Raw genomic sequence first — 72,089 nt, 5'->3', positions numbered from 1 at the left:
GATTTCTAGGTTTAGGGTGAGTCAGATGCGGTGGTGGGGATGTGGGTACAGCAAGTCTAGCAGCAGAGTCAAGGGGTTCAATGAATAGTGACGAAATCGATTCAAACAACGCGAGGCATGACAATGTTTCAGCAACCTTATTTTTATTTTATTTTTTAAATATCAAACTAAACCTAAACAACAACAGAAGCAACAAACATATGAAACTAATAACAACCCAAAGCAGATTATCCAAAATGATTGAACCTATTCTGATTCCAAGTTGAAAATTAGAGACCAACAATATAAAATAAAGAAGAATATTTTATTAATTGAAAACAGACATTGTCGAGACAACTACATAACTCGAATTGACTACATCTTGACTAACTTATTTTCTACTGGTTAACAAAGCTTTCATTTTATAATATTCTAACCCTAATCCTTAATAAGTAAGGAAAAGAAAACCTAATTCTAACGGACTAGGCCCAAATTCAAATAATAAAACAAATAACTAATTTTCCAACAATTTTATGGGTATATGTGTAATTTCATATCAACTTTTGGTTTTGATTATCATTAATTTAAAATAGTGGTATAATTCTATAAAAGTGTTATAAACTTTGTATTTAAGTATGATTGTGTAAATCCTAGATTATATTTGATTCTGGTGATTGTGTAAATCCTAGATTATATTTGATTCTAATTATTCTTTCCTATTAGGACTTGTATTCCTTGGAGGAGAAGGAATCTTCCCTCCCTTATTACTATAAATAAAGGCATTGCGTAGGGAGAATAACACATCCTCTACACAACCTTACAAACATATATCTTTCTCTGTGCCGCTGGCCCCTTCTCTCCCTGTCAAATAAAATAACAAAATTCCCAAATATTATCATATATATTTTTGGTATTTACCATGTTTAGTTTGAAATGGCATCAAAGTAATGTCGCGCTACAATACAGTAAACAGTGCCTCGCTACAGTGATCTGCTACCATGTTCGTGAAAAGTCATCTGCTACAGTGTTCTGGTAAATTGTTTTCATTCTGCTGCGTATCTTTTGTGCCTTTATTGTTCATGATTTAGTTCAATGGCTCAATATAATCATAGTGTTGTTATGCATCTTGGTGGAATAAATATATGGATAATTGACACTGGGGCCACTAATCACGTGACTAGCGACCTTAGAGTGTTTGATGGGTTATGTGAGTATGTTCGTGATCCATATATTACTAGTGCAAATGGAGCACCTTCCCTTGTGAAGGGTGAAGGCATTATCTCTTTTACTTTTACCTTAGCACTAGTTCATGCTTTACTTGTTCCTGATGTTAAGTGCAATCTTTTGTCGATAGGAAAACTACTTGATACCTTATATTGTTCTGCTCACTTATACCCTACGTATTGTTATATTCAAGACATTCAACCTCAGAAGATAATTAGTCATGGTAAAAGAATAGAGGGTTTGCACATCTTGACTACAAATGATACTGTTGTTTCCAATTCAAATAATCATCAAGTTTTAAGTGCTAAAGTTGATGACAGACATCAAATTTGGTTGTGGCATCGATGATTAGGACATCCATCATTTAGTTATATGAAGCATCTATTTCCTTCTTTGTTTCACACTTGTAATGATTCAGGGTTCAAGTGTGAAACATGTGTCATGCCCAAGAGTCATCGTGCTTCCTTTCCCATAAGTGAGTCTAAAGCTACCTTGCCATTTGATTTAATACATTCTGATGTGTGGGGTCCGGCGAAGGTTACTTATAATGGATTCCATTGGTTTGTTACTTTTATTGATGATTGTACTCAATTAACTTGGGTGTTCTTAATGAAGAATAAGAGTGATGTTCCTTTGCTTCTTCAAGAATTCTATGCAATGGTGTATACTCAATTTTAGACCAAAGTTAAGGTCTTCAAGTCTGATAAGGGAAGAGAATATGTGAATCATACTTTGGCATGCTTTTTTTGTGATCAGGGTATTATTCACCAGACGACTACTTCTTTTACACCCCAACAAAATGGTGTGTCCGAATGGAAGAATCGTCAAATAATGGAGGTTGCTCGCTCCTTAATGTTGGATAAATGTGTTCTTAATCATTTGTGGGGTCATGCTGTTTTGCTTGTTGTGTATTTGATAAATCGTGTTCCAAGTAGGGTTCTTAACTTTCAAATATTGCTTGATGTGCTACAAAAACATGTTTCTCTTGTTTCTATATCAAAACTTCCTCCGAAGGTGTTTGGGTGTATTGTGTATGTGCATTCTACTCTTATCAGCTGAGTAAACTTGATGCATGTGCTCTTCGATGTGTATTTATTGGGTATGCTAACAATCAGAAAGGTTATAAGTGTTATCATCATCCGACAAAGAAAACTTATATTACCATGGATATCACCTTCCATGAGGATGTTTCGTATTTTGTGAAGCCCTATTCCGACTCTCCACTTCAGGGGGGAGATGAGGAACGAAGTGTAAATTCGAAGAAATGTTATGAATGATGTGTTACAAGCAGAGTTGGGGACAGAACTTATTATGTTGCGATATACTGATCAGTCGGCTATGGATAGTGATTGGTCAATTGTCATTCCTGAAACTATTTTTACTAACTACAGATCAGATGTGCCCAACGAGTTGCCTGATGTTAGTATGTCTGACGAATTACCTTCTGATGACCGGTTGACTGCTGTTGATATGTTTAACGAGTTGCCTAATGATGGTTCGCCTAGTGATGATTCTTCTAACAGTTTGGTACAAGATGGTGACATACATGAGGTAAATTCTGATGATTCTTCTACTTATCAGTTGCCTCCATGACCTAATCATGGAAATCCTAAAGTACAATATGAGCTTGATATGCATGCCAAAGCCAAATATCCTATCAACAATTATGTGTCTACTCATTGTTTGTCCAAACCATATGCATCTTACATATGTCATCTATCTAGTGTATCAATTCCAACAAAATTGCATGATGTTTGTCTAACCCTAAGTGGGTTGATGTCATGAGAGTTGAGATGGAAGCTTTGGAAAAAAAATTCCACTTGGGATTTGGTTCTTTTACCAAACAGGAAAAAAGTTGTTGGATGTAGATGGATGTTCACTATTAAGCACAAAGCAAATGGTTCTATTGACCGGTATAAGGCCAGATTAGTTACTAAGCGTTATACTCAAACCTATGGGGTATACTCAAGCAAATGGTTCTATTGACCGGTATAAGGCCAGATTTGGAAACTTTTGCTCCTGTTGCCAAACTTAATAATGTGGGTGTTATTCTGTCCTTAGTAGCAAATCAAGATTGGCCTCTGTTGCAGTTTGATGTTAAGAATGTTTTCCTTCATAGTGATCTCAAGGAAGAAGTTTATATGGATCTCCCACCTGGTATTGGAACATCTCCTGGAAAAGGTGTTGTGTGCAGGTTGTGAAAGGCTTTGTATGGTTTGAAACAATCTCTTAGAGCATGGTTTGGGAGGTTTACAAGGTCAATGAAGAAGTTTGCGTATGTCCAAAGTCATTCAGATCATACTTTGTTTCTAAAATGACAAAATGGTAAGCTAACTGCATTGATTATTTATGTTAATGACATGATAGTGACTGGTGATGATAAAAAAGAGATACTACGCCTTCAAAAGTACCTAGCTATTGAATTTAAGATGAAAGAATTGGGTGAATTGAAGTATTTTCTTGGAATCGAGGTTGCACGATCCGAGCATGGTATTTTTTTTGTCTCAACAGAAGTATGTTCTAGATTTGTTAGGTGAAACAAGTATGTTAGATTGCAAACCTGTTGGCACTCCAATTTAGCAGAATCATCGTCTGGGCTTATTTCCAGATCAAGTTCATACTCATAAGAGGCTTGTAGGGAGATTAATTTATTTGTCTCACATTTGCCCTGACATTGCTTATGCAGCTAGTGTGGTAAGTCAATTTATGCACTCACCTAGTGAAGTTCTATGGATGCAGTAATCCATATTTTGAGGTACTTGAAGATGGTTCTTGGCAGAGGCTTGGTTTTCTCCAAGAATGGTCATTTGAATGTCAAAGGGTATACAGATGCAGATTGGGCATGTTCTATCACTGATCGGCGATCTACATCTGGATACTTTACGTTTGTAGGTGGTAATCTAGTTACTTTGAGAATCAAGAAACAAAAAGTGGTGGCTAGGTCAAGTGTTGAAGCTGAGTTTTGTGGTATTGAAAAAATTGTTGAGGGATCTTGGATTTAAACCGAATGGTGGTATGAAATTCCAATGTGATAACAAAGCTACTATTGAGATTGCTCATAATCTAGTGCAACATGATCGAACAAAACATGTGGAGATTGATCGACATTTCATCAAGGAAAAATTGGATGTTGGAATTATTTTGTTTCCATTTGTGGGATCTGAAGATCAACTCGCTGATGTACTTACTAAGATTGTGTCTAATAGTGTGTTTTCCAACTTGCTTGAAAAGTTGGGCATGTGTGACATCTTTGCTCCAACTTGAGCAGGAGTGTTGCGAGTTATATATTAGTTAAAGTGTAAATAATAGTCTGTTGTCCCACATTGACGAAGCACATATATAATACCAATTATAATTCCTATCTATACTCCACTTTGGAGATTAATGAATATATAAGAAATTCCCAAATATTGTCATATATATACGATGAACGGATACGACTCACGAATCCCTAAGATCCTCACAAAAAAGATCCTGTTAGGACTCATGCAATGATCTTGTTAGGACTCATGCAATCCCCTTCATTGAGTGCCAGAGTGACAAAAACAAAAAAGAAGAGTCATAATGCCACAAAGAAGAGGAGATGAGAGGGGAGAGAAATAGAAGAAAATCCTCCATTATTTCTTGCAGAGGTGGATTGTCTACCCTCCCATTTTCGTACTCTTCTCATGCCCTCTTGTGATATGTGATCATGGTTAAGCTACGTCAACATTTTATATTAATTTTTTATAGGAATATAAAATGTTGACGTGGTTTAATCGTGACCACACAAACAGAAGAACATAGAAAGAGTATGAAAATGAAAGGACAGACAATCCATCTCCATTTCTTGCCCAACATATCACATCACTAGTTTATTGGCGAAAAACAATATTATCACGATAGTGTTTTAGCACTTCACAAATTACTTAGTCAGATCAATCATTCAGACCATACAAAAAAAAAAAAAAAAAAAAAAAAAAAAAAGGTCAGACCAATCACTTGGTCGGATCAAAAAAGAAGCATATGACTAGATTACAGGTAAGCATTGGACTCTTGCAATCCCCTTCATTGAGTGCCAGAGTGAGAAAAACAAAAAAGAAGAGAGATAATGCAACCATGCAATCAATTCAACCATACATTTTTACCTAAATTATATTATCATATGGGATATATAAGACGGATGCTCAAAGTTCAAAGTATATAAATTAGCTGAACAAGGAGTTAAAAAAAAAAAAAAAAACTAAAAATTCATATATTTGGTTCTTGAATTTGACAAAATGTTAAGAAATAATACTTCGCCTAAGTTTGAATATATAAATTAGTTGAACGGTAAAAGAAGTTCAACGTATATAAATTAGCCGAACAGAAAAATAAAAATTACTAAAAATTCATTAGTTGGTCTAAGCCCATTCATCTTTTCATCCTCCTAATTACGTGGTAGGTGTGTGAGACCTATGCTAGCGGTTTAAAAAGGTTAATTACATTAATAACCGATGATGTTTATTCTTTTTTCACAGAACCCCTTCAAGTTTGATAAATAACACTAACATCTCCTAAGATTTTAATTTTCTTTCACATCACTACGTAATGACGTATTTACACCTATAATTAATTACTTGAAAAATAAAAAGCTTTCATAAATTAAAAAAAAATTAAACAAAAAAACCCTATGCCTCTTCTTTCCCTTCCATTTTCAGCCACCATCTTCCAAAAATATTACTGCCACCAAAAGATTCCTCCCCTCTCCTCCCTCTCGCTCTCAACCATCTCAATCCAACCCAACACTCCATGACGTTCTGGTCTTGAACTGGGGTGGGGGAGGCCATGAACATGTAAAATCAATTTAATTGGGAATAATTATTATGCTGCCAGAGAGATTTTATTTGTTGAGAATTAATAATGAATGATATGGGCTACAACTATTAACCAATTAATGGTTCTAGTGCAGGAGATCCGAGCACTCTCATCATCTCATGGCTTTCATTAAACTCACCGGGAGTTGGAACTTAAGCAAGCATACACATATGGGTTAATTACACTAGAAGATGACAAAAAAGAACCTATTTTCTTCATGAAACTGGGGAGCACGACCAGTTCTTCGCTACCTCCTCCATTCACGATTTTAATGCCATTAACGACATCCCCATCTCTTTCATTATGAAATTTTCTTGTCGACATCATAATCTCTTTCGCTCTATTACCTTAATGTCATACTTTCTAGAAAATCTTCTCGTCGACCTCACCATCTCTTTTGTTCAAAGCTTTGAGATTGTTCAACCAAGAAGACGATCGGGAGAGGTTGCTAGAAATAAATGGAGTTAGGCTTACTATCTCAGCACTTTGTCAAACGTCTTTGAGACCAAATAACGAATTTTTATTTTGAGTGCCCTTATTCCAATTGAGTCATAACTCGGGGACAATTTCTACAATTTTTCAAAATCACCGCTCTTCCAATTTTCATGATAATTCCTAGTCCCACGTGGTCCACGTGGTTTCTGAATTGTGAGGATGAGGAACTCGGATTTAATTTTTGGTGAATGAGGAGACTCGGAATATGAAAAGGAGAATTAGGTTAGATCAAATCAAGCCATGCCAGATGCTGAAAAATAAGCACGTGAACGTGGTGACAGATCCTATCCCACTGTATTTTCCCCGACAATAAAGCCATTTTCATATTTTATATCCTTTTCAATATTAGAATAAAAAAGTATGAGTATTCAATTATCGAATTCATACTTTAAAATGCCGCTGTAAATATATATATATATATATATATATATATTGTAAATCTCATTCAAACGATAGTATTTACAGTGAGAGAATGAGTAAAGTCTTACAATGGAATCCAAACCCATTAAAAAAAAATACCTCTGTGTCTAATTAAATAAACAAATTCTATTATGTAACCGTGTTTATAACATTTTGGCACCATTAGCCCAAAGTCCAAATAGTGCAAGGCATAAACCCAGGCATTGGTTACCCTATATTTATGCCCGTAACCAAATCACAATTTGCAAAGTCACACCACTCACTGAGTGCCTCGCTCTCTTAGTTCCTTCGCTTTCTTCTTCCACTGCTCTGCTTCTCACCTTCCTCTCTCTTGTTTCATAAAGTGCCGTTCTGTAGCAAAACCAAATTAGGGCAAATACTATGGAAGAAATCATATCCTCATGTTCTCCACCCACTTTCTGCCAAGAAACCTCCTTCACATTTCAACAGCGCCTACAGTTCATAGTTCAGAACAGGTCCGAGTGGTGGGTGTATTCCATTTTCTGGCAAGCCTCCAAAGGCAGCATTAGTGACCAAGTTTCCCTGTCATGGGCCGGCGGCCATTTTTGGAACACTCACGATCACTTGGCATCGAAAAGAAGCAGTGGAGTGATCAACAGTTACCAACCCAAGTTTGGGTTCAGTAATGGGGAGAGAAGTAAGGTGATTAACCGGGAAGTTGAAGATCTTTTGCATGATGACATGGTGGATTTGGACATGAGGCTCGTGGATCGTGAAGATGTCACTGACTCCGAGTGGTTTTACTTTTATACCCTTTCTTTAACCCAGTCATTCTCTGCAAGCCAGGGTAATAATAGTAAAAATATTGTCGGCAGGGCATTTGGTTCTGGTGGGTTTGTTTGGCTTGCAGGTCACCACGACTTTCAGTTTTATGAGTGTGAGAGAGTGAAAGAAGCAAGAATGCATGGAATCCAAACTTTGGTTTGCATTGCAACTCCTTGTGGGGTACTTGAACTGGCCTCTTTGGATGTTATCAAAGAAGACTGGGGTCTTGTGCATTTATCAAAGTCGCTGTTCGGATTAGACGGCAACAACAACAAGAAGAAGCTCTCGAAGCAGCAGACCACCCGGGATGGCAATGTACTTGTTCCTATCCTAGAAAATGGACTGTTTTCAGCAGCTCAAAAGGAATTGATTCGACAAGGTATGGACCAAAAACTATTTTACCAAATACCAAATTATAGTACTTATTGATTTGTACATGTTCGAACTTGATTGGTTATTTGTGGATATATATTATCAAATATAGATCAAGTTCTAAAAATGGCAAGGTCAATGATCAATACCTATCACTAAACAATTTCTTTTGGTTAAAAAAAAAATAAAAAATTCTTTTGAGAATTATTAGTGGTACACCAAATATCTGATTATGCACTCCGCATAAAAAATTTAAGTACTATAATTTCAATGATGTACAATACACTGCTTGTATACGTGTATACTTTCAATGATTTACCTAATTTAACATTGACGTTTAATACTACTTTTACTAGATCAAGGTGGTAGTAAAAACGAAGATGCACCTATCAATCTAGGAGAGTCGTCACCGGAAACACCTTCTGACTCCGTTGGCAACTTCACATCGGAGAATACGGAGAACATGACTCGGTTGAAAAAGAGAGGAAGATCATCAAACCATGGAGCTGCAAGTAGAGAATTACAATTGTTAAACCACGTTGAGGCCGAGAGACAGAGGAGGGAGAAGCTCAACCACCGATTCTATGTCCTCCGGTCAGTTGTTCCCAATGTGTCAAAAATGGACAGGTCCTCTTTGCTTGCCGATGCCGTGTTGTACATCAATCAACTCAAATCAAAAGTTGAGGAATTGGAGGCCAAAGTCCAAGAACAAACACAAAAACCTAAAGCGGGCAATAATGCAAATAACAATCTTGATCATCACTCCAGCCAAAGCACCAGCTCCATCGTTGACCAGCATCATTATTCTTATTATAATATTAGTAATAATAGCAATAGTAATAATAACAGTAATAGTGATAGGGCAGCTGCTGCGGCTGTGGAAGTGGATGTGAAGATTATGGGGTCAGACGTCATTATACGTGTTCAGTGTCCGGATGAAGACTACCCATATGCTAAGTTGATGAATGCACTCAAAGGCCTAGGGCTACAAGTTTACCATGCAAGCATATCGAGCGTGAAAGAGTTGATGGTTCAAGATGTTGTGGCAAGATTGCCTTATGGGTTTACCGGTAAGGAGGCATTGAGAAATGGTATTATGAAAGGATGGTACTCTTAAAAATTACAAAAATACTACTTTTACCATCTAGTTGTATCATATCTCTAATAAAGACGCAACCCACAAGTGTTGGCAGACCCTATCTTTAGAGAGATGATACAAATGATAATATAACTAGGCGGTAAGTGTAGCATTACGCTAAAAATTATAAGTTTCATTTATTTAGCTTCCTTTTTTTTTCTTTTCAAAATTTATTTAGCTTCCTTAGCTAATGATTTTATTTTACATTGGTACCTCAAAGTCGGTGTAAGTTTATAATTAAGTGAGAATTCTTCACTTTTCCATTTTATTAGATCAATTTATAGTTGAACTCCCTATTTTTCTAATGTAAAAATATTGATGTACTAAAAATAAATAAATAAATAAGGTGTCGATAACACAGCCAAAGTATTAAACCCAAAATAGTGACGAAACCAACAATCGTATGACACAACACAAAAAAGGGAACACACTTTAGTTTCTGTTGATCTTTAATAGATTTTTATTTTTATTTATTTAAGAGTACCTTTCCTTTTTAACTTGATAGGGTCTGATAGTGGTGCCAATAGTGGGGTGTGGTGGTTGGGGTGCAGGGTTACAATACAATTGCGGTAAAGGCGGTGGCAGCAGCAGCAGTGGTCGTGGTGGCAGCGGTGGTCGCTTTGTTTTCCAAGGATAAAATATATGTGCAAGGATAAATAATACCATTTTTTAAAATCAATGAGGGTATAACATGAATTAAAATATTCATTAAAACGTCAACTTTGTTTTTTATAAGTCTTCTTTTTATAAAAACAACATTTAAAAACAACCTATATATTGCTTTGAAAAACTGCTGTTTGAAGACCATTCTTTAAAAATAAGAAGGATATTTTATTTTTACCAAATACTTTTTTATTTCTTAACTTTAAAGTGAAGCAGTTTTTTATAAATAATAATAATAATAATACAAACGGGATCTTAGTTTTTTACTCTAGGCCCATTTTAAAGCCCATCGTAGCGCTATCGCCTCCACTACGAGATGGTGTTCTCTCCCAAATTTTGAGCCCCATCAATCACCGGCTTACCAAGATGATCTCTGATAATGAAGCATGCTGCCACCATGTTCTGAATAACGGACTCATCAAAGTTTGTATGAAAATGAATGGTCTGGTCCACATAATCTTCTCCATACTCCTGCCTGCTGTGTGATCTTGAACCTTATTGTTGGCATTGAAGAAGGAACTTCCAACACTGATAGCATAACTAAAAGAAGTTCTGGGAACAGGTTTAGACTTCCTGAATTCAATATCATTTCTAGCGTTCCATATTTTCCTAACAAAGCCATACTTGACTGGCTCAATTCCTTATTCTCAGAGTTAGTTAAAGCATTTAACCAATCAATTACATTTCCATCATTAATTGGGTAGTTAGTCGGTTGAATTGAAGAGCATCCCATATATCCTTAGCAAACTAACACTCTTAAGAATAAATGATTTTGGTCTTCAGTATTAAGAATGCAACAATTAGTATATTTTTGATATACTTGCTTATTCTTTTCCTATTTGGAATGAGTCGATTACTCATTTGTAGCAGTGGTGAAGCTACGTGGAGGCGAGGAGTGGCAGCCGCCACTCCTTTCGCCTGAAAACATGCCTAGGAACACTAGTTCAGCCCTTCCGCTCTCGTTGAAATCGAGGGTCAAGTGCTGGTTCTGTCGCAAACAAAGGCATCGGATTTTCAGCGGTAGCAATGTTTTGGCTTTCTACAAACCAGAAGGAGAGAAAGAGACGATCAATTTCTATTCAAAAGGCATACTAAGTCACATGCTATCTAGTCCACCTGAGTTTTTAAGTAAAACAATAAGCATTGATGTGTTGTACACCACCTAGGTCACGTGGGGGGGCTAATAGCCTCACTATTTTTTATTATTAAAAAAAAAAAAAAAAAAACAAAAAGGCTCGACTTTGTAAGAAAGTCCACCACACCCAAAATAACTCCCTAATCCTCCATTTCCTAAATCCCACTCCACCCAACCGGAGTCCACCATCATCAGCACACCACCAATCTCTTCCCAAGCTTCACGTACCTATCGACACTTCAAGATCAACTTAATTAGGCATTTCATGATCAATTTGATATTTATATTTATTCTATGTGTTTGAGAAATAACTTTTCTTAATTGCAAGGAATTAATGATCTTATTAAAAAATGATGGAAAAGGGTCACACTTTGTATAAAGATTATGAATAAAAAGTTGTAATTTATCGTTTAATTTTTCAATGGTATTTTAATCTAATAATTTTTTTTAGCTTGAATATTGGGATCACCCAATATTAAAATTATGATCCGCCACAACTTGGAGGAGAAGGCTGTGATGGGATCGATGAATGGTCTCAAGTTTTTTAGAATCTAATCCTAACCAATTTAAGCTTCTTAGATAGCTTTGATATTACCGCTTACAACCGCTTTGGTGAAGAGACAATTTTCTGTTATGAATATTGACTCAAAACTTTGCACTCTCCAATGTGAAAGCAACCGCTTCGATTGAACCTTGCACTCTTTTGAATTTTTACCCTCCCCTCAGAAAATCCTAGCTTCGCCACTACTTGTACGGGAACCACATGGTAGGACATTGTCACCATTGATTCATGAAGGACAATGCCCATTATTTGTACGGGAACCATATGGTAGGACAATGTCCATTAATTGGGTAATGCTAGAAAGACTAAATTTATAAGCAAAAATTTGTATACTAAATAGTGTGAAAATTGATGGTTGAATTATTACTTAAGCATTGATAAATGTGCTCATTCTTATTAGTGTCACATCATTTAGTTTGCAAATTTTTTCTACAAATTTAGTCTATCTAACATTACCCTTACAAATTCAGTCTCCCTAGGATTACTCTTAAATTAAACATACAGTACAAAAGACCCACTATTATACATAGAGCCACTTGAACAACGAAATTGGTACCAAATATTAACGATGTTATATTTATCTATTGGTACTAATATATCAACATCATTTTAACAGATCTTCCAAGTATCTATAGCATATCAACAATATCTACTAAATATATACACTTTCTCGACTTCATTTGCATTTCCTCGTGTCTTGTAGAACAAGCATGGTCATCCAGCGGAGTCGCTAGGACTCCACCTAGTGCCCCAGAGTAGAGTGATGGTAACACTGCTACTCCATCTAATACAGCTCTGCTCGAAACTGGTAAGTCCATGACCGGACTTTTGAGGTAATTGTATTCGGATCAGCCTTACTTCGCCCTTGAAAAAACATGGTCCCACACCCTGCATTGTTGTGACCCCAGTAATCATTACTGTACCTCTTCCTGCACCCATTCGTGGGGCCCAAGCATGCAAGCCCAAGCCCAAACCTAGTAGCTGATACTACAGCCTAGAGCCAAGGCACAAGCCAGACAATAAGCGCAACCCAGCATGCTTACTACCTATTTATCACTGTTGGATGAGTTTAAATTTTGAGATCTGTATAGTGGATAGACAAATCTCAAAATTTAAACTTATCCAATGGTAATAAGTAGGGTGATGAGTATTATCCCCACTTGAGAGTGGTGAGCAAACATGTACCCCTATAAGTTTGTTAAAACAGAGAAGGTCTAATTCAACTACAAAAGGTATGGAAACTCGTTGAAATTGTTCTTTTACTAGATGACCAAGGAATGCGTTATTTCTCACTCTTAATTTCATATCAAGAGAGCATGATCAAAAAAAAAAAAAATTGAGGTTTCACCATAAAACCAGTTGGTAAGTAATCCAACTCTTTATAAGTCTTACAAGGCTGGTCTATCACCTATGTTGGATTTATTCATTCACATTCTCATACACCCCTCACGTTTGAGGATTCAAGTCAAATATGTGGACAAAAAATTGAGTGAAATGGAGAACCTATCGCCGTTGGGCTTCATTCATGGCCAACTAGCGCTTTGATATAAAGAAAGTTGAGGTTTCACCATAAAACCTGAAAATATGAGAAGTGCATCAACTCCTTATACCTTTGTAGAGTTTGATCCTTCACTGAGGTGAGATTTGTCCTTCACACTTTAATCTCATTCTAATATTAACTGAAATGATGGGTGAGCAAAACCAAACTCTTAAACTCTCTATTCCTTAAAGTGTAATTTGAAATCTTCATGTTAATAGCCAGCCATTGTTATTTTCAAGCAATCCAACAAGAAGTCAAGCATAGATCCTCATTCTACACAACTAATAGGTGCATTATTTATCATATTTTCATATTAATTATCCCTAAGTTTTGTTAAGTAATTGGTCTTAAAAGAGCCTTATTACTTTCCTTTTCTCTGTTTCAGCCAATCTGCGCACTTAGAACGTTTTTGGCAATAATTCAACTTTCCGGAGGGGTTTTGATGCAAGGCCAACTGGAGAAGGAAGCTAAGAGGCTGAAGATCGTTGTATCCAAATTTCATAATTTTCCATGAAGCCATTCATTCCAGTTTCACAAATGAATCCCCCAGAAGTTGTATTCCCATCAGAATTGCGCAGCTATAGAAGAATGAATATTTGGAGGCTTTCCCGATTTGGAAAGATAAGAGATAAAGCAATGTTTCCCATATTTTTACAGAATTTTCCAAAAGATAAATCGACCCCAAAACTGGCGTGCAAGACAGATGATGTGTTTCCCAAGTCAAGAAGGATTCGTTCTTAGTTTGTGTCATTAATTGTTTAGGAGTTTGTTTTATTTTAGGAGACTTTCTCCCAGACCTTTTAGGGTTTTCTAGTATAAATAAGTTCCCTAAGCTCTCTTTAAGGGATCCATCCATCAATCCATACCACCGCACCATACTACCATTCACCATTTCTGCAATTTGTGAAGAAGAGCTTAGGGACATGCTTTGCCATGGATTCCGGGTTCTATCTTTCTTTTATTTTTATTTCTATGTGTAACTAAGTTATTTTCTAAGGTTTATGATGAAGCCATGACATGAATATTTGCAAAGTACTTTGTTAACTATTATCCGATTATATGCCATGTTATATTCTTAATCTTTGTGGGTATTTTATTCTAGGTTTGAGTTTCTAATGATTGATCACCTGTAGGAATTTTGCATCTAGATATTTAGATAAATCTATGAGGATGACCAATATCAATTAGGTTTATTGGCACTAAGATTAAGAAGAGTAGACAAACTAGTGAGGATGACCAATATCAAGTTACTCCTACTTAGTTGACATGATTCTTCTATGCTTAATGGGTTTTTATGTGTTTAATTGTATGTCTAACCAATAGTATATAATTATCATGTAGAGATACAAGAGTTGATGCCTAACCAAGGATTAATTCATACCTTAGAAAGAACAACTTTTAACATTGGCATGGTAATTGGATAGTAATTGGCTCTAAGAAAAGTAAATAGGATTGTTATTGGTGGATTCATAACCTTAGGCTTTCTTGTGTCATGTGTTTGTTTTAGTTAATTGCCTTTTATTTTTCTTGTTAAGTTTAGTCTTAATCAATTATTCAATTCAATATATCCTTTGTTTGTTTAATTAAGTTTAGCGTGATTAATCAGTTAAATTGGAGTTAAAGCAATCCCTGTGGGATCAACCTCGTATTTGCATATATTACTACAATCGATTCGTGCGCTTGCGAGTTTAACTTGGTTTAAATTAATCTATTATTTAGGTTAGTTTAAACATACATCAAGTTTTTGGCGCCTCCCTTAATCCCAATTTGACTTGTTGATTACGCTTTACTAAATTCTATTTTTCCTTCTTTCTATTTTCTGTTTTATATTATTACCAAAAAAAAAAAAAAAATCGTCGTTGGTTGCATTCCCATTATTGAATTGTCAAGTAGACTTTCTCCTTGTCTGACTATTAGTGTTCGGTTGTCATATTCTGTTTGGATACCTACTTTTGTCTTTTCATTCATCTCTACCACCCCGAGTCTTCTAGTCTTCTAAATTGGATTCTTTTGTTTGGAATCCGTGAGTTATTAAGAGTAGTAGTTCTTTGGTTTAATTTCTCTTTTTCATCAACTAGTTTTCTTTCATTCCTTCTTTCACTATTTTACGTTTTCTTTTTGTGGGAAAATACCCGATGGCTTGGCATCAACAATTTCCAATGGAACATTGGCCTAGTGCTCAATTCTCAGAGTTTATACAAGAAGCCACACCCGTGGAACCATAAAACCTTCATGGGAATAAACTTTTGCACCGATGATTCAAGCTAATACGCAATATCAACAAACCGCCTCTCAAATTTTGCAAGCTCTCCAACAAGGGCAGCGAGGGTTCTAACAAGGGCAGCAAGCGTTCCAACAAGAGGAGCAAGCACACGCTCATGCAATAGCAAAATTGGAGAAGCAAGTTGGACAACTTGCTGCGATATTGAGAGAAAGAGACGGAGAAATATTTTCAAGCGAACCTGAAGCTAATCCCATTGAGAGTGTGTGCCATGTACAAGTCAATGCAACTGAAAAACTCGAAAGTGAGGAAAAGATGTACAACCAGCTTGGTGAACTGACCAAAATGGCAGCAGAAGACGAAGACAATGATGCCACACCACTTTCTAAAAATTCCTACTTATGAAGAGGAGTTTCCCTTTCTGCAAGGCTTCACGAATCCACATAGAAAGGAGCCAAACATCGAGTTAGGAAGCCGAAAGGAGGGAGACGACAGAGATAGAGACAAGGGATGCGATAAGTCGGATTTTCAATTGTTTGAACCAAGTCCACCTCTATCAAGTGTTACAGAGTGCTACAGGATAGATTCCATTGAACCAAATGTTGATGATTCTTTCATTCTAAGGTCTTCCAAGGATCCTTTTGAAGTCCACTGCTCGAATTATGGAAGAGAGTTTGGAATTGAGCCAAAACTGAAGTTATGCATGCTCAACTCACTTTCAATCCGGTGGCCAAGATATGGTGGAAGAGACAACGGAAAAAAAGTGAAGAAGAGAATGAAGTCTCGAGCGTTGAAATTGAAGAAGAAGCAAAAGTATGCAGTGCCTCATTGCCTTGTATCAACACCAAATTTCAAAGCTACAAGATGGAAGAAAAGGAACAAGAAGAAGATTCATGGAGTGGTTCCTCATTTGAATGATCTGTCATCCTCGATTTAATTTCAGCATAGTCGAGAAGCGCTTCTTGGGAGGCAATCCAAGTTTTCTAAATTTTTCATTTGTTTGCGTAATTTTTAATTTTAATTTTGTAGTAAGTTTTTATTTCTTTCTTGTTTTGCAGGAACATAGGTTATCCAAGATTCAAGTTTGGGGGAGTTCGTTATATGGCAATTCGTATCACGCTTCAATGTTGTTCATTCATGCTCCAATAAAAAATCCGGGGAAGTTTTCACACCCTCTCTTTAAATGTGTTATTTGTTATCTTCTCTTTGTTCTACACATTGAGGACAATGTTTGATTTTAGTTTGGAGGGAGGATTTGAGGATTTAGATTTTCGTTTCTGTGTTTTGTTTTCTTTTAATGTTCATGCTATCTATGTTTGCATAAAACTTTTTTAATTGGAAAGAAATTTGAAGATTTTGCCCACACTATATTCTTCAAATTTTTGTCCTCTTTCCAGCCATACAAAGACCATGAGAATCGGATTTTTCCTTCAAAAGTTATGATCAAATCTTTGTATAAAGGTCGAAACTGCATGTGGTACTTGCTGTTTGCAACCTCTGTTGGCATATGTTCGTTTCCTTTGTTTATTTGTTCTATGTTTTGTTGTTTTATTTAAGTCTTAATGTCATAAAAAAAATTTGTCGAAAATTCGAAAAGATTTTATTTTTCTTGAGTCATTTTCTTTTAGTTTGACCTTCTATAAGTCAATGATAATAATTCGTTTTCTTCTAGGTCACAAACTTATTTGAATTGGTTCTTTTTATGTGAAAATTCAATTGTTTTATATAGTTAATCAGATTCTTACATGATCATTCTCAAGTTTATTTTATACAAATAACCAATGTTAGTATGATTAGCTTTTTAACTTAGAGAGAATTACGTGTGGATTTTAAGTGAAAACTTATTGAACCCTTGTGAGATTTTGAGCCTCTTGCATATTCTTTCTTGTGAGTTTCATGATAGCATTATTATTCACTAGAACTTGCTTCAATATCTCTCGAGGCGAAATCCTAAGTCATGCAACATTAGAGAGATGATTAAGGCCATGTTTGGATCGTTTGAGCCGTTCTAACCAACCTTTTATGTTATATTATCCCTAGTTACCTTGTTGAAGTCAAATACTTAGCCTTTTCTTTCATTACCCATATTCATCCTTACCTATTTAACCTATATTAGCCATACCCTATAGCTTAGGAGATGCCAAGTGGACATCAAGGAAGAATAAGTTTGGGTTCTACAATAAAGAAGTGGCGTGTACCAAGGTACCATGTATAGTATTATTTTTATTCTTCTTGAAAATAAAAAAATTAAAAAATTAAAAAAAAAAGAGAAGAAAAGAGAAAAAAAAAAGAATTAGAAAAGAAGAGTTTGATTGTTCCATCCTTATGACATGAGTCCTGAACGCCAATAATAGAAGACCCAGGTTTCAAATGAGGATCAATTGAATTACATAGTGAAGATATCTTGGTATTTCTTAAGCTTTAGTTTTTCCATATCCTTTCTTTGATAGCTCATACCCTAGCCTATCATTACAACCCTTGTAAAGACCTTTGATCTTTGGTGTTGCATTGATTTACATTAGTGGAGAGTTGATATAAAGAGCAAACTTATGGGGTTTTTGTATTGCTTATCATGATTTGAGTGAAACACTTTGCCCTTTTTCTTTATGAGTGATATTCATGGTAGAGGATTTGAAGTGGAAGCTTTGATTTGCATATACCTATCCGGGTTGAGTAAGTTGTATTGATATTGATTATTTCACTCATTACACTTGAGAATGTTGTGTAAGGTTTGGTTAATTTTATTTTGAAAAATGTTTAATTCTCTTAAGTTTGGTGACTGTCTCATGATTGCTTTGAGGTTAATTTATGGAAGGTCTATTGTTTTTTATGTCTTTTATTTTTGTTTTGCTCGAGGACTTGCAAAAGCTTAGTTTGTGGGTATTTGATAGGTGCATTATTTATCATATTTTCATATTAATTATCTCTAAGTTTTGTTAAGGAATTGGTCTTAAAACAATGATTAAAGGGGGCACTTTTTAGGTTAATATTTGAATATTGTGCTTGAATGAAGGAAAGCCCAATGAAGCCAAATTAAAGGAAGACTTGCCTGAAGCACCAACATCAAGCCTAGGAGCAAATTGAAACATTTTCAGCCAAGACACAAGCCACTTGTTTATAACTAAGGTGACAAGTGATGGAAACTAACCTACTATCAGCCAAAAAATACTTTCCAGTGGCATTATAAGTAAAAAAAAGCCAATGATCAACTCACTACCCTCCAAGAGCTTTCAGGCAAGAGCAGTGCCCTGACCCTTGGGCCAAATCACCTATAAAAGGAAGAAGAGACAACAGAGACAAGGACACTCAACCAATCAAACAAACAAGCATACAAACTCTGTTCTCAAACCAATTCGTACTCTTCAAGCCTAAAATCAACTCAGATTCAATCTCTTTAGCAATAGTTTCCTCATAAAAGCTATCTTTTGTCTAGTATAAAAGTTGTGCTACCTCCCTTAGTGTTTTAGCATCGATTCCCTCGTGTAAACTTGTTTACCATCCATCCTTTTTTAGCATACAAGCCCTGTAAACTCAAGGAGAAGTGGACGCAAGAGGTTTAACCTTACCAGAGTCTCTTTGTTTGTTCTTTAAATTAGTAGATCTATTAATTAATATACTCTTCAGCATGTATTCAAGTCATTTCCACCTGGTTTTCTATTTTAAGAGTCTCATTTCATTGGGATCTAGATAACTTAATGGATTTGTTTTCATTAAGAGCAATTTGGAACCAAACAAATGACTTAAGGGGATCAAGACTCTTTCCATTCGAACATACAAAATCATAAACTAAAGTCCTTGTTTACAAGGCAAGAAAAGAACTTAATACGGACTTAACTCATCTGTGACAATCCTTTGATAACAAGAAGTTTGAGTAACTTGGGGCGCAAGTAATCGACTTGAAACACACTTATTCTACATTTGCTATATTGAGATAGCAGTGGCATGCCTAAGCATTTAGTTAGTTTTGATTGCGAGTCTCAAGGCCTACAACTATGGCCCCACAAAGACATATTTCATAACTAACTTCAAGCTCTTATTGCAGCACACAAGGCAAGCAAGAGCCCAACTACCAAATATAAATGCCCAAAGTGTCAATCCCTTGGGAAGCTGTGCTGAGGTCCAGAGACCTTCTCTAGAGAAATCTTTGCCTGAACACCAACAATCATGCTGACATGGCACATATGTTATTGCATGGTTAGTTACTGATCTCACTTTACGTAATAATTTGCACACATGCCTTCGTATATTAGAAAATTAGATTTTGTCGTCATCAAATCGTCATCCAATTTTCATATCTAAGATGGAAGATTCTCATCCCCAATAAAGATAAAGGAACTTTAACGAAAAACTCATGGTATTGTTCACTTTAACGAAAAACCATATTTTTACACTAATAAGTCAATTCTAGTACTATTCATTTTACCCTTTATTTTGTCCTTATCATTAAAACTCAAAGTTTTCAAGCTCTTTTTCATTAGTTTTCCTTAAAGATAAACATATTAAATTGTGTGAATTACATGCAATGAGATAAGATTCATTAAAGATAATATAAGAAAACCTAGGATTTGTCCTTCTCTTAAGTCCACTTGCATTGTATTTATGGTTCTGAATAAATTAGAAGACATGGACATTGTAATCGAAGCCAGCTGGCTTATCTACAAGGTCTGTCAATAAATTAAAAGGAAAACTATTGAAAATGATTTGAAAACTTTGAATTTTAACTATAAGAATAAAATAAAGGGTAAAGTGAATAGTACCATAATTGATTTTTTAGTATAAAAATATGGTTTTTCGTTAAAGTGAACAGTACCGAAAGCTTTTCATTAAAGTTCCCTAAATTAAAACACATCACATTGCAATTAAAGCCAGCTGGCTCATCAGTAGGTCGTGCTCAGGTACTTTAATCTCTAGGACGCTACTTCGCTGCTGAACATTTCAGCAGGAGGTCCTGCTTACACCCAATCTCGGATGAATACGTGTTCACTCGGAATTGAATGTAAGCATGAACTCCTGCTGAAATGTTTAGCAACCAAGTTTTATTCTTTTTTTTGTTCTTGATCCATTTTTATAGCTTGGCTTGAATTGTACACATCATGAAATTTAATCAAATTTTCTGGAACATGTTTTTTATTTATTTATTTTTTTTTTTGGAAAACATTTTCTGGAACATTTTTCTCTTTTGCAGTGTCCATATATGGTGCTATTGTCATCCCACTTTCCCTGTACTCTGGACCTTTTTTCTCGACCGAATGATGATTTTCGTAAAAACCCAAAGGGTTTTTTGAAATAGGTCCAAAGTAACTGAAAATTGGACCTATTTCAAAAGTCAAAAGTTACTAAAAATTGAATCTATTTCAAAAGGTAGTCTATAAAATTGGACCTATTTCAAATTTTCCCAAACCCAAAAGCAAAGAGAAAAAGACTGTGGAAATCATGCTAAATAAAGGTTTATTTTATTTTATTTATTTATTTATCAGAATGCTAGATAGAGCTTCGGATATCGAATATGAAAAGGGAATTGGATCCTCTCCTGAGTTTAGACTCATGAGTCTCTTGACCGACAAACAAAGGCCGTTGGATTTTGATCCAACGATTACAATTATTATAACTTTTAAAGAGTCTTTCTGTTTGTAGCCGTTGGATCAAAATCTAACAGCCCATGTGTGTTGATCAGCAAGCTCCTGAGTCCAAACTTAGGAGAGGATCCAATTCCTATGAAAGGTGCATTGTTCACATCAAATACTATTCTACAATCCTCGCGTCTTGTCTTGTAATGTCTTATCTTGCGGGCTTTTAAGAATATCTCATTAGCATTTATGTTTATAATTATTACATAAAATAGTTTAATTGACAAGGGGTATAATAGTAAAATAGTAAAATATATGTTTGAATTAAAATAAAAAAATAGAACAATCTTGCTACGTAGTACTACGGTCTAATGGTATTCCTCTTCATTGATAAACGAGAGTTCTTGGGTTTGATTCTCGCCAAATGTGAATTTAAGCCACATGATTGCTAGCTCATTCTGAAGCTTATCCTATTCCCACACTACCTTGGTAAATATATTATTGTTTGTTAAAAAAATAATGAAACAGAACAACCCCGCGCAATAGTAGTTACTATATACTTTTCTTTTTTTTTTTTTAAATTCCTTTTAATTACCCCATTAAAAGTAAAAATTTCTTTTGATTATTCAAAACAAATTTAATTCATTTTTCAAATAAGAAAAATTACAACAAAAAAAAAAAAAAAAACTAATTGCAACACGTGTAAGCAGATGGCAAAAGACTAATATTCTTATTACAAAAATATTTACGTCAATCAAAACGTGTGAAATACTAAAACGTGTAAATTACAATCTTTACACCTTTTGAATGTAATAAACCTGATAAAAGATACCACATTAAGGGCATTATATACATTGTAGCTACTAGCAAGCCAGAATTCTACTTATTTACGTTGTCTCTCTCACATGTAACTATTCCTCTTTCTCTGTTTTAATTTCGTCCATTTGCAATAACGACAACAAAAGTCACTCAACGGTCAAGTCATATTTTTTGAGTAAAATCTTCATCTCTGAATTTCTCTTCTTAAGTTAAATTTACTTGTATGTTAAAGAATATCAAATGATATTTAGAAATTTTACCACATATAAATTGTCTAAACCTATATATTGTACACTTGTACACATTTTCTATATATAAAGTCAATGAAAAAGGTGAATAGTGATTTTAATGTCACCAAACTTCAACAAAATTATTTGGACAAAAATGTCCCCAAGACAAAAAACTTCAAAGCATTCCAAAATAATGCATCAAATAAGGCATGAGCATTTTCGTCATTTTAACAGTATTTTTTTAATAATTAATTTTTTTGTGTTTTTTTTTTAATTAGTACCTCACAATGGGTTAGCAATAATGTGATTCCAATTCTCTATTTTCAAACACGTTCGAAACATCTTAAGAGGCGTATAATGCCGATTATAAAAAATGTCATTCACACGTGGATAATAATGTGATTAAATTAGTTATCAAACTATTGTTTTTTTTTAAGTATAGATAGCATCGTTTGTTAAAAAAATAATCATTTGACAACTAATTTAATCACATTACTATCCATATGTGAAAGACCTTTTTTATAACCTGCATTACACGTCTTTTAAGATGTTTTCAACACGTTTTAAAATAGAGAAATTTAATCACATTATTACTAGCCTATTGTGAAGTACTAATTAAAAAATAAAATAAAACATCACAAAAAAATAATTAAAATGAAGAAGACATTTTTTGAATAACGGCGTGCTAATCGCAATTTACATGTTTTAAATGTATTTATATGCGTAAATTGACAAAAGAAAAGTTAAATATTTGAAGTAAATGAATAATCTTAGATCATGCTAGAAAAAACCTCTTATAAACCAATTAAAGTAGCTGAATTCACATAATAAAATTGTTCTCTATAGAATTTACATTAAAAATAGAGAAAATAATATTTAATAAACAACTGATTCAATCACATTATTACTAACCTATTAAAAAAATCACATTTCTAAATCGGTCCTAGGTCCCTTAGAGTTTTTCTCGCCTACTTTCTCTCCCCTTTTCCATGTTTTTTAGGGTTTTCAGTCCTTCCTCACCTTAGCCGGCTGTTTCTTCGCTTGAATCCTCCCCTGGCTTCCTCATCTGCTACCTCACTCTTCGGTCCTAACACCACCCATTTTGTGAAAGTCACCAAATCAAATTACTCAGTTTGGCTTCGTCAGGTCATATGCCCTTTCTCGTCGGCCATGACCTCTGAAAGTTGGTTGATGAAACTCATCTTACCAATATAATTTTTTGTAACCTTGCTTTTTATGAACTTTGTATACATGTTTATTCAAGGAAATCATATTTCTATCGTTTAGTACTACGATTTAATGATATTCCTTAACACTTGTAAGAAGTCTTAGGTTTTCTCGCCAAATGCGAGTTTGAACCACATTATTGCTAGCTCATTGTGAGGCTAAGCTCACCATCCACTTTTCCCTTAATGTAGATAATATAGTTTGTTCAAAAAAAAAAAAATAATCATATTTCTGCACATATGATCCTGAGAAATACTTCTATCCTTATTCCTTTTTATTTGGGCTTGATGGGGTTCTAAAGGCCCAAAAAATAAAAAGTAAAGATTTTTTTCATTGATTAAGTTGGGGAAAGTGCCCAACAAAGAAGGTATAAGGGTTTAGGAGTAACTAGGCCTTTGAAGAGCCCATAATCTTGTCGGGTTTTTTGTGAGGGGTTGCAGGCGTCCTCTAGTTAAAATTAGATTAAACATACAATACGAGTTGATCAAAGGTGACCCACTACTGTAACAACAAAATTGGTACCAAATATTAATAATGCTCTTTAATTTTGATCTATTGGTACCAAAATATCAACGTTATTTCAACAATATTTGTAGGAGTTTGAGACCCTCTTGTCCCACATTGGGCAACAATATTTTTTTTACTAGCCTTTATATAGGCTTATTCCTTCTTCTTAGTAATTAGAACTTGGACCATTTGGAAATGGATTGAAGACTTGAGGCTTATGGTTGTGTAAATTAGGCTTGAATATAATATAGCATAAATACAATTAATATTAATTAATCAAGACAAGGGCCTTGGACCTTAACGTTTTGATTAAAAGACACAGTTATTAGAAAGAGTTGTGTACTTTCAAATACACTGAACATGTATTTGAAAGGGTGTGAAACAGCTTATATATTTGCAATCATAGTATCCAAGTGAGATTATATTTTCTTCCTCTTTTTCTTCCGTACGAAATTTCCAGAGAGTAAGCACACAAAGCAAATTCGGTAGAATTCTAGAATCCAGTGCGGGTTGTAGAATTAGATAGTTGAATCCTGGTCGAGCAGACGTTGTAGAACCACAAGCACAAGAGTGGGACGAAAATACTGTTCGAATGACATAACTTTTATGTTAGCCTCTACCTTCTGTGATCAAGTTAGTATCATTTATATTCTTATATTAGTTTCTGTATTTATTGTATAATTTCATTCTACACATCAAGTATTTTTTATTAATAAAATATTAGAATTTCAAGTTTTGTTTATTTATGAATTGTTCTCCAACAATATCTACTGCAAATGTGCACTTTCGCCGACGTCGTTTACAATTCCAACTCTTCCACTCTCACTCTCTCTGTCTTCATCCCAGATTGTGAATTGATCAGTTCCCCCTCTCAATTTTATTTGTTGAATTTATAAGTTGAAATCCCAAAAGCTTTTTCTCTAGAAATCTCGCCCTCCAATCTCGCTCTCGTTTTCATATTCGAATCCAAAAACATACACACTCAAAAAAAGGATATACACTTTGATTGGAATGTTGATACGTGCTATTTGTACAAGTGAATCTGAAAAAATTTTTAGCGCATATAAGAAGCAAACATCATGTTAAACACGTATTAAGTATTAAGTATTAAGTATGACGTGTTTTTAGAATTTTTAAGTATGATGTGTTTATTAGAATTTTGAAAGGACTTGTGTACAAATGCTTCTCATCTTTTAGGATCGTTATGGATTAAGTTAGCAAAAATTTACTTTGATCAAACTTTGGGACATAAGTTAGCAAAAATTTAGGGATTTTTAGTAGTGAAGAATTTAGGATCATTATGGGGCATCATCTCTGATTATAGCAGTGAAAGGTCTTGTAATTTGGGTAAAAAAAAAGTTTTGTATAATACACTGAGAAATATATTCTATGGCTTAAATTGTGCCACTTGTCAAAGCATTGGAATGTTAGTCAAGGTCGTTAGTGAGTTGGTATTATCTACAAATTAATACATACTAAAAAAAGAGGATATCACAATCTTCAATTCTACGTTGATGTATTAACTTAAATGAGATTGAAACTTTACACTTCTTGGAGCACTATTTTGATTCTCATCAAGGTTGATCACTCTAAGGAAGGGCCTTCCTCCTTTGTATGCATGCTCCATCTCCAAAGACCAAGAACACCCTTCGTAGATTTTCGGTTGCACCTAGCCATGTCAAGAGTAGGTTGCCTACTTACTTCGTCTCCAACAAAGATCAAACCGTCGTATTGGAGGAGGAGCAAGAGTGTTAAACTAGGACACACTCAAAAGAGATGGATGGCTTTGGATGTGTATAATAAGTGAGACTAAATCTTCTTGTGGAAGTTATTACTCAGCAATCTATGGTGATGTCCTAGTACTCATTATATACATGTTGGTGGTAGTGTTTGCACTCTTCTAGTTCTCTCTTGTCGAAACTTCGAGAGAAAACTCACTTTTGTAAACTCGCACAATATCTTCTTAGTTAGAGAGAAAAATCACTCTTGAAAACTCTCACAATTATCTTATTAGTTAGAGAAAATGCATGTGAGGATGAGAGCTTCCATCTCTCATAAGAATGAGTGGAATACAACTCTCTTTTCAAGGATGAGTGGAAGACAAACTCTTACACATGCATAGGAAGCTTGCATGTGTATAAAGCTTCTTTGGAAGTTCCTACTCACCAATCTTCCTCCACACACCACCACATAAAGGCAAGTTGCCTTTATCACCTTTTTGTCTATTATTCCCGTCCAAAATGAGTATTGGGCTATTTTGGGCCACTAGTGACCTCCAAGTCAACGTATAATTCGAAATAAGCCCAATGTTCTTGGGCCTTATGGACCGGCAACTCTCGAAACTATTTCGAAGCGCATTTTAGACTTATAACCATCATAATAATTGAACAATTTAATTAATTATCTCACAAACTAATTTATCTAATTGATTATTTTCATCACATTAATCCTAGAATAGGTTGTGCAATCTTTTAATTCTATTGATGAGGTTGTGAGATGAATTATACTCTTCTAATTCTTTTGCCGGATTTAAAGCTCATCTTTTAATCTACCTCTTTGTGAAGACAACAATGATCATTTTCGAGTATTTCATAGACCATAAGAGACACATAGCCGCATGCCATGGTCTCCTAGTCAATGTACTATTCACGAGAGAACCTATTTTGTTGCAATTATGATGCAATACAATTATCCTCTAATACAATGCTCTCGCTCACATTGATTAGGGTATTCATGTCCATTACTTAAGTGATCAATTCATGATCCAACTCGATAGATTTGGAACTTTATTCCAAATCATGATGATATGGTCAAAGACTTCTGAATCATGTCGATGAGCATTCTCCTTCAATTGTTAAGGTTAGAGATTTCTTATTGTACATTCACTTACCTCCCTGATTAGGTATCTTAACCCCAATAATGTCACGGACACCCTCTCATACTAGAGTGTCTTTAATATAATCTATGGTTAAGGACTTAACAACAAGACAATGGTGATGCCTCAAGTTCAAGGACTGATTTGCATTATTGCAACAATCGATTTTTTATTGACATGAGCATGTATTTGGTATACATACATAAGATCTCGAGAAGATTAATTTCTTAATCTCCATGGTGAAGATCATCCGTACAAATTAGCTCGATTTGGTCCCAAAAATTCTTATTTTTAAAGCTAGGCACATCCTTTTCAAATCCTCAGAAGTAGCTTTCCTCTAAAAATGTCATCTTGATTGTCAAAATGCCCAAAAATGTCCAAAAATGTCAATTTGGGAAAGCCACGCAGTCATCACTTATTTCTTTACCACGGTCAAATGGCATGAAGTAAAAATATGAAATTTTGATACAATCATCTTAAAAGACCCATGAACCCACTCCAATTGGAATTACTTCAAAATTTCTCTGTTTGATCACTATTTGCTCAAAATGGATTTGCATGTCCTACAAACAAAATATAGTACAAAATGTAAATAAGAGTAGAGTAAAATATAGATTAATATCGTCTCATCATGTGGAAAAAGTAAAAGAAGGAAACGATATTTAATCAAGAAAAGTGATTGGAGAATTGATAATTCACGGGTTAACAGGTTATTTGTCTCTAGTATATCTCGAAAAATAGATGTTTTGAACTTTTAGAATTGTTCGGGTTATTGTAACTTTCATTTGGCATGTCATTTTTGGACTCATTATACATGGATTCGAAGAAAACGACAAGAAAACAATTAAGCCTCACTACAGTTTAGTTCACACATGTGCAAGTTGCTATTCAAAGGCCACTTTCTACATTATTTGCACATTGTACACGATTTATTGATCCTTTATATGTACAATAACCATGAAGAAGAAGATAATAATTTCATTATTAATTTTATGATTTTAAAAGGCACTAGGCGATAATCTGGTGTTGAGATTGATGCTTAGCTTCTTAAAATTGCATTGGGTCTTGGGCTTATGAGGAACAATTCGTTTGGGTTGTCAACAAAAAACTAGTGACCAAGAAAATGAAGAACAATAATTGCTCAGCGTACGCCAACTTTTAATTGCCTGAATGGCTGTCATGAAAGACTTCATATAAAGCCAACACGTAAACGCAAAAAAACAAAACAATTTCTCTTTCTACTCATTTCAATCCCTCCCCGTCTGCTCGTGAACTTAGAATAGAATAACCTAGAAGCTCTTCTCTCTTTCCATGGAAACCTCTGGTAAGTAGCATGCCTAATTTTTCCGATGAGGACCCGAGAATAGAAGCAGATAAATTAACATGGTGATTAAGAAAAACCCGTGTCTTAATTATGGATTTCAGCTTCTGGGTTCGAACAATTGGGTCTCTCGTTTATGGTTACTCTTTGTTCTGTTTTTGGGTTTCAGGCGAAAGAGAAGAATAAAGTTGTTTGGACCATAAGTAAAAATAAGGCCTGCTACTCGACTAATCTATTTGTATTTACATAAAGTCGCAAGACTCTGGTCTATCAACTTCGAAATCCAATTTAGGATCGTATCGTGTGCTTTAGACGACCTCCTCAAATCACTCCAACCCATCCGATGGCTCAGACAGGCTCCTCCTGGAAGTGCTTATGCTACATGGGCGACCAAACTCAAGTATATCTTGCCTCTTTAAAGATCAATGGACGTGTCATCCAACATGCTGATGTCACCGAAGCGAACTTGCGACACGCCACAAGACACATATGAATGCCACTAACCAAGAATTATAGTCATTGCAATTCTAAATACTCTAGCTCAGTGATAAGATCGAGGTTGCTCATTCTCCACTGTCTATAAATAGAGTCAAAGGCCTAGAAGCTTTGGACCTTCGTCAAAATCAATCCATACGATTATATATACCTTGAGCAATTTTTTCAATCAACCCAACAAGTTTTAAAACAAACCCAATTGCTCACCATCTATAGTCTCAAAACCTTCACTTGAAGCAAACATTGTCAATGATCCCTGAGATTTAAAACCTTTACAGATTTGCCACCCTATGGTATGATTTGGTTGACGTGGAATTCTAACCACCCTGATTTTATCTACCACCATATAGATTCCTCTAGCATTATCTCACTCTTCATGGCCTGAATCTAGCTACAGTTTTACTACTTTATTTACATTTCTAGTCAATTTACATTTTATGTCATGTAGCTCGTCCCATTGGCCTAGAGTTTACTTTTATAAATGTTTGTAATCTTGACTTCATCATGAAATGAATTACATTATGTTTCTTGCATTAGTTTCCATTTCTCTTTTATTTGCATTTTAGCCAAAAACACACAAAGTTACAATGAAATTTAAGTCCTCGTTCACTCGAGGTACATAAACTTAATTGAAACAGCGTCCCACTCAATGCACAAACATTTAGTTAAGAAGTCAGATTTGTGTTCAACTTAAACACACACTCAAATACAAACATTGTATGTTAGTAGCCTCCAACAGTGGCATTGCATATTCTCTCTTTCTCTCGAGCCACCCCATGATAGTGAAATCGAAAGCAACACTTGGAGCAAATACATGTTGAACCCACTCAAAGAGAGAGTGTTAATCCAGCTTGCCAAGCTCCGCCTAACCCTGCCTAACTCCGCCTAACCCTCGCCTAAGCAGCGGCCTAATAAACTTATTTAGTGACCAATTAAAGATTAATCGCGGTGACTGACCACCACCTAAACTACCTTTTAGAACACTACATAATTTAGCTTATTGCCGCGGAATATATTTACTCACGTATCCTACAAGGAATTGTATAAAATCTTAGATTTGTAGTTCATTAAAAATGAGTTGTGCTTTGAAATTATATAAGTTAAATAATCTACTAAAAAAAAAGCCTTAGCTAGCGGCCTTTACGTAATTAGCCATGCTTTATCTTTTGACCATTTGTAAGGATCAGAATCCTCTTCTGAGCAAATCACAAGACCCGTTGGATCAAAATCCAACGGTTACAATTATTATAATTTTTAGAAAGACCCCCTATTTGTAACTGTTGGATTTTGATCCAACGGCCAGTGTGATTTGCTCAGGAGGCTTAGCCTCCTAAGCTCAGGAGAAGATCCTGATCCCATTTGTAAGCTTACTCTGCACACGCGCATCACATCTATATAAATACAAAAATATACATTTGTACATAAGGGACCAATGAGTGATGTTTATATGTCCTAGTATTCGGAAAAGGATCCTCGCCGAATGCTTTTCTTGGGGATCCTAAGGATCCCGTGACCATGATCGTTCATTGTATATCGTGCGATTAGAAATCATTTCAAAATTTAAAATTTAAAATTAAATATAAATAGTACTTAACGAAAATTAACCGTATGATGTACGATTAAAGGTCACGGTCGCGAGATTCCTAGAAAAAAGATCGGTCGAGGACCTTTTCCCCTAGTATTCTACGAAGTGCTTGACCAAAAGACTACATTGTACAAAGTGCTTGACCGAAAGAAAAAAATTTGTTCAAAGCGGCCCTTTTATTAGCTATTTTCTGGATGTGTGTGTGTGTGTGTGTTTGTATATGTGTATGTGTGTGTGGGCGCGCACATGATGCACGTGTGAACTTATGGTCATGAGGGTTAAATGCTTCCTCGTACGATAGAGACCAAAAATATTTCTGATATCTAATTCGCGCGCGCGCATATTGCACGAGTGAACTTAATGGCGAGGGGTAAATGCTTCCTGTACAATAGAGACCAAAAATATTTCTGATATCTAATTTCACCTGAACTAAAATAAGAGAAGGACCTCTGGCATTTAGAAACACTCAAATCATTCAACAACTACATGTGGTTATGCATATTTCCAGTTCTCCAAAAAGAAAAAAGAAAAAGAAAAAGAAAAAGCCATTGCAACATATTTAAGAGAGAGCCAACAAGCTTTATCATCAAAAGTGTAATTTGTTACCTATGTGACAGTTATATGCTGCCGTAAAAATTTGTCATTCTAACTCACAACCAACTCATCAAATGTTTATATTCACCTTAAAATAATAGTATCTGACGTTTTAATTTATCTCATGAGCCAAATTTTATTTCTGAATTTTGTTATCACGTTGCTACCTTCACTAGAGATGTTTAAGATGAACCTCTGCATATACGACGGAGAGAAAAACAAGAAATAATTGGTTTCCTTTTGCTGTGGGTCACGAAGGGACAACAAATGAGGTGGGATTTATGGCATAGAGCTGCTGCACACAGCTGAGGTGGGCTCCGGATATGAAACCTACATGCCAGTATGCCACCCACCCTTTGTTAGGGAGAACCTGTATGAGGGCAGTCTTATACAAGATTTCTACACCAGTGAAGGTTGTCCCCTTCGCTTTGTTATAGTGGGGAAGCAACAATGGCGGGACTCCGAGAAGTCTTTTCCAACAAGAAAAACGGCTGCTTTTGAATTCGATTCAATAGATAAGGGGACAATAGTAGTCCAAGGTGTTAACTACATTGCAAAACATAAAGTTGGTACAGAGGAAAAGGAAGATGATAGAGAGAAAACCAGAGAGATTGTATTGATTGAATGAATAAAATGTACTGAAAATTTGACTTTCCCCCACCAAACTCATTTTTTTCTAGCCTCTAGCCCATCATAAAATATTTATTCGAATAAAACCCAATGATTAGGATCCAACTAAGCAACTTACCAAATTAAGTTTGTATGTCCGTTTTTATATTTTTTTGGATCCCTAATATACCCCTTCTAAGCTAGTATGGAAAGTTCTTGTAATTTTGTTTTAATTGATCACGTGCATTGAATTTGGCAAGGCCTTGTAGCCATGAAATATGGGTCTAGATAGAGGAATTAATTTGGAATTTTTGTTTTTAATTTCTACAATAAATTTCAATTTGAATATACCTAATTTAGTGTTTATTTTCAACAATATCTATTGTTTAATTTTATGAAAATAATTTACCTACTATGAAAATTAATTTTATGAAAACAATATCAATTGTTTAATTTTATACCTACAGTATAATTACATGAAAATAGTTTACTTACCATGAAAATTAATTTTTTTGAAAACAATATCTATTGTTTAATTTTATGAAATAATTTACCTACTGTATAAGTACATGAAAAAAATTACCTACTATGAAAATTAATTTTTTGAAAACAATATCTATTATTGTTTGATTTTATGAAAATAATTTACTTACTGTATAATTACATGAAAATTAATGTGCCTACTTTTTAAATTTGTGACAAAATTAATTTACCTACTTCTTTTTATGGTATTTGTGACAGCCCGTCCCAGAAATATTACAACGTACGCGTGAAAAGACAGTTTTGCCCCTAGTTCGATTTCTTTGCGTTTTGAGTTACGTTTTTGTGTTTTGTTGGCATGTTTGGAGCCACACACACTTTCCCACACACCACAACCTTTCCTCCTGTTTCCTGCACACTGTCCCAAGCCCCATTCCCTTCCCATTTCCTTTGAAACGTACGGACACACCCACACACCCATCAAACCTTCACAGATCGTGGAATCCAAGCACATATTCGAGCTCGTGAGGCTTGTAGGAGTCCAACCATACCTTTTTCAGGTAAGAACACCTTCGTTTTCACGTCGAATCCACGATGCTCGATTTCGGGTACTGTTCATGCACACGTGATTTCTCACGTTTTAGGAAATTTCAAGCTTGTAGGAAGCTTGGTGAGGTCCCTAGAAGGCTCGGGGTGGTTCGTTTGAAGGTTTTGGACGTCGGGATCACGAGTTTCGAGGTTGGCCGGAGTTGGGGTGATTTTTTAGGTGAGATTTCATGGTTTTTAGCACTTGAAAGTGGTATGATTGTGTTCCTCTCATTGTAAGCTTCATTTTGGTACCAATTTTGTGAAATTTGGTTGAAAAACGAAGAAGATATCGAAGTTTGAAATTTTCCCGATTTTCCGGCGCCGGCGACAGCGCCAGAGGCTCGCCGGAGAAGACGACGGAATATTCCGTCAAGTCTGACGGAATATTCCTGACGCCGTTGACGAAAACCGTTAGGGATAACGGAATATTCCCTTACGGCGTCAGTTGATGCCATCAGCGTGCCAGGCACGTGCCTGCGCGTGGCCGGCGCGTGGGGGCGCGTGCGGTGGTGAAAAATTATTTTAAAAATATGGGGATGTTCCTGAGGTTGAGTAGATCACGTTGGTGTATTCATACACCCCATTTGAGCATTGTATGAGAAGTTATTTCAAAAGGTTGGTTATGTGCTTTAAAATTAACGTTTTTGTAGTTGTTTCGCATATAGGTGATAACTATCCCGAGGACGAGCGTGGTCACTCGAGGCAGGAGGGCTACGACCCTTCCACATACCAGTGAGTGGGCTTTTGGTTTTCCGTATATACCTATATACTTATATTTTCCCAGAAATTGATTTGAATTGTCATTTGCCATATGCCATGCATTAGATTATCGTTATTTATGCATCATTGGTTGCATTATTAGTGGTATATATATACATATGCATATTGGGTGCTGCGGACGCACAGGTAAGTGTCAGGTAAGTGTTATTCATGTTTACATTCAGTGGCGATTTGAGATGCTTAGACAGCTCATAACCTGCACCCCCGGTGTTAGTGCTCCCGCCCAGAGTAGGGCACAGTCCTTCACGTGATGTTCACCTCTCGCACCACACGCTCAGCTTGGATCCAAGTTAGGTGCACAGTCCTGTCGTACAGACCACATTAGGTGGTTCCGACTCGTAGGTGACCCGTGATTATTCGCACAGCCTTCACGTGATCGTAGCACTAGAGCGTTTATATGTATTACACCCAGGCCTGTCGTACAGACCACTTTAGGTGGTTCCGACTCGTGGGCAGGTTTAGTTGTTGAGATTGAGATTTGAGCTCTAGATTCAGCCGTACAAGTCACGTTAGGTGACTCTAGCTGCCAGACTATATGATATTGATATGATTTTCACCTGAGCACTTGCATTTCATTGTGAGATTTGGCATGGCATATCCTGGAGCATGATTGGTATATATACATATATGTACATATGTTTATTTTCTGGGAAGTATACAGGTTTTACGGCGAGGGGTTAGAACTTATTTGTTCAATGGTTTTCGAAAAGCTTTGTTTTTGCCCACTCACGCTTTTGTTTTGCGCCCCTCCAGGTTCTAGCCGTCTAGCAGGTTTGGTGGTTTCCCAGAGGGCTTTCCCAGCATTTCTGACAGACGATCACCAGCGTAGGGCCACCTTCGGGTGTACTGTTGTTGCGTCATTTCGTTTGGACTGCTTTAGGCGTTATGCTCTGAACTTGTGTCACACTTACGTTTGCACCTATTATCATTTCATGTAAACCAGTTTTTATTTATTCGTATTACTATTTCCATTACTATTTTATTAGCTTCCGCACTGTGCACATGGCTACGTCACTTCCACGTGACGGCCAGCATGCCCTGATCTAGATCGGGGTGTGTCAGTATTAGTATACATAAATGTAGAATATATGTCCGTATATATTTGATCTAATTAGATTTTGGATTGGAGGAGTTCACACAATATAAAAAATATACTAAACAAATTAAATGTCTAGCAAAAAGAAATGCATAAGAGATTTGGTGGCATGATTTTGTAAATAAACACAAATTCATGGACATCTTTTATCTAACATGACATCATCTTTAAAATTTGGGTTTTATTTAGAAGTTATAATATATATGGGTTTTTGTCTAGAGTTTAAGAGTTGCAAGGGTTTAAATCTAAAGAACCCTAAAATGTATACAAATGAATTTAAGGAAATGATAGCTATACAATCCCTTATATAGCCATATAACCTAATTACAATAATACCCATCTAACTATATTTCTGTTATATCACTTATTATAAGGAAGTTTCAAAAATTCAATATTAGCTGTAACCTAATCGTGACATGATCACGATATGTTGGACTATATAGTTTTTTCTTTTGTTACGTAAGAAGTTCCGTAGTATCATCGGCTATAATAATTTAGCAGTACAACGTTTAAACGATTTTAAATATGCACAAGATGGGGGAGTTTTTGTCTGTTTGATATTACCAACAACAATTTTGTAGGCACTGTAACAGTTTGATTAATATGTGTAAATATTTATCAATTAGGCAACTTTGATTAGAACTTTAAAAGATTATCCTGAACCAGTGCAGTTTATTTATTTATACATTTGTAAGAGAGAGCACATATTGATGAATTTTATTTGAACAGCTAATAATAATTTCTTTTTATTAAATTTTTTAATGTTTAAAATGTATGGTTGAAACAATTATAAATGTCAATTGAAATTGGAAACTTAATGCATGCAATAATTAAGGGTAAATTACATGAAACTACCTCAACTATTGGGCCAGTCACAGTTTCATAAACTATCTTTAAAAAATGTTAATATCATACCTCATCTTACGAAATTTGTTACAATTTCATACATTCTGTTAGTTTTTCTGTCAATTCTTTTGTTAAATAGTGATGTGGCTTGAGATGGGACCCACTCCCTATTAAAATATTAAAAAAAAAAAGAAAAAAAAAGAAAAAAGACCCATCTTCCTCGACCCTTTCCCCTTCCCTGCAACCCAAATCCAAAACCACCCCAAACCCAGATCCCACCCATGCCAACATCTCCCTCCCAGACCCACCTCATCCTTCTATGTCGCTGCCACGTCATCCTCCTCCTCATCCTATCCAACCCCCAAGCCTTAGAGCTAGGCCATCGGGCATCTACATCGCGCCTGAAATAGTAGCACGGCACGACCATTCGCTGGAGCCATCCGCCTAAGCTCAGTCCTGAGGCACTCGTAATCAGGATTGCCCTCGCTAACGCAGCAGAACTCGACTGCAAATAGCGTGGAGGCGAAAAAGGTGACGAAGCCGATGACCTAGGGGACGGGAATGTGGTGGAGCTGGAGCTGGAGGGTGGAGTGAGAGAGGAGGAGAGAGAGGGAGTTGAAGATGTAGGAAGAGTAGGAGGTGATGAGGAAGGTCCTGGAGAAGAGGACGAGAATGAAGATGAAAGGTTGAGGGTGGTCGACGGTGAGTGCTTGCAAAGGAGGGTGTAATTAGGGTTTGAGGATTTAGGTTTAGGGGTTGGATAGGATGAGGAGGAGGAGGATGACATGGCAATGGCAGAAAAGGAGGAGGTGGGTCTTTGTTGGGGGGGGAGGGGTAGATGTTGGTGTGGGTGGGATTTGGGTTTGGGGTGGTTTTGGTTTTGGGTTGCAGGGAAGGGGAAGGGGTCAGGAAAGATGGGTCTTTTTAATTTTTTAAGGGTAAATTATTATTTTTTTAATATTTTATTACTTTTTTAATAGGGAGTGTGCTCTGTCTCAAGCCACTTCACAATTTAACAGAAGAATTGACAGACAAACTAAAGGAAGGTATGAAATTGTAACAAATTCGTAAGATGAGGTATGACATTGACATTTTTTAAAGATGAAGTATGAAACTGTGACTGACCTAATAATTGAGGTAATTTTATGTAATTTACCTTTTTTTTTCAAGCTGTTTCCTTTAGTATGAGAAGAAATGAGAATCAAAATAAATGGGCCTGGGAGAACAATCTTTATGGTAACTCAAATCTTGAATTTTCAGATATGAAGTATGAAATACCCAAGAGGTGTAGAACAAGCCTGGAACGCATATTTGGCCTATGTGTCGGTAGGGGAGCGGGTGGGTCCACTACAAAAAAATTACACACACACACACACTACTTTGTCGCCTAAAAGCAACATTCGTTGCCGAAGATTTTAGCTGATGGTGGTTTATCGATTAAGAATGACGTCATTGGAAGTAATTAACGTTCAACAGAACCATAGAATTGGAGTACTGGAGTAAACTACCTAGTAACTCATTCACGGCAAAATGAATGAATCGTAACTTTGCTATATTATCGAACACGAAACATTTTCTAACTAAATGGAAAAGGATGGTGCTAAATTTAATTCTGTGATTTGTTTGCTAAATTTAATTCTGTATCCTTTTCCACTAATGCAGAGAATGGGGTTTAAAATGGATTTGATTAGTTTGAACAAATTTTTTTTTACAAGCTAATAATTAACAGCTATAGTATTCTGGTTTTTTATACAGCTAAGCTCAATTACTTAAGCTCAAAGTTCTTACTTAATCACTTAACAAACACTTTAACAATTTAGATGAGGTGCAAACTCAACAAATACGATAGAAACACATGTTACTTCAACTATTACAAGTGAAGTAGTGAGTTAAAGAGGAGCGGGGAGGAAAAGACAGTGGGTCTGTTGTCCCCAATTTCATGTTTCTTTCGTGTCTCTTGTTTAGGTTTTTTGCATGTGTTGTAAGACCCCAAATTATCACCCATCCGGAGTGGACATAATATAAGCTCGCATCGTCGGGTAACCCGGAATGAATAGAAAGCTAAGCCTACCTCCAGAGGAGACCGATCCAATCAGGTGGTTCCCAGTATGACCGAATACGACCTACTTACCCTCGGAGTGAGCCAAGCCAATCTGGAGTATGGACTTCGCCAGTTGTCCAGGTACTAGACTTCTCGAGCTAGCCTACACAACACCTTCTAGGCCACGTGACATGTTAGGCGGCACAGTCTATCGCAGCCACTCCTCCCGCCTGCGATGGAGAAGAGACAAAGTGTCCTTCTCCGACGTGGCATCCATATGTCAAAACGGTATCCTCATCGGACCCTTTATTCCAGGCTGCGAAAGGGAATGTCGAGTGACATAGACTGACTTCGCAGAGGGCTCATAAATATGCCTCATGACCCCTCACCACAAGTAAGTTAAGAACACTATAGAAATACACTTTACACCCTCTTCACGACCGCAACTGACATAGCTATTGGAGCCTCCACGCCGGGAACCACCCTCCCCGAAGCTTGGCCTCATGGTGTTTCCTTGTCTTTGGCCTATGCAAGTTTCACTCCACGACGAGACAAAATCAGCTCCAAAAGCTCTCGAGACCCACCCTCAAAAAATTCCTGACAGCCACCCTTCTACCACATGACCCTATAACTACCAACGCTCCTCTCAATGGCGTAGCTATAAATTATTCGATCGGTGGGCTAAGCTAAAATAATTACTACGAAATGAATTTTTAATCTTTTGTTGCCTACATAAAGTTATATAATAGTAAACCTGAAAGTAATAATTTGAAGCAAATGTTGTAATATAATATGTGGATGACCCACATGAATAGTTTGTTACTATTCATCCAAAGAAAAATCAGATGGATTATTTTTCATATGAAGAAAAATGAATGGGTTACTATTCATGCACTGTATTTCACTATTCATTTTAGGAAAGTTTGTAAAGTGAATAGTGTTGCTATAGTAATCTTTTGCATATAAGATGAGAGCATATAGAGGAAGGAAGAAGTAAGAAAGAAGAGAAAGAGATGAGAGAAAAATGTACAGAGGAAAAAAGAGGTGTTATGGAGGAAAGGAAGAGAAAGTAAAGAAGAGAGATGCGGAAGAAATTACTAGTGAGCCAGATAAGAGAGAAAAGAGAAATAGTAAGAGTTATTTTGTACTCGTATTATTTCTATTAATGAAAGAAAGTATACTGCTGCCTCGATGACGTAGATATTGTGTCTTATTTACTTTATTCCACTGCACACATATCGTCGACTTTACAGCACGTTATCAGCATGAGAAGCTCTCATGTTGGTGGAAAGCACAACGCCAAAATCCGGTGAAGAATTACCTACCTCTCACCTCTGTCGGCTAGAATCTCATAGATAAGAAAATCTTTTCATTTCATCTTCATATCTCTTTATGGCTAATTTTCTTAAAGTAAATATACATTTGGTTATATAACCATTATCATTATTATTGACAAAAAAATCTAATAGCCACTCTGAATTCCAACTTGCTGACCTTGAATTGAGATACTTCCTTCTTGAAAGTTGTTCGTCCTCCCAGTACCTATAACATATGTGTTTCTATTGTGGCAGATGTTTGAAACACTAACCCAGTTTCCAATTCTGCAGAAAACTGGACAACCATCTTATGAGTACCGAAACTCCTTTTTCAATAGTTCAGATCGAAATTGTTTCTTCGCAAAAGTTTAAAACATCTGTGAAAATATCTCTGGCAATGTTTAAACGCTTAAAGTTCACTATTCTAACTACATCACTATTGCCGACATGCGTGGGTGACAAGGCCACATCCGCACCACTACATACTATTGGGAAATCCCTATATATGTCGACCTTCCTCCTCCATGGCAAAGAACACCTCCAAAACGCCTAACTCATCTACCTGACGAGAATGCATATGCAACCAAACCTCTCAACATATTCAGTCTTCATTCTCTTTGAGAATTTCTCTTCAACCAAGTCCCTTAAAATGTCAAACTATTTTCTCAGCAAGAAACCCCTTTCGATCAAAAAGGTTTACACCAGCATCAAAATCTTACACTTTTTCCTTCAAGACCAAAAGTATCTCATATCATCAGGGTCGAGAGCAAAAGTATCTCATATCATGCTCTTTCCTTGTCTTTTCCTTTGCCATTGCTCTTGCCTACAAGAGAAGGATAAAGAAAGCAATTAGTCAGAACCTGAAATCAAACTTCTAGTCAGGAACCGACTACCTGGAACATTTCCCTAATTGATTACCTTGCATTGCTCTCGAGTAGTTATCTTTAACTGTTGTTGGAGCTAGGTCTCAAGTCACCAACAACGCAGAATAATTGGTACGTTGTTGGCTCTTTACACTGAAGCTACCAAGCATGGATGAGTCACCAAAAAGTGATAGACCATCCAAGAGCAAAGGTTACGCACCACTTCTGCTGTGCAAGAGACTAAAGTAGAAGGACCAACGATTAGCCCATAGAAGTCCAAAGGGAGAAAATTGGTGGCTAACTGAGTGAATGGAATACTAAAGTTCAATGATGGGAATCCTACTCACAGCCCCAACAAACTCTACCAGTTTATATCATTCACATGATGTACAAAAGGGTAATGAAAATTACTAATTGATTACAAATTACAGAGTTGCCGCATATATTGAAGTCTCAGTTAGACTATCCATAGACTTGGCACTACTGAATTGTTGCATGCCAGAAGCATGACAGTCGCCGCATGGATTCAAGTTCCAAAAGGATAATCCATGGATACGGCAATTTTAATATATCTCATGCCTGAAGCATAATCGATGTGTAGGTTCCAATGATTCAACTCCCCAGAAGTGGAGATTAAAAATCCAAGCTCTATAATGCTCTAAATGAGATTATGATCCAAACTCTCAAACAATTCATCTAATAAGAGATGATTGTCTTATAAGAGACAATGTAAAGCCCATGAAAAGGCAAGGATATCCAAAGTAATGAAATACTTACAAATATGCATGTGCATGCATATGAGAATTATGGGATCATAATTGATGATTATCAATGTTAATTTTGGTTTTCAGTAGCTACTAAATTCATCAATGAGTTGTGTTGATATTGAGCCATGTTCTTTTGTCCGATGACAAAAAGAAAAATTATTGGCCAAAATGGAAAGGCAATTTCATTACAATTTATTAAGAATGTAGAAAAATAGACCTATAGTACAAATCGCCAAATGATGTTAAACCTAGAAGGTTATATGGGTATTTTAAATATAGTGAAATACACTAACATGATATGACACATGGTTCTTGGTTGAAACCTGAAATTGTAATACACTCCTGGAAATATGATTTCTCATTGTGAAGCTTGTTCATTTCCGTGGAGAATTATACATGCCCGAAGCATATCTCCACAAGTAAATCCCTTAAGTATACATGGAAGCAAGTTGCTCTGTATAAATTCAAAAGGAGAATGTGTCATGAAGTGTAGAAAATGGCTGAAGGATTCAAATTGCTTCAAGAAAGCCCTAGAAGGGTAAAGCATAGATTATGTACTCAATACCAATGAATGGTATAAAGTGCCTTAATGAGTACTTTTATTATGATATTGTTGCAACACATTGAATCTCTTGCAAGGGTTGATATTAGATTGGAACTCTTAAAGAGTCTAGAAAGATTATAAAGAGTTGAAAGGAATATTGTCTCTAGCTGTAGATCAAACAATATGCCAACATAAATCTTATTCAAAATGTTTATGGTATTAAAAAACCATATGGATTGAAGATTATAAGTTGAATACTTAAATGATTAACCAATATTTAGACACTAAGAAAGATCATTCGTACTTGTGAGGGAAATAATGAATTGATATTTGGTCCAAGAGTACCATATCTTAGTGAGGTATGTGCCTTATTGTATTTACTACAATACACTGAGTCAGATGTTATATTTCCTATAAAGCACAATACCAACATATGGTATTAAAATAAAGTAAAGTTTATCTTTTGATAACTCCAAGAAATTATAGACATGTTCTTATTCTCTATTCCAAAGAACTCACTAATAGCCATGGTCTTATTGGGCAAGCAAAAATCTGAATATCTTTCTAGTCTGCATACAAATCACTCTCATAAATGATTTGTATTTACATATGGAAATAAATTGATCCAACAACAATCAAGGAAGCAACATTCATTGCCACATCTTCATATTTATCAAAAATACAGGAGTTTGGTTAAAATCTGTGGCCACTAAAATTTGGAGCACATGTGAACCACCTTCAAAAGCAAACACTCCAACTATCATGAATGGCAGCAGATTACATCAACATAGTAATCAGTCAAATTAAAGAATTCAAAATCAGGAGGAGATACTCATCAGGAAAAGCATCCAAAACATATCAAGGCTTTAACGAGGCAGACAAAATTGACATATGGCCATTCAAGGGGGAGTGGTGTAATATAATATATGGATGACCCACATGAATAGTTTGTTACTATTCATCCAAAGAAAAATCAGATGGATTATTATTCATATGAAGAAAAACGGATGAGTAATTCATGCACAGTATTTCACTATTCATTTGAGGAAAATTTGTAAAGTGAATAGTGTTGCTATAGTAGTCTTTTGCCTATAAGATGAGAGCATACAGAGGAAGGAAGAAGTAAGAAAGAAAAGAAAGAGATGAGAGAAAAACATACAGAGGAAAGAAAGATGAGTTATGGAGGAAAGGAAGAGAAAGGAAAGAAGAGAGATGCGGAAGAAATTACTAGTGAGCCAGACTAGAGAGAAAAGAGAAAATAGTAAGAGTTATTTTGTACTTATATTATTTCAGATAATTAAAAAAAGTACTACTGCTGCCTCGAGGACGTAAGCACACTTGCCGAACCTTGTAAATATTGTGTTGTATTTATTTTATTTCATTGCACACATATCGTCGACTTTACAACAGCAAAAAATTTATATTATATTTTCTAGGCTTCTAACCTTCAAAACTTTCAAGTAATAATAGACGGCCCAAATTGATCTGTTATGTTTAATTTTTAGTTTTATTTATTTTTAATTAATTTTAGTAAAACTAACAATGTTAGATGTGGAGTTAAGTTGAGAGACATGTGTCAAAAAAAACTAAACAAGAAACCCAAAAGAGATATCAAATCGGGGATAGCAAACTCGCAACTGGAGGAACGAGAGGCGAAGATTTGAACATGACTTGTGGTGTTAAAGAGAAATATTATATCCACAAGGTAATCCAGTAACTCACAAATTATCTAAATTTCTGTTAAAAATGTTGTGAAATCTCGCTCTCTCTTCTGAATACTCTATTTTATAAATTAAAGGTTCTGTGTTCTTCAATTTTCTGCCACGTCATACTAATTGTATATTTCACTTGTTAGTAAGAGGTCTTATGTTCCACTTATGTGGATGCTCAGTTCGATACCAAATTAGTATGTCTAGCTCATGATGTGACTTAGCCTCACTCCACTCCTCATGTATATATCGTTGTATTTTTTATTCCTAATTTAATTACATTACACATACATTCCCTCCTAAAATTTGGCTAATACATATTCAGTTTTGAGTTACATGCAATATAACAACGAAGAAGAATGAGATCATCATCAATACCCAAAATAACTCATTATTGGCAAGGTAAACTAATTATTGATGAACTATAACTCTAGTTGTACCATCTGTTTAAAATAGCAGTTCTCATGGCCTCCTCACTTGTGAATCCATGAGGCACTCTTACCACAACATCTTGAAGCATCAACTCTTTAACACTTGATATGCTTGCATGATAAACTTGTAACTCCAGGTCTTTTAGTGCGTTCATCAATCTAGCATTAGGGTAATCGCAATCCGGACACTGAACTCGTAACATGGCTTCTGAGCCAACAATCTTCACATCCATTTCCATATCCCCAACTGCTCTATTATTGTAACTTGATGATAGCCTAGGCCTTGTTTGGTGATGATCAACTATGGAGCTTGTTTGGCCTCCAATATCAACACCGGGCTTTTGAAGTTGTGCTTGAATTTTGGACTCCAATTGCCCAACCCTTGCTTTCAGCTCATTGATGTATACAACTGCATCAGAAAGTAAAGAAGCTTTGTCCATTCTGGACACATTGGGAACGACAGAGCGGAGGGCATAGAATCGACAGTTAAGCTTCTCTCGCCTTTGTCTTTCTGCCTCAACATGGTTTATTGGTGATTCGGGTCTGCCTGTTTCACGGTTTGATGATCTTCCTCTCTTTTTTAATCGAATGTTCTCTGTGTTCTTAGAGGTTAAGTTTCCAACAGAGTCAGAAGGTCCTGAGTCTGATGATGATCCACCTACATTTACAGGAGCTGCTTCTTTTGTACCACCTTCATGTCAAAATATTTAACTTTAAAGTCAATGAAATATTGAGTGCAAAAATACACAAATATCAACAAAATATCGGTATCTGGAGTGGAGATCATGTGAGTACTTCAAATAAAATGCACTCGTAAATGTCATCTAAACGGGAAAGATCGATCGGTATTAGATATCAATCTACATAAATCATTGTCCATACACCACTAGATCCGTAAATTGGTAGTCGGTAGCAGTATTGCTCACTGTATAAAAAATTTTGGATTGGTTTGATTACCTTGTGTTGCCCACTCGTTTTTATCAGCTCCTGAAAACATTCCACTTTCTAAGAGAGGAACATGATTCTCAAGACTGCTGCTCAGCTGCTTTGGGACTTTGTCGGTGGTGGTGGTGGTGTTGTCTGATTCGAAAAGTGATTTTGATAGCTGCACAAGACCCCAATTTTCTTTGATCACATCCAAAGAAGCGAGTTCAAGTACTCCGCATGAAGTTGCAATACAAACCAAAGTTTGAATTCCATGCATTCTTGCTTCTTTCACTCTCTCACACTCATAGAATTGAAGCTCATGATCACCTGCCAGCCAAACAAATCCACCGGAACAAAACGTACGGCCCAGAATGTTACTATTCCCGTGGCCGGCGGTAAACGACTGGGTTAAAGAGACGGTGTAAAAGTAAAACCACTCAGCGTCGGTAACATCTCCACCGTCCACATCCATGTCTTCATGGAAAAGAGCTTCAACTTCTCTGCTAATCGCCCTCTTCCTCTCCAGAACATCGAACCCCAATTTGGGTTGGTGATGACTGACTTTGTTGTAGGTTTTTTGGGGGGTCAAGTCCCTAGTGCTTTGAAAATGGCCACCGGCCCACGACAAAGAAACTAGATTATTGCTGTGTTTTGAGGCTTCCCAGAAAATTGAATAGATCCACCTTTCCGGGCGGTTCTGAAGTAGGAACTGGAGGCGTTGTAGTGTGGGTGAGTTTTCTTGACCAAAATTTTGTGAAGAACAAGAGGATATAATTTCCTCCATGATTTTAAGAAATCTCCACGGTACGAGGGGGAGTTTTATTGAATTAAAAGGCTTATCTTTTCTCTTGCTACAAAATGAATCTTATGTAAAGAAAATTATGCGGCAAATTAAGAATGTCAGAAATTAATAGTTGAATTTGAGACAACGGAAGGAGAAATTGAGTGAGTGAGTGAGTGAGAAGCAATGGAAGAGGAAATTGAGTGGGGCTCTCAGTGCTCGGACTGGGAATAAATAAAGGATTGCTAACCTACGTACGACCACGCCCTGTTCTTTTTGAAAGTGTTGTTGTACAACGTAGGACTAATAGTGCCACGTGATAAACACACCACACAGTAGAGCCTTTGAATGTGGCTCATTTGTGTAGGTTATTTGAGATCTCCTCTCATATCTGTCATATTCTAGAAATTAATAATTTGTCTTGGATTATTTTTCTCACCACGTTCTCGTGCTTAATTCAGTTCCTTCTTCATTTCAAAGACTCGTAGAGTGTTTTCTGAAAATGAAGAAAGAAGTAGGGAAAGGAGAAGGCCACACGGCCTGTTTTAATGAGTTGGGGTTTGCCCAACAAAATGGTTCATTAGGCAAAGTTGGTAAAGTCATCGAGCAAAAAAGTGCCGGTAGGGTTTATGACAAGTCATCGTGGATCTTTGGCCAATATTTCATTTCGCAAAATTGACTCTGCTGGCGTACTTGTGTTTCCGTTGAAAAAAAGTGACATAATACGTGCCAATTTTTTTCCTATGGCATGAAAACTTTGCCCGTCGAAATATTGCATCGCCTAAAGTCTCTGAAAAAAATCTAAATTTTGACCAAATTTTTTATTCCGTCGGATAAAGTTACTTTGCCAAACAAAATGTAGTTCGTTGGGCAAACTTTTATTGGACAAATGATAATTTTGGATAGTACTGTATTAAGACGGTTTCCCTTTAGATAATGTGTTGGTTCTAATTCTATATTGGTCTTTCCTCAAAAAAAAAAAAAAAAGGTTCTACATTGGTCTAATAATAATTCTTTCCATTTTAACCTAAGTAACCACAAATCTTCCCTTAGTTAACGTAATTAACAGTTTAGTTAACTAAAGTTTAGCTCATGTTCATATTGGCTTGGTTGACACGGCATTTTATGGGTCCAATAGAGTAACTATTTTGGCTTTCTTCTTTAGGGTGATAATTATATCACGGATCCTTTACCTTTTTCATTTTACAAGTCATGACCCACTGGAGACGAGAAAGGTTATCATATGGATTATTGATTAGGACATATCATTTAGTATTACTGTTTAGTAATGTTTTTTATCACTTGTAATTTAAAGGTTATAGGTTTAAATCTTGTACATGTCAAGTTGGAACCATTTTTTCTCTCATCCTTAGTGTAAATATATCGTTGTATCATATAAAAACCTACAGTAGAAATAATAATTGGGGAGGGAATGTTTTATAATGGAATACGAGTAAATATCCCCCCTATCTGAGATTCAGGTTTGCGCGGCGGACTAAAAGAAACACAAAAACCACAACCTTAATTATGGCCAACTTTGGTGGTGCGTAGGGCTAGAATAAATTCCTGAAAATTTCGAACTAAACAAAAAAAAATTCCGATTCCAAACTAAAAAAAGTCCCAAATCAAAATTCCCATAATTTTCAGGATGACATAGCGAACTGATCCCAAAATTTTGGTACAAGAATCGGTATTGTCTTCTCAATGTTTCAGTAATCTCATACAGAACCGAAAATAAGTATCATATATATATATATGTGTGTGTGTGTGTGTGTGTGTGTGTGTGTGAGTGAGTGTGTGTGTGTGTATCTCATTATTATAAATTTGAATTGTTGCTAACTACTAGTAGCAATATAATTGGTGTGGTCTACAGGTAGTAACCATAGCCCTTTGGCATCCAACTCTTGGATTTCTAGAATTTTAACTCTGACATTTGATCTACAGATAGTAACCAGAGCCCTTTATCGCCACATCTACCAATACGAAGCTCCCACACACACTCACCCTACACTACTGCTTTTCAACCAAATGTGTCTCTTTCTTCAACACGAAATCAAAATGTTAGTTTTCAAACATATTAGGTTTGTAACTTATTATTTTGCTTTTGGATTTGTTACTTATTTTATTTTGGTTGCATGTTGTTTTGACTTGGTATGAATGATTGGTATTTCAATTTGTATGAAATTTAGGAATATCGAACCATCCTGAAATACCGAAAATATTTCGAAAATCCTGAAAATTAAGAATATCAAAATTTTGATTTAGGATTGGTCTTCAAATTTCTGTCCTGAAAATTTTCGATTTAGTATCCCATACCAAACCACCTTTTTGGTGCATTGAAAGTAAATCTAGGACCTAACTACATTCTTTGTGAATTCGTGGTGGACGTGGGCAATGCTAATACGCGGCCAAACGATCAACCGTATACTTCGTTCTCGGTCTGTGCGACCAAAACTTCTTCGTCCTTTTATGGAGGTATTTTTTTTTTTTTTTTTATGAAAACATGGAAGAGGGGTTGCAACTGGAACGTGGAAGAAGAAAGAGTAAGGCGGAGGATAAGTCTCTTTGATTATAAAAAGTGAGGGCAATATGGATAGCTCAAAAATTTTATTAATCGCCTCCACCTGCTTTCAAAAAACCGCAACGTTTAAAAGTACCTCTTGGGCTGCTTCTAAAAAACTGATGTGATGTTGTCCGGGACCGAAACTTTTAAGAAAAAAATGAATAAAAAAGACTTTAAAATTTTGATTTTTAACAAAAAATATACTATAATTTTTTTTAATGATAAGGGGAAGGAAAAAAAAAAAAAAAAAAAAAAAAAAAAAAAAAAAAACCTAACCAACTGCGCTTGCAGCATACCTTTGTTGCTTCTGACTCTGCACCTAAGCTGCAGCACAAGCAAGACACTAAAAGCTCTTTATGTGCCAACAATAAGGAGACCCATTATTTCTTGTAAACAAACACACACAAAAAACAAAATCTACTACTCTCCGCTTATAGCAATTGGAAGCTTGCTTCTATTAAAAAAAACCCAGAAAATAAATCCTAATAAGAATCACAAACCCAAGAAAGACAAAAAGAAGAAAGATGAGAATCGAAGAAAATTCTCCCAGTATAGCAAATTGTAATGTATGTAGAATTCTCCCTCCGATTTCCTTGTCCCTTGTTATCTTACATGATTGATGAAGACATTATTAATAGTAAATGCATAATATAGCAGATCATGCTAGCTAGCCCGGATGACAGAATTCTCTTAGGAACCTAAGGTCATCTCTAACCGAAGGGTCCAGAGGGTCTAAAATAGCCATAAAAATATCTCTAACCGAGGGCCAGGGCAAAGGGCTCGTGGGCCCCACTGGACAAAAAAGGCCCAAAAGGCCAACTGGGCGGCCCAAATGAGCCAACCAGCTGGCCTGGCGCCGGGCTAAAAATTTTGAATCTCAACGGCTAGCTGACGTAAGCTAGCCGTTATTTTTGAATTTTTTTTTTTTGAGCTAAAATTTAAAAATAACATTTAATTAAGGCCCAAAAAGTTGATTGGTTCTATGTGGGGATGTTGCTTTTATAAGCATGTTTGATTGCTCAAGCCTCTTCCACAACCGATGTGGGACAAATATAATGGGTGCCCCAAGTAAATGTTTTCACAATTTATTTTAAGGGTTAATCTCAGTTGACTACTCTAAAGTTTATTGGTTTTCAACATTTGGTACATGAAGTTTTTTCCATCCCAGTTTGGTAGCTAAAGTCATAATTGTAGGACACTTTCATACATCCGTTAAGTTTTCCGTCAAAACCTCCATTAACTGATGACATGGCACCCACGTGGACAATGACTGGGTGCCACGTGGATATTAAAAATTTAAAAAAAATTAAAATTTAAAAAAAAATAAAAAAAGAATTTGACCCAAACACTCCCGTCTCCTACCTCACACCTCCCCCCCCCCCCCCAAAAAAAAAACCCCGTTTCTCCCTTCTCTCCTTTGCAACCCGCACCCACCATCCCTTCCTTCATCTTCATCATTGGCTTCATCCATCAACGACCATCCTCTTTGTCTTCGTGTCTCTTTCCATAGCAAAGCCCAGCAAACCTTAATTTTCTAACATTCAAATCAAACGATGCAAGAGGCTAGGCAATGGTGATGCGTGCAAGATCAATGTGCATTTTGCTGCATTTATGGGGGCTTGGAATCTTTGTTGGAGGAAAGCATCAGGCAGTTCATGGCATCGTCCAAACCAGCGACCTCCCATGACTCCAGGGCTCCGAGATCCTTTGCCACAGAGCCCTCTATGGCCTATCGATCGCTCATTCTCTCTCTCTCTCTCTCTGTCTCTTTCTATGTCTCTCTCTCTCCAGGTAAGTCAAATACACGCAATTGAAAGGAGAAATGGGAAAGAAAATCGAGGCTAGGGTTTGAGGAAGGGAGGCGAACAATTCATCAAAGGACGTGTGTGTCCTCTAAGGTTGAGACTGAAACCCCAATAAGATTTTAGGGTTTGGATTTCAAGTCAAATTGGGGGTTAATCTAGGGTTTCAAATGCGAAAGGGAAAGAGAGAGTGTGACAACGAATGGAATTGCAGAGGAAGGAAGCGATAGGGTTTGACGATGGATTATTTGTGTTTCTGCAATTATTGATCTTCGCCTTGATTTCAGTGGCCATGGCTGCGGGTTGAGAACGGCGAAAGGAGAAATTTCTCCTTTGTTGGTGTTGATGCTGCTTGGCTGCCATGGTTGGATTGCTGCGGGTTGCAAAGTAAAAAAGGAAGGTTGAGTGTCGGTTGCAGATGAGAGAAGGGAGAGAGGGGGCTAGGGGGGGTATAAGGTAGGAGACAGGTGGGTGTTTGGGTCAAATTTTAATTTTTAATATACACATGGCATCAGTCATTGTCCACATGAGCGCCACGTTATCAGTTAATGGAGGTTTTGACAAAAAACTTAACGGATGTATGAAAGTGTCATAGAATTATGACTTTAGGTACCAAACTGGGACGCAAAAAACTTCATGTACCAAATGTTGAAAACCAATAAACTTTAGGGTAGTAAATAGAGATTAACCCTTATTTTAAATATTTAATTATATTACATTTAATTTAAGTTGTTGTAGTTTTTAAATGTAAATAATAAATAATGTTTGGCCCTATGGTCCTTTGGCCTTCGGTTGGAGATGATTTTTTGTGACAGGGCTAAAACAAGCTCTATGGCCTTTTGGCCCTCGGTTGGAGATGGTAAGAAATATGGCCTACACTTTTCATTAAAATATTAATTTCTTGGAAGGCCAGAGGGCTAAAACAAGTCATCTGGCCAACCTTCGGTTGGAGATGGCCTAACCAACATCAACAAATATCTTAGTCACTAAACGTAATTATTGAGTTTTCTGTTGGTATTATAGGTTTGTAATAGTAGAACGTGGCCTTGTTTTGCTGTGCGTATAGGCACTTACATCTTTATTTTTCGTATCCTTTTACAACATTAAGACATTTCTATTGGGTTTGTGATTCAAAAAAATAGGATGAAAATGAAAGAAAATTAAAAGAATAAAAGGTGTTTGGAAGGTCAGAAAGTGCCGACAAAATTTAAGAAGATGAGAGAGAAGAATGGTTGTGAGACATCTTGGAGAATACAATATTTAGTTTTAAAAATAGTCAGTGCACGACAACCTTTCAGAAATAGTTTCCGTGTTAAGTTTCAGAAATAGTGTAGTACTCATGTTCAATTGCAAAAATAGTGTAGTGCTTGTGTTTAGTTTCAGAAATAATTAGTGTTCAATTTTCATAAATAGTGTAGTATCGTTCAGTTTCAGAAATAGTGTAGTACCGTTCAGTTCAGAAATAATGTATTACCATTTAGTTTCAAAAATAGTGCAGTGTTGTTCAGTTTCAGAAACAGTTTGTGTAATGGACGCGCTCGCGTCATTTTTTTTTTCTATTTTATTTTTTATTACATTAAACTTTTGTCCTTTTCATTAAAATTTAAGTGGGTTTCATTAAGGTTTAAGTCTTTTTCATTGAATAAAGTTATAGGTTGATTTTTTGTTAAAATAAAATTAACCCAAACCCTTTTCATTAAAGCCCCCTTAATTAAAATAAGCGGCATCCTTGTTACACTAAGACCTCTCTAAAGTAGTACTCTATAATGAAATAACCTCTTTAAAGTAAGGTTCTAAATGACGCTAGGCGCTAGTTAGACGGCAGACTAGAGCCTAGCGCCTAGGCGGCTAGATGGATTTAAGTAAATCTATTGTATATCATATAAATAAGTACCATCTTACACTTAAAAAATACATATTTCATTGAGATATATAAATTGCAAAATATATTGACATATAGATTATAAAGTATTAGATCATAATGAAAACATGGGAAACAAACATATAATGTGTGTTAATCTAAGTATTTAACAAGTCTCTTACAATTTATCGGAAAAAAAAATGCAAATGAAAGTTATCTGTTTGTTGTTTAAGTGAGAGTCGTGACCTAAGCGGAGTGCCTAGGTGGGTCTGGGCGGGCTAATCAAGCACCTAGCGCTCTAGACAAGCACCTAAGTAGATTTAGGTACCCTTTCTTTATTTTCAAATGCCTAGGGATTATTCGTGGTGGTGGCTAGCCGCCTAACGCCTAGGCGGAGATTTTTAGAACAGTGCTTTAAAGTCATAAAAAATTTCAGTCCCAATTTAGGACCGGTTAGGTATTTAAATAAACTCCATATTGTGATAAGTTATAATTTTTGTTGGTCCCATCTTAAGAAAACACGCCTCTAGGTAGTTATAATTGCCAATGACTACAAACATATGTAAGAAATAAAATACTTGGAGCCCAGGGAATCCTATTTAGGAAATACAACATTAACTACACCTGTATTAAGTAATAACCACCCCTAAAGTTATAAACTTGGTTTGGCCCCAACTTTATAACTTTTAGGGATATTTTACTATATATGATTGTAATCGACTGCCATATGTGTAGTCTGACAACATATGATGTTTATATTACTACATATGTATGTGAAGAATTGTCCAATATTGAAAAGTTAAAAAAAATTAAAAAAAAAATTGCAAAGGCTTATAAACTGTTTAGCTCCTCCCTTCTTTGCATCACCACACCACGTACTCATTACTAAAGATCACTTGGTTTTGAGTTTGATACTCAAATTAAACAAGCCTCTAAATTTTATATAGTATGAAAGAGCTGTCAAGTTTCACATGTTTTATTTGGCAATTAATTAAGAAAAAAAATAATCATTTCTAGAAGGCTAATGTTGCACTGACACATTCTTGACAATGCCATTTCATTTTGTTAGGACAAGCATTTTACAAGGGGAATACATGTCATCTGGCAGCAAAATTTTACCAGCTTCGGTCTTGACGTAATTGTAGCTACAAAACAAATAAACACCTTTGAATAAGGCCAAAGCTTTATGTGGACACAAGATGGAGAGGGTTTGAACCCTTCTCGCCAATGGATATTTGATGTCTAAGTTAGTTTCTTTAAAAAATAAATAAATAAATAAAAAGTTTAGGCTTTAAGTGTTTTGCAAAAAACTTATCAGAAATATGTGGAGATGGAAATTTTCCCTACATATGGCGGCATCTAATTAGCCAAGGGTAACCTGCTTACGCTGGCGACGTCCCTTCGAAATGCTTCATCAATGGTGTCAGTGTGCTGGAATCCGTGCAGTTGCGAAGCTAAGAGCATTTCTACTTCCTCCTAGATTCCCATCTGATGGGGCAGTGGAAAATCTGACTGCTTCGAATAGTGACCTTCAGGTCTGTGCTGCCTTTCCCCGTGTATTTTTTCCCAATGTCGCAATTCCAATCCATGTGGTTTGTCTCTAGCAGGTAAGTGTACTGCTCATGGCTACACTAGGAACTGGTTACCAGTTGAACTCAAGCTAGAATGTGCTTGTACTTCTATTCATCCCCTACGTTGCCTTCTCCGTGCATGTTAGGAAAATCTCTCGAATGGATGCTAGGTCCAAAATGCTCGCTGCAGTGTGCATCCAACTATGAATGCACATTGACTTGTGAGCCAAGTCAGTAGTGTACGCTTTTCTACATGCTACATGGGAAAAAAGGTTCTCCTAAGAGTTGAGATGAGAGTGCACATTGCCAGAACCGTCGGTTCATGGTTAGTCTAGTGGCTACTTGTGGGACATCGTTGGAAAAAATCACCGTCATCTGTCTTTGTCCTGCTTTGGGATACCTCTTTTGGGACGGACTGCATCTTAATGTGCCCTGGGAACTGGCTCACCAAGGTTGTTTATTGCGCGATGGCATTCGTCACATTTGCAACCTATTAGGACATGTGTTGATCTCTATAGGGATGGAAGAACTCAGATGATGGGCGTCTTAGTAAGTAGTTAAAGTGTAATGAGCGGTAAACGCAAAGTTTAGGCTTGGATAGAGCAATCCTGAGAGGAAAAAAAAAAAAAAAAGGCGAAATAACCCCTGGTTTAGTCGCCGGTCCAAAATCCATCTAGTCGGTTTGGTCTGAGAGATAGCCAATTCAATGACTAGGAGCCGGGTCGGCTGAACCGGTTTAAAGATCAGTTTGGTTGCATAAGGCCGGGTCAGCCACACGAGCGTAGGTTGAGGCGCTAAGTTTGGTCGAGGCGTAGATCCGGATCGACCCGTCTGGTCATGGGTTGAAGTTGGGGCGCATTGGGTCAGCATAATGGGCCTGCATTGCTTTACTACGTGCTAGGCTCACCTAGGTAGCAAGGTGTGTTGCAACTGTCTAAGCCTGGCCGTCCTAGGCTACAGTGGTAGCACCGACTACTTCCTCTTAGACCTCTTGCCCGTGATGCACTTGAGCCTTAACTAGGGTTATTGCTGCTACAATAATGATCTTTGCCATTGGAATGGCAGTAGTAATGAAGGTGCTCCGCGGCAATAGGGTTCATCCCACCGTCGTGTTGAACCTTAAAGAGCGTTGGGGCGGGGCCATGTCTTGGTTTCCATCCTCCGATTAGTATCATTTGAAGCAAGGTATTCCATTCGTCGTGGTTTTGGAATTTCGTACCATTGTATCCTTTCCCTAAGGACTGATCAATAAACGTTTCTAGGAAAAATTCAATGATTAGGAGCATACGAGAAATTCAACATAACAGAAAATTCCGATGAGTAAATGTGAAAAAATTTTCGAGCGTATTAAATCGGACTTTCAATGAAAGCATTAATTTGTGGTAGCAAAAATTTGCCGTTTTCAATCTCGACGAAATTGTACCTCCAAAACAAATAAACACATTTGATCAAGGCCAAAGCCCAACGCGCCCATGAGGTAGGCGGTTTGGCCAATGGATCTCTAAGACTAAGTCAGTTTCTCTGGAAGGAGAGAGAGTTTAAGGTTTAAGTGTGTAGGAAAAAGCTTACCAGATACTGGTAGAGATGGGCTATTTATAGAGCTAGGGCCAGCCATAGGGTTCTGGATTTGCCTTACACATGGTGGCATCTGATTGGCCAATGTGAGTTGTCCGTCAGATGGATAAGGAAAAAATAATCTCAAAAATATTAATTATGACATAATATATTGGGATTTTCTTGGAAATATCTTTGATTGGATATGATTGAGATTCCTTCCCTATTTGAGTTTATCTTCAACTGGGAGAGTATCAAAGATAGGATTTGGTAATGAAAATTGTTATTGGCACTCCAAAAATTAAAGTTTGCACTCCAAACTTTCTATAATTAAACTTTCTATAATTAGAAATAAAAATACATTTATGAGGAATGCAAAATAAAAATTTTAGATTGTTAATAACAGTTCCCTTTAGTAATTAACCATGTCTTTAATGCTTTTGACTTTTCTTCTTACCATAGGCAGAGAAGTGCTTGATGATGTCGTAGTAGGCTGCTCATGCCTTCATGGAGGTTGTATTGCACGTTGATTAAATGCAGACCTCGCCATTTCATAGGCAGAAGAGCTTGATGACGTCGTAGTAGGCTGCTCATGCTTTTATGGAGGTTGAACTGCGCGTTGATTAAAAGTAGGCCCCGCTCAATGAAGACATTCTTGTCTTTTTCGTAAGAAAAAAATCCATAGCTCTATAATTTTTATAATTATTTTTTGCTCCACATGTCGTATTTCAGCCGGCTGGTACTATTGCTGTTCACGGGCAGCTAAAAATTAGCTTAAATTATTGCTTTCTAGGATATGACTGATGGCATTTTTTCACTTCCTTTTCCCTCTTTAGAGGAGACCATGCCATAACATATCAAAATGTTCTAAAGTTGAGGAATAAGGAAAGGTGAGTATGCACAGGTTGAAGAAAGAAAATAAATGAGTAAGGTTAGGAGGGTCAAATTTTTAAAATTAAATTTGTAAGTTAAATAATGTGATTATAGATGATTGAATTATTAATTAAATATTAATTAACGTGTTTATTTTTTATTGGTGACACATCATTTGATTTGCAATTTGGTTTAAAAAAATTAATCTCTCTACCATTACTCAAAATAAATAATTAACTTTTTGAAACACATTCAATCAACAAAAGAAAATAGTGTAATTGCACACGTAGGTTGAGGATTAGAAGAAGAATGGTTTTCATTTTTTGGGGCCAACCATATTTTCTTTCTCAATTTCAACTCATGCTTGTTTTTTTTTGGTGTCATTTCATTCAATAATTCTACTTCACATTATGGTCGTACTGCATTGGACATTACAGTAGTATACTATATGATCGCTCTAATTAATTAATCGCATGCATGCAGTAACGCATGCATTTTATTCTCACTTATCTACTCTGATTATATAGATCGACAAGAAACCCAAGATATTACAACTCCATCCAAGCTGCATACATTCTGCACATGCAGCTGAATATTGAGGACTAAATATATTGGATAGGCCGATATTTTAAGTGGTAAATGAATTTTAATCTTTGTGTTAGATTAATTTTTCATTAAAACCTGGTGTAGGATTAGATATTTGATCTTAGTCATCCATGTCATCATGATTATTATAACTCATATTTTGTTGTTTTTAAACTCTTTAATGGCTCTTATTGTTCTCATCGTGCCGCTATAATTAATTATTCGACCTTCTTGGTATGTTCCACATTATTAGGAAACAAATTTTCACTGTGATGAATTTGTGCTTGATTTATAGTGCCTGGAAAGATTTTTCATATATATCATCATGCCTAAATTACAAGATAAAAAAAAGTCAAGGTATCACACGTATAATACACTAAAAAAGTATATGTATCTAAATATTAGTATTTATAGCTAAACGCATCTAAATTATAGTATCTAGTTGAAAACACTTAATCATAGTATCTAGTTAAACGCACCTAAATCATTATACCTAATCGAATATATCTACATTACAGTACCTAATCGAATTTATCTAAATTATCGTACCTAATCAAATGTATCCAACTAATCGTACCTAATCAAATACAGATGCAATAGATCAAACCCACCTCCAAACTCAACAATTCATACACTAACAAAATGATCAAAACCCGATAATAAAATCAACCGACACAAAATAACAAAAAAAATAAAATAAGAACTATCACAAGCACAATGCCACAAAAAAGTTACTGAAGTTGGAACACATTCTCTTCATTGCAAATCGTTGGAATCCACCTAGATACACAAGGCATATGCCATTCAAAACCAACAGAAAGAAAATAGAGAGAGACCTAAGGCAAATGATGAGAAAAAAAGGGGAAAATCGTAATTAGCAGATGTAATTGAAGAAATCAGCCAATATATGGATGGTTGCCTAATCTCTTTTTCAATTGCAGAAGCCTAATCTTGTTTTCTAAAGAAGAAGCCTAATCTCTAATTCCTTTGATGTTTCATCTTTAAATGCCGGATGCTCATTTTAAATTTAAAAAAAAAATATTCATTCAATTGTGAAACCATTTAATAGCAATATTTAGGGGTAATATAAGAAGACAAAACATAATAATAAAATTACATAAAAGAAATTAAATATACGTGGAATACAAAATGCTGATTTGAAAACGAGTCAAAAGATAAAAATAAGTTTTTAATCTTACTTACAGTATTTATTTAAAAGTAATCATTTTTAAGGACTAAAATATAATTTTCTAATATTTGGATCCTTGCGTACATCCACAAAAGAGTAATACTATTTATATTATATTTTTGTAGAATATTTTTATATCATCTTAAGTAGCATTTGATGTGAACAACCACATCATTTAAATTAATCAGATTTTTATATTTAGTTTATTATTTAATAAACTAATAATTAAGAAAAATTAGTTAATTAAATGATGATTACGGTATACGTATACAAAGAGTCTTTCTCCTTCCGTTTTGTAGATTTTACAAATTTTTCAAATAATATGATTGTTCACATCATATATCATCTAAAATGATATAGAAATGTATGTGAACACAAAAAATTCCTGAAACAAGAAACAAGAATACGTGTACAAAATAATGTTTTTGTGTTTAATGATTTTGGGGTTACGATCTCTCTCAAATTTGGTCCTCTGATTCTATCTTCGTAGGGTATAGGTTTGTGGATGAGTTGTTGATCCAAAGGGTCGTCGGGGCTTGATCTAAGGATGAACAGTTGATGAACAGATCTTCAAGGGGCGTTGGGCTTGATCTTGAAGAATGGGTGTATGGATTTGTTGAGGTTGTTGATCCAAAGGGCCGTTGGGGCTTGATCTTAGGATGAACAGTTGATGAATGGATCTTCAAGGGGCGTTGGGCTTGATCTTGAAGAATGGGTGTATGGATTTCTTTAAGGGCTTTTGGGCTTGATCTTGAAGGTTGATGGATGAGCAGATCTTCAAGGGGCGTTTGGGCTTAGTCTTGAAGAACGATTGGATGTGTGGATTTGTTGAGGTTGTTGATCCAAAGGGCCGTTGGGGCTTGATCTTAGGATGAACGGATGATGAATGATGAACACTTTCTTCAAGGGGCCGTCGGGGCTTGATCTTGAGTTGGTGGGAGTTCTTCAAGGGCCGTTGGGGCTTGATCTTGAAGGAGGATTTGACGAAGAACGAAGAGTGCTTTCTTGATCCTTCGGGATTTTCTTGAGAGCTTTAGAACTTTAAGGCTTCAAGGTTTTGGTCCCCCCTTGGGGAGTATTCTCTTCCATTTTGGGAGTAGAGAAATGTATTTGTGAATTGGTTTTCATTCCTCTTGATGGAGAAGCCTATTTATAGGCTTTGAGAGTGAATCACCACCATTCATTTTTTTGGTGAAGTGAGTGGAGATTGTAGGTGAAGTGAGTGGAGGTTGTAGGTGAAGTAAGTGGAGGTTGTAGGTGAAGTAAGTGGATGTTGTAGGTGAAGTAAGTGTGTGAGGTTGGTGAAGTAAATCAATGTTGTAATTTTAATACATTGGTTAACATTTATTTTACTGAAATTTCGATTCTACAATGTAATATAAAAATATAAATCACAATTGCCACCATAAAACAAGATATAAACTTAGCATAATTTAGCATGCATAGTGTCCAGAGGACTAGAATTTATTTTCATCACTGAGTTACTGACTATGATGAGGAATAGTGCAGATGTTGTCGCTGACGTGAGGACAACACTTTATTAGACCTCACATGAATATTTGGCTGTGTGAGTGGTTCGATTTATTGACTCTATAATCGATGAGTGTACTATGTCAATGATTTATATTGAAAGGAGTGAGGTGGGGTCATGACTTAACTCCTTGGAGACTTGGAGGGAAAAGGATAGTCTGCCCGTTCATTTTTTATGTTATCTTATTTGTGTGGTTACGGTTAAATTATGTTAATATTTTATATTATTATTTATTTTTATCTTATTATCTCTATAAAAAAACAATATAAAATGTTGATATGACTTAGCCGTGATCACATAAAACAAAAGAGCACGAGAGGGCACCGGAAGTGAAAGGGCAGACACTCTTTGTCCGACTTGGAGTGCTATGGTAATAAACGGTGATTTCCTTAATCAATAGTTTTTTCTTTGTTTTTAATAAATTATAAATATACTCACAACAAGTAAGGATGACAATTTTAACCGTTAAACCCGATAACCATGGATAACCGTCCGAATGGATTGGATTTTGATACGAAAATTCGGGTATGGTATGGATATGGGGAAAAACCATGAACTTTATTCAGTTATGATTTTGGATATGGTTATAGGGGTCCCCAATTCTTATCTGTCCCCGAATCCAACCCGAATATATATATATTTGATATATTATATAATTTTAATCAATTTACCGAACCCTCCCTATACTAATTTATTATGCATGTATCAAACCCTATACTATCTTTATTATGCACCGAACATCATGCATGGGGCATACCAACAACCTCATCAATTCAATACTCTTATTGTTATACTTAACCAAATTGATTCATTGAATCATTTTATATATCAATTATCAAATATTACAAGTTTATCAGATTCATCTCTCTTCAAGAGTCTCACTGTCAAGAAATTAGTGCATGTTATCATGAACAACTTCAAATATCTTGTTAGTTTTTCGTAATTGGATGTTGTGATTTAATGACGGAATTAGTATATACTAAAATTTATAATGCGTCAATTGGATAAATATATTTTTATTTTTTATTTTTTATTTTTTTTGACGAAGGTGGATATAACTAATAACCGATTGAAAATCTGTTACCTGGTGGATATGGTTATGGATAATCCCTGATGGTTAATTTGCGGTTATGGATATGGTTAATTTTCATGGTTATGGGGATGGATATAATATTTTTGTCCCCAAACCGAACCGTTGCCATCTCTAACAATAAGGGGCTATGAGCCACAACTTCCTATCAAATCCGAGGATTCCTCCAATCAAATGAATATTTAGTGTTCTTAAACCAATTGATATGTGATTTTTGAACCCAATTGAAATCTCTATGTTTTTCTAATAACCAAAGGAATGGGGATTTAAATTCAATTCAATGACAAATTTTCCGTAAAAATTCAAACATTCTGTAAAAATCCAAGTCGGCCCACTCAAACACGTCTTAATTCAAGTGAGCACAATTCATTTTCTTACTAAGTTTGGGGTTCAAAGAAGTTTTACATAGTGCTTGTGATGAAGCGGAATAGAGTTTTCAAAGTTCCAATATTGAGCACGAAATGTGAAGAAGATCGTAGCAAAAGTTAGACATGTATTAATTCCAAATCAATGCTGATTGGAGACAATCAAGCTTAGAAGATTGTAACGGGTTTGAATGAAATTAGATAGTATAAATAGGTGATGTGAGTTTGAACAATGAATCGCATCAATCCAACAAACATAAATATAAACCAAAATTATCCAAATTAAAAATTAAAGTGTGAAGGGAAAATGAATCTAAATTGAAAATAAAAATACTGAAATAAACTTTAAATTACTGAATTGAAGTGTTGGGTAAACATGAAATTTAAGGAAAAAAAATTAAAAATAAATAAATTCTATCTAGAGTAGAATGGAAAGCTAAGCCTTGATTGCCTCCATTAACAAATGGCCTAGACGATCCTATTTATACTATTCTTCTTTCATTCAAAACTGTTCCAAGTTTGTAAGCCTTGATTGCCTCCATTAACCTCAATTGCCTCCATCAACCTTGATTTGGAATTAGTATGTTTCTTTTGCTATGATATTCTCCATAGTTCACGCCTAAGATTTGAACTTTAAAAACTCTATTCTCGCTTCATCACAAGCACTAACTTATAAACTCATTTGGGTCACGAACATAGTAAGAAAATCAATTGGGCTCACTTGGATTAAGAAGTGTTCGAGTGAGCCGACTTGGAAATTAACTACACGTTGAAGTACTCTCGCTCGTCTCGAACGAGGGATAACAAATGTAGCTCATTATTTGGAAGTATGTTGTTGGACTCGAATGCATGCTCACTTGACTCGACTCGAACGTGTGCTCATTCTACTCAAACGTGCGCTCACTTGACTCGAATGAGAGATGATAGTTATAGGTCCAAACAATTTATATGATAGGCTTTTGCATAATTCTAAAGAGTTCAAAGCTAGAACTTAATAAATTATGTGGATTGCCATGACTTTTAATGACCATTTTATTAATTAGCATTATTATTTTTAAGTTTTCATTATTAAAATGGTGATCATGATCATGACTAAGTGGTCTTATGAGGTGGTAATGACAATAATGGTTGTAGAAATGGCACATGGTTATTGTTGCAAGATGGTGGAAGTAAAGTTGGTGCCTTTGGTTGGGTTGTGGTGGGGGTGATTATGGTGGTAGGGATAGTGTTGGGGTGGTGTTGGTTTGATGTCTCATCCCAAAATTTCATTATTTATTTATCTGTTTATTTTATAGTTTTTTTAAATAAAAACAATTTCAAGGGTTTTTTGTCATTTTAAATTTTACTTTGGTGTTTGGAGGTGAGTTTAGAATAAGTGAATAAAGCTCAATCCCACGAGCATGTAGGCAAAAACCTTTTGTGAATCAGAGTTGAAACGAAGAAGTTATTACCTACAGTGGTGAAGGACGATTTGGTAATTTGAACTTACTATAAATACTAAGTTTACTATTCATATTTGCCTATTTGGAAACTCGCCATATCAGGAAACCATAAATACCAAAAATCCCACAACCCAAATCGCGACCCACTGACTCCACCGATCCACACTACTTCGACATTTTTCGATGCAAATTCAGTCAAATTCTGACAAATTTTTTCAACGTCACAACCACCATTGTGAAGCTCAACTTCCCCTACAAAACTCACCCAAGAAACACCTCGATAAACCACCATATGCGGTGGTTAGAGGTTGCGAAGTTTGAGGCTTCCTCAACCTATCCCACGAGTTTGAAGACTTTTTTTCTATTTTCCAGTGAATCCGCAAAGTGGCGACTGGCACCACCACCTAGGTTTTATAGCCCTTCATCCTAAGAGCAAAACCTAACCCTAACGTTGTTGGACCAATCGACGCCAAAAAATTTTAGGCAGCAGCCACTTTTAATGGAGAATTGATCGTCTTTCATCAACTTTTGCACTTCGTCACAGGTATAAACGTTGTTGCTTTTGTTGCTTATGTTGAGCTCTACATTCTTGTAAAATCTAGTATAATTTAGAGGTAGTAGGAAAAATGGGTTTGTGGTGACGTGTCGGAAAACCTGAAAACATGGTTTTTGGACAGAAAGACGTTCTTGATGTCTTGAGCCTATATCCAAGGTTCGTTTATTGAAATTCGATACGATGGTTTGATTTTCGACTTTGGGATAATTAAACTACTATACGATTTTCGTAATTAACAACAATTTGATAGTTTGATCGTCGTGAAATTAGAATAGAATGTTGTTGAGGCTTGATGGAGGTTAGTTGACTCATCATGATGATTATCGTTTCTAGTTTACATATGTCTCGATATACGTGCAAGTAATATTATACCTCGTTTTGCATGTCAATCTTGATAAGTTCTCTAAGTGAAGTGTTGTGTATGATGTTAGGTTCTATCAAAGCATTGTTGGCTCATCAGAGACATGTGATGTCTCAGTGACGTACATCTTGTTTTGCATGATGATTCAATTGTGTTGATTCTAGAAGTGCGTTGGATTCTAGGTGAGTTGAATTTAATATTATATGATGAAGTATTTTGCATATGAAATTCCCTTGTTATATACTTTGTGTGTATAACATGGATTTACAAATGGTCATTACCTAGGTACTGATATACTTTACAAAATGCATATGCATGTATATTTGAAATGTTTGTGAACTAAGAGGGCTAGTAAATGACCGATACCTTGTATATTTCTTTTCTCGTTTCATGTAGGGATATGAAATCCCTAGTTTGTTACTTTGCTTCCTGATTCCATGAGTGGTTTTGGAATCCTGCTTGACTTCCAATAGGTTCCATAAATGCCTTTGGAATGCTACATTTGTTTGGTTCCATGAGAGGTTATGGACCTACATCCTGTCGGATTCCATGTGAGGTTCTGAAATCCTACTTCGGTTCCTTGAAAGGTTTAGGAACTTTGTGCATAGATTCTATCTGATTCCATGAGAGGATCTGGAACCCTACTTTTTGTATCCTTGTTATGCGATTCCATGAAAGGTTTTGGAACGTGGAACTTTATGATTTGCCATCTAACCCTATGATTTTATTATATATGAAAGAGATGATTTAGTGCATGTGTGAATTAATCATGAAAATACGATTGGATGCCTAGGTGGATTCAATTGAGAGTTGTGAGTGAAGATTATTTATATATATATATATATATAAAGGATCGTAAAATGTTGTTTTTAACTCACATACCTTGTATTATTGTCACTCACACAATACCTTGTATTATTGACATTCACACAAGCTTAGCAGCTTATCCAGGTTTTTGCTTTGCCCAGTGCAAGATTCTTATGGTGTAGGGCTATTTCTTGTGAAGTACGGGTAGCGGTTAGAGAAAGTGGTTTTCGAGGGGTGTAGTTGGCGTATGCGGTGCACTTGAGAATAGGGTTTATTCCCCTTATTTGTAATTTTCGTTTCCGCTGATTATCTGATATATTATTGGGAGTCCCAACTAACTTTATGAATAATTGTACTTTTACTTTCAGCTGCCAAGTGTAGATCCCTAGCGTATCTCGGGTTCGGCATGACAAGGTTATGTTGAGTGGTTTAAAAACATTTCGATTCGGATTCTGTTAAGTGGTCTGAATTTCCTCTTCCTACAATTTTGCCGCCCGCTACCATTTGAATAGTTTGGAACTCTATCTCTATTGGATTCTATTGAATGGTCCAGAATCCAACCTCATATCAGGTTCCATTAAGTTGGTATGAAACCCTGTATTCGTTGGATGCCATTGAGTGGTCCAGAATCCCTTTACTTCTTCAAGTTCCTTTGAGTTGGTCTGGAATGCGAAAATGTAGAAGTTGTAGGCTTCGGCCGAACTATTTAACTCTAGGTCTAGTTTTTAGCAAATGTAGCTCATTATTTGGAAGTACGTTGTTAGACTTAAATCCGCGCTCACTTAACTTAACTCGAACATGTGCTCATTCTACTCAAACGTGCGCTCACTTAACTCGAATGAGTGATGACAGATCTAGGTCCAAAAAGTTATATGATAGGCTTTTGCATAATTCTAAAGAGTTCAAATCTATAACTTTATAAATTATGTGGATTGTCATGACTTTTAATGACCATTTTATTAATTAGCATTATTATTTTTAAGTTTACAATATTAAAATGGTGATCATGACCATGACTAAGTGGTCTTATGAGGTGGTAATGACAATACTAGTTGTAGAAATGGCACATGGTGATTGTCGCAAGATGATGGGAGTAAAGTTGGTGCCTTTGGTTGTGGAAGGGGGATATAGTAGGGGTGGTGATTATGGTGGTAGGGATAGTGTTGGGGTGGTGTTGGTGTGATGTCTCATCCCAAAATTTCATTATTTATTTATCTCTTTATTTTACAGTTTTTTTAAGTAAAAAAAAATTCAAGGGTTTTTAGTCATGTTAAATTTTACTTCGGTGTTTGGAGGTGAGTTTAGAATAATGGATAGAGGTCGATCCCACGAGCATGTAGGCGAAAACCTTTCGTGAATCGGAGTTGAAACGAAGAAGTTATTACCTTCAGCAGTGAAAGACAATTTGGTAATTTGGACTTACTATAAATAGTAAGTTTACTATTCATATTTGCCTAATTTGGAAACTCGCCATATCAGAAAACCATAAATACCAGAAATCCCACAGCCCAAATCACGACCCACCGACTTCACCGATCCACGCTACTTCGAAGTTTTCCGATGCAAATTCAATCCAATTTTGACAAATTTTTTCGACGTCACAACCACCATTGTGAAGCTCAAACTTCCCATACAAAATTCACCCAAGAAACACCTCGATAAACCACCATACACGGTGGTTAGATGTTGTGAAGTTTGAGGTTTCCTCAACTTATCCCACGAGTCTGGCAGCTTCTTTTTCTATTTTCCAGTGAATCCGCAAAGCAGCAATTAACACTGCCACTTGGGTTTTATAGCCCTTCATCCAAAGAGTAAAACCTAACCCTAACGTCGTTGGACCAATTGTCGCCAAAAAGTTTTAGGCACCCGCCGTTTTTACTGGAGAATTGATCGTCTTTCATCAACTTTTGCACTTCGTCACAGGTATAAAAGTTGTTGCTTATGTTGAGCTCTACATGTCTGTAAAATCTAGTATAGTTTGGAGGTAGTCGGAAAAATGGGTTTATGGCGACTCGTGGGAAAACTTGGAAACATGGCTTTTGGGCTGAAAGATGTTCTCGATGTCCTGAGCCTATATCCAAGGTTCATTTATTGAAATTTGATACGATGGTTTGATTTTCAACTTTGGGATAATTATACTACCGTACAATTTTCGTAATTAACAACAATTTGATAGTTTGATCATTGGAAAATTAGAATAGAATGTTGTTGAGGCTTGATGAAGGTTAGTTGACTCATCATGATGATTGTCGTTTTTGGTTTACATATGTCTCGATATACGTGCAGGTAATATTGTGCCTCATTTTGCATGTCGGTCTTGATAAGTTTTCTAAGTGAAGTGTTGTGTACGATGTTAGGTTTTATCGGAGCATTGTTGGCTCATTTGAGACATGTGATGTCTCAGTGACATGCACCTTGTTTTGCATAACAATTCAATTATGTTGATTCTGGAAGTGTGTTGGATTCTAGGTGAGTTGAATTTAACATTATATGATGAAGTATTTTGTGTATGAAATTCCCTTGTTATATACTTTGTGTGTATAACATGGATTTACAAATGGTCATTACCTAGGTACCGATATACTTTACAAAATGTATATGTATGTATATTTGAAATGTTTACGAACTGAGAGGGCTAGTAAATGATCGATACCTTGTATACTTCTTTTCTCGTTTCATGTAGGGATATGAAATCCCTAGTTTGTTACTTTGCTTCCAGATTCCATGAGTGGTTTTGGAATCCTGCTTGACTTCCAATGGGTTCCATAAATAGCTTTGGAATGCTATATTTGTTCGGTTCCATGAGAGGTTATGCACCTACATCCTGTTGGATTCCATGTGAGGTTCTATAATCCCACTCTGGTTCCTTGAGAGGTTTAGGAACTTTGTGCATAGTTTCTATCTGATTCCATTAGAGGTTTGTGAACACGAAAGTTTCTTTGAAACAAGAAACCAGAATAACGTGTACAAAATAATATTTTTGTGTTTATGATTTTGGGGTTACGATCTCTCTCAAATTTGGTCCTCTGATTCTATCTCTGTAAGATGTAGATTCGTTGATCCAAGGGCCGTCGAGGCTTGATCTTGGATGAACAGTTGTAAGTTTCTTCAAGGGCTGTTGGGGCTTGATCTTGAAGGTTGAGGGAAGTTTCTCCAAGGGGGCTTTTGGGCTTGATCTTGAATAATGGTTGTGTGGACTTCTTCAAGGGCCGTCGGGGCTTGATCTTGAATAATGGTTGTGTGGATTTCTTCAAGGGCTTTTGGGCTTAATCTTGAAGGTTGATGGATGAGCGGATCTTCAAGGGCTTTTGGGCTTAATCTTGAAGAACGATTGGATGTGTGGATTTGTTGAGGTTGTTGATCCAAAGGGCCGTTGGGGCTTGATTTTAGGATGAACAGTTGATGAACAATGAACACTTTCTTCAAGGGCCGTCGGGGCTTGATCTTGAGTTGGTGGGAGTTCTTCAAGGGCCGTTGGGGCTTGATCTTGAAGGAGGATTTGACGAAGAACGAAGAGTGCTTTCTTGATCCTTCGGAATTCTTGGGAATTTGGATGGTTGGAAGCTTTGGAGTTTCAAAGCTTCAACGATTTGGGGAATTCTCTTCTAATTTTGGAGTAGAGAAATGTATTTGTGAATTCCTTGATGCTTGATACCTTGATGGAGAAGCCTATTTATAGGCTTTGAGAATGAATCACCACCACAAAATATTTTTTTCCTTTCCAAGCACCATTGCCTAATTTTCCCACTTAATGCAATATTGAAATTGAAGTGGTGTAACTTATGGCCTAATTTCCCACTTAATGCAATATTGAAATTGAAGTGGTGTAACTTATGGCCTAATTTCCCACTTAATACCATTTTAAACTTGAAGTGGTCTAACTTATGGCCTAATTTCCCACTTAACACCATTTTAAACTTGAAATGTGTATGCTTTGTCATTGCCCAAAATGAGAAGAACTTGCTTTGATCCGTAATGGATTGAAGTGTGCTTGCCTTGTCATTGCCCAACATGAGAAGAAAAACTTGTTTTGATCCTCAATGGATTGAAATGTACTTGCCTTGTCATTGCCCAAAATGAGAAGAAAAACTTGTTTAGTCCTTCAAGGGTATTTCTTCCTATTTTGTTGAGTCACACGCCATGTGTACAATTTGTACAACACGTGGCGTATGCCATGTATGCCTTGACACGTCAAAACTTTAATGCATTGGTGAGCATTTGTTTTACTGAAATTTCGATGTCTACAAATGCCCCCACTTCAAGGCGCGTCGTATACATGTGCTTGTCACGTGTAGAAGATGCGTTTTGAAGTCCCTTAATGTAGATGTCAACCCAAGGGCCGTCGAGGCTTGATCTTGAATTGGGCTGGAAATTTCTTCAAGGGCCATTGAGGCTTGATCTTGAGTTCGACTGGAAGATTTTCTGGTTTCCTTCAATCGTTGATTTTCCACAAGCTTAGTCTTGAACTGGGCTGGAAATTTCTTCAAGGGCCATTGAGGCTTGATCTTGAGTTCGACTGGAAGATTTTCTGGTTTCCTTCAATCGTTGATTTTCCACAAGCTTAGTCTTGAACTGGGCTGGAAATTTCTTCAAGGGCCATCGAGGCTTGATCTTGAATTCGACTGGAAGATTTTCTGGTTTCCTCCAATCGTTGATTTTCCTTTGTGCTACTCTTGAATTGGGCAGCAGGATATTTTTGGTCTCCCCCGAAGGTCTGAGCTTTACTCCTTTTTTTTCTGTTTCTTTGTTCAATCTCTCCAATTCGTATTGAAGAGGGTTAGAGGATAGCTCAGCATATGCAGTTGTTGCTTGTCTCCACATGCTTTAATGTATCATTTTCACTTGCCTTACTTGCTCCCCTTTGCAGAAGTGGTCCCTTCTCTGGAAGTGTATCAACCGTTGAAGATGACTACTCGAGAGCAACGCTAGGTAAGCAACCAGGGAATAGATTCCAGGCAGTCGGTTCCAGATCGGAAGACTGACTCCAAGTGCCGGCTGATTGCTTCTTTCACTTTGCCATGCGAGTAAGAACAAGGACAAAGGAAAAGACAAGGAAAAAGCATGATATGAGATACCTTTGCTTTCGACCTTGATGATATGAGATACCTTTGCTTTTGAAGAAGCGGCGAATGGATCAGCACATGTATTTGTTGTGCTTGTCTCCACATACTTCAATCTACCGTTTCCTCCTGGGTCATCTGTACTCCAGGCATCTGGTATCTTCTTTGGGGAAGAAGAAAAAATTGAGTATTTCGAAAGGCTTTGCTGGGAGTGCGCCCTCAGAGGTGAGGAAGAGTTGGGCATTTTTTTTTTTCAGGTATGCCTTGCCATAAAAGATGAAGGTCGACATATATAGGGATTTCCCAATAGCAAGTGGTGGTTATGTTCTTTTACCCTTGTCGACAAACGTCTCTTCGATTTTTTAAACAAGCGTCTCTTCGATTTCTGAGCGAGCGCCTCTTCGAAAAAATAGTCACGGGTGCGGCTCTGTCACCACGCTTGTTGGCAAAGGCGCGTAGTTGGGATGATAAACTTCACGTGTTTTCAACTTTGTCAGAGATCTTTTGACAAAGTTGAACGCGTTATCTGAAAAGCCGCGAAAGCGTCGCCGAACTTCACGCAGGAAAATCCGATTTTTTGAATCGGTGGTCGTGTCGCCTTGGCTTTTTATAGAGGTATCGATTACCTCCAACATGCACACTTTGAAGATCGCCCGTTTGTGAAAATCGTCTTCGGCCCTTTCTGATTTTACTCCATCCACCTTTCTCTTTTAACCTTTTGACAATGGCTAACCCGTCTAACATTTGCTTAGATTTGAGTCTCAGCAGTGATCCGAGTGCGCCGCGTCAGGTAAATGTATGGTGCCCTTCTTTCTTATCTTCTAATGGCCCTTTGACAGGTGAAGATTCTGTGATGAAGGACGCAACAACAGCTACGATAGTAGCTAGGAACTTCCTCACTCCAAAAGATAATAGGCTGCTTTCAGAACGGTCCGATGAGTTGGCCGTTCAAGAGTCCCTAACTCTCAGTGTTCAGTGCGCAGGCTCTGTATCCAACATGGGCCAACGCCTACTTGCTCGATCCCGCCAAGTGGAATCATTGATGGCGGAGGTGGAAACTCTTAAGCAAGAGATCAAACAGCTTAAGCACGAGAATAGAAGTTTGCATGTGCTTGCAAATAACTATTCGACGGGCATGAAGAGGAAGCTTGATGAGCTGCAAGAATCCAGTGGTCGAATTCAAAGTGACCGTCAAAGTGACCGTCAAAGGCTTGCTGCTTTTTTCCAGAGGCACATTTTTCCTGGCTCATCTAGCGTTCCACCAAGTATTGAGGCCTCTTCTTTGATGCCTCCCGCTTCTGTAGTTTTCCCAAGTAGTGGGGCTTCACGTGAACAACCTTTATGAAAGCTCCATCTCTTTTTTTTTTTTTTTTTTTTTTTTTTTTTTTTTTTTTGTACGCACTTGTAATTTCTCGGAGATTAATGAACATGCTTTACTTATTTAGTGTATTGTGCTAAATACAGATAAAACATATACATCACCAAGATGTGTTATTTCCTTTTTTTTTTTTTTTTTTTTTTTTTTTTTTTTTTTTTTTTTTTTTTTTGATGATGTGACTGTACTTGAAGTTTTGAAGTTTCAAGTTGCCTACGTACCCTTGGTTGAGGAGGGATCAAGTCATGACGTAGTTCAAATGAGTGATGGTTTTTTTTTTTTTTTTTTGATGATTTTGCCGTACACAGTTTATGCTCTTGTGGGCCAGGAGCGTTTGTTGTCACCTTTTAGGCTCGTGCGAACGAGGAGCTTTGGTTGTTGTTTGCAGTTTCAACTCGTGCAGACAAGGAGCTTTTGGTGCCGTTTGCAGTTTCAGCTCATGCAGGTAAGGAGCATTTGTTGTCGCCTTTTATGCTCGTGCGGACAAGGAGCTTTGGTTGTCGCCTTTTAGGCTCGTGCGGACGAGGAGCTTTGGTTGTCGCCTTTTAGGCTCGTGCGAACGAGGAGCGTCTGTTGTCGCCTTTTAGGCTCGTGCGAACGAGGAGCGTCGGTTGTCGCCTTTTAGGCTCGTGCGAACGAGGAGCGTCGGTTGTCGCCTTTTAGGCTCGTGCGAACGAGGAGCGTCTTTGAATTTGTCAAACGATCTTAGAGAGGCATTCCTTGCAATCTTCATAGCAAGGAGTCTTGACTGAGTGATTGAAGAAGTCTTTGGGGAAGAAATCGCGCATTGTGATGGCAACGGACGATCTTTGTGTCATAACTTCCTCATCCTCAACACTTTCATGTAGCTTTGAAGGTTGACGGTAGCTGCTTTGCCCCCTTTCCGATTGGTGAACTTGTGGAGGAGACCTATGTTTCTTGTGCATTTTCTTTGGAGTGACATAAGTCCATCCTTCAACTTCACTTGACGTGACTGACATGGTTTTGGAGCATGCCCCCAGCGGTTGAGGTGAAGATTTTGAGTTCAAAGAGCCAGAAGTGACGGTGGTATAGTTTGACTTCACCACATCATTAAGATCTAGCTCGATGATCCCTTTCTGAGCTAACTTCATGATGAGATCTTTTAGCACAAAGCACTTTTCCGTCGGATGACCAATGAAGCGGTGGAATTTACAGTACCTTGGACTGTCAGTACGGTTCATTTCTTCCGGCCGTTTGCACTCAGGTAGGTCGATCACCTTTTTGTCAAGCAAGTCTTTCAACATGGCAACCATGTCAGAGTCGGGGAATGGATATGTCTTCTCCTCAAGCTCCTTCAAAGTGCGTCTACGTATCTCTTGATCACGAAAAGCTTCGGTTTGAATCGCCTTGCCTCGTGTATGGGTTTTGACTGGAGTTGTGTTGACCGTCATTGCTTCCTTGGTGGGTTTCCACGCAGCCTTATCCACCTTGGGCCCCAAAACTTTGTCATTCTTGTAGTCGGCGATCTGTTCTTTCTTCTCATGACGGGTGATGCTTAACTCCATATCATGGGCGCGGGTGGCTAACTCCTCAAATGTTCGTGGTTTAATGCCTTGAAGGATGTAGTGTAGTCCCCACTGCATGCCTTGAACGCACATCTCAATGGCAGAGATTTCAGAAAGCCGATCTTTACAATCCAGACTTAAGGAGCGCCATCTATTTATGTAGTTGATGACAGGTTCATCTCTCCACTGTTTCGTACTGGTCAGCTCTAGCATGCTTACAGTACGACGAGTGCTGTAGAAACGGTTGAGGAATTCCCTTTCTAGCTGGTCCCAACTGTTGATAGACTCGGGTTCGAGGTCGGTGTACCAGTCAAAAGCGTTACTTTTCAGCGAACGTACGAACTGTTTGACAAGGTAGTCTCCCTCTGTCCCAGCATTGTTGCAAGTTTCAATGAAATGGGCGACATGTTGCTTCGGGTTGCCTTTTCCATCGAACTGCATGAATTTTGGGGGCTGATAACCCCTTGGCATCTTCAAAGCATCAATCTTCTTGGAGTAAGGCTTTGAGTACAGTACGGAGTCATGCGAGCTTCCTTCGTACTGTGTCTTGACAGTGCTTGCGATCATCTCCTGTAGCTGCTGGATAGAGAGAGATTCCATGAACGCCGTTGCTTGGTCTAGCTTCAGCTTCTCTTCGACTTTCTCCACTGGAGGCTCCTCTTCTTCGTCGACTTCTTTCTTTAATAGGCCAACATTTGGGTCGACTTTCACGTCGGGCAGCGCATCTAGTTGGTTGACAAGTGCGGCAATCTGCAAGTCCTTCTCTTCCACAGTCTGTGTAAGCTTTGCAATTGCTTCGCTCATTTGAGCCAGTTGTTCTTCAACAGAGGTGACGCCGATGGTCATGACTTGTGCAACCAATAGACATGACTTTCCTTCAGACATCCATAGTGCTGATGAAGAACCCCATTGGCCATTTTGGGGTGTCATCTTGTGTGCCTCAATAGCATGCTTTGGTGCCCCCATCAAGGTCAGGTGGATGACCGACTCGCGTCTTTGATGCTGCTCTTGCTTGCTTAGCAGTACCAACTTTGCAGCGGCATGTTGAGAAGTGGTTGTGGCACCAATGGATGCTCCATTTGCGGCGGAAGTGCTTATGCTTCTTCCCTTGGTGGTTGCAAGAACGGCTTGTCCCTTGCTTGATGCCATTGATTTTGGAGGTGTGCTTTGGTTGTTGTCAACTCCGTAACCATGCTCCTTCAACTTCTTTTGAGTTTTGGTGAGGTCACGATCTTTGTCGTTGACGGTGTTTGAAACCTTCTTTCCAAGATTTGAAGAGGAAGCAAAGTCATGCCTAGCCTTTGACATGAGTTCGTAGGCATGTGGGTTAAAGCCTTCTTCGGTCTTCTTAGTTGGAAGAGAGCTTGGTTTCACTTTGACGCCATGTTGCGCCTCCAGACGGTTGATGAGTCCGGCGGTTTGCAAGTTTTTCTCCTCTGCAGTCTTTAGCAGCCTTGCAATTGTTTCCTTCATCTGAACCAACTGTTTTTCAATGGAGGTAGTGCCGATAGTCATGACTTGTTCTTTGTTTGAAGCCATGGACTGTGCTTAAATATCTCGAACGGAGACAGAGATGAGAGGTAGAGATGGTCCCACTGGGCGTGCCAAA

At 36.7% G+C, this 72,089-nt stretch overlaps 2 protein-coding genes and 1 pseudogene across 2 annotated transcripts; 1 reads left to right on the top strand and 2 right to left on the bottom strand.

The window, feature by feature from the left end:
• Window positions 1-7,203: 7,203 nt before the first annotated feature.
• On the top strand, window positions 7,204-9,456 carry LOC137711870 (transcription factor bHLH14-like). The gene is made up of 2 exons (XM_088683834.1): window positions 7,204-8,119; window positions 8,469-9,456. Exons 1-2 carry the CDS (start codon window positions 7,336-7,338, stop codon window positions 9,227-9,229), a joined length of 1,545 nt encoding a protein of 514 aa, XP_088539960.1. The 5' UTR covers window positions 7,204-7,335; the 3' UTR covers window positions 9,230-9,456.
• Window positions 9,457-35,364: 25,908 nt separating this feature from the next.
• LOC137712295 (uncharacterized protein At5g19025 pseudogene) lies at window positions 35,365-35,777 on the bottom strand (annotated as a pseudogene).
• A 6,696-nt stretch (window positions 35,778-42,473) lies between these two features.
• LOC137713219 (transcription factor bHLH14-like) lies at window positions 42,474-44,663 on the bottom strand. Its single transcript, XM_068452496.2, has 2 exons — window positions 43,619-44,663; window positions 42,474-43,352 (listed from the first exon to the last, which is right to left on the bottom strand). Exons 1-2 carry the CDS (start codon window positions 44,370-44,372, stop codon window positions 42,661-42,663), a joined length of 1,446 nt encoding a protein of 481 aa, XP_068308597.2. The 5' UTR covers window positions 44,373-44,663; the 3' UTR covers window positions 42,474-42,660.
• Window positions 44,664-72,089: the final 27,426 nt, after the last annotated feature.

The sequence above is a fragment of the Pyrus communis genome, chromosome 14 (genome assembly GCF_041283825.1).
Source record: "Pyrus communis isolate YQ-2024b chromosome 14, ASM4128382v1, whole genome shotgun sequence".
NCBI lineage: Eukaryota > Viridiplantae > Streptophyta > Magnoliopsida > Rosales > Rosaceae > Pyrus > Pyrus communis.
The sequence above is the reverse complement of the archived record's forward strand: the minus strand, read 5'-3'. Positions and strand labels throughout refer to the sequence as shown.

Excerpts from the sequence above, each read along its gene's own strand:
- LOC137711870 (XM_088683834.1), top strand. The coding sequence starts at position 7,336 with ATGGAAGAAATCATATCCTCATGTTCTCCACCCACTTTCTGCCAAGAA. Across the intron at positions 8,120-8,468 it reads AAAGGAATTGATTCGACAAG|ATCAAGGTGGTAGTAAAAAC; the intron begins GTATGGACCAAA and ends TACTTTTACTAG.
- LOC137713219 (XM_068452496.2), bottom strand. The coding sequence starts at position 44,372 with ATGGAGGAAATTATATCCTCTTGTTCTTCACAAAATTTTGGTCAAGAA. Across the intron at positions 43,353-43,618 it reads AAACGAGTGGGCAACACAAG|GTGGTACAAAAGAAGCAGCT; the intron begins GTAATCAAACCA and ends TTTGACATGAAG.